The 72,089-nt window shown below is 44.5% G+C and overlaps 1 protein-coding gene and 1 long non-coding RNA gene across 2 annotated transcripts in view; both read right to left on the bottom strand.

Moving 5' to 3' along the window:
• The window catches only part of LOC135510070 (uncharacterized), a 13,898-nt gene extending 4,876 nt beyond the window's left edge, over positions 1–9,022 (bottom strand). The window contains exon 1 of the long non-coding RNA XR_010451061.1: positions 8,746–9,022. This is a non-coding gene — a long non-coding RNA (uncharacterized LOC135510070). The remainder of the gene's footprint in view (positions 1–8,745) is intronic.
• A 9,279-nt stretch (positions 9,023–18,301) lies between these two features.
• LOC135510061 (kelch-like protein 24) lies at positions 18,302–70,525 on the bottom strand. The gene is made up of 8 exons (XM_064930868.1): positions 70,258–70,525; positions 65,978–66,081; positions 64,858–65,702; positions 61,748–61,932; positions 54,677–54,795; positions 34,296–34,484; positions 23,552–23,740; positions 18,302–22,881 (listed from the first exon to the last, which is right to left on the bottom strand). The coding sequence occupies exons 2-8, from the start codon at positions 66,050–66,052 to the stop codon at positions 22,690–22,692; spliced, it is 1,794 nt and encodes a 597-aa protein (XP_064786940.1). The 5' UTR covers positions 66,053–66,081; positions 70,258–70,525; the 3' UTR covers positions 18,302–22,689.
• Between the last annotated feature and the right edge of the window lie 1,564 nt (positions 70,526–72,089).

Genomic DNA, 72,089 nt, shown 5'->3' with positions numbered 1-72,089 from the left:
CCTTGGTCCTCTTCTTCTTCTACCGACGATGGACGTTACAAAGACATCAAACAGGAAGTGGACAATGACCCCAAGCATACATCCAACATTGTGGCAAAATGGCTTAAGGACAACAAAGTCAAGGTATTGGAGTGGCCATCACAAAGCCCTCACCTCAATCCGATAGAAAATTTGTGGGCAGAACTGAAAAAACATGTGTGAGCAAGGAGGCCTACAATCCTGAACCAGTTACACCAGCTTTGTCAGGAGGAATGGGACAAAATTCACCCAACTTATTGTGGGAAGCTTGTGGAAAGCTACCCAAAACATTTGACCCAGGTTAAACAATTTAAAGGCAATGCTACCAAATACTGAGTGTGTGTAAACTTCTGACCCCCTGGGAATGTGATGAAAGAAATAAATGCTGAAATAAATCATTCCCTCTACTATTATTCTGACATTTCACATTATTAAAATAAAGTGGGGATCCTAACTGACCTAAGACAGAGAATTATTACTAGGATTAAATGTCAGGAATTGTGAAAAACTTAGTTTAAATGTATTTGGCTAAGGTGTATGTAAACTTCCGACTTTAACTGTATGTGTGTGTGTGTGTGTGTGTGTGTGTGTGTGTGTGTGTGTGTGTGTGTGTGTGTGTGTGTACAGTGTCTTTGGAAAGTATTCAGATCCCTTTACTTTTTTCACATTTTGTTACATTATAGCCTTATAAATAAAATCCTCAGTAATCTACACACAAAACCGAAAACAGCTTTTTAGAAATACCTTATTTACATAAGTATTAAGACCCTTTGCTATGAGATTCAATATTAAGCTCAGGTGCATCCTGTTTCCATTGATCATCCTTGAGATGTTTCTACAACTTAATTGGAGTCCACCTGTGGTAAATTCTATTGATTGGATATTGATTTATAAAGGCACACCTGTCTATATAAGATCCCACAGTTGACAGTGCACGTCAGAGCAAAAACCAAGCCATGAGGTCGAAGGAATTGTCCGTATCTGATTGTCGAGGCACAGATCTAGGGATTGTCTACAGCATTGAAGGTCCCCAAGAACACAGTGGAATTCTTAAATGGAAGTTTGGAACCACCAAGGCTCTTCCTAGAGCTGGCCACCCGGAAAAACTGAGCAATAGGGGGAGAAGGGCCTTGGTCAGGGAGGTGACAAGAACCTGATGGTCACTCTGACAGAGCTCTAGAGTTCCTCTGTGGAGATGGGAGAACCTTCCAGAAGAACAACCATCTCTGCAGCAGTCCACCAATCAGGCACATGACAGCCCGCTTGGAATTTTCCAAAAGGCGCCTGAAGATTCTCCTACCATGAGAAATAAGTTTCTCTGGTCTGATGAAACCAAGATTGAACTCTTTGGCTTCAATGCCAAGCGACACGTCTGGAGGAAACCTGGCACCATTCCTACGGTGAAGCATGGTGGGGGCAGCATCATGATGTGGGGATGTTTTTCAGCGGCAGGGACTGGGAGACTAGTCAGGATCGAGGCAAAGATGAACGGAGCAAAGTACAGAGAGATCTTTGATGAAAATCTGCTACAGAGCGCTCAGGACCTCAGACTGGGGTGAAGGTTCACCTTCCAACAGGACAATGACCCAAAGCACACAGCCAAGACAACGCAGGAGTGGCTTTGGGACAAGTCTCTGAATGTTCTTGTGTGCTTGATGGTTTTTGAGACTGCAAAAAATGGACTTACCTTCATGTCTTACAAGTAATGATGTGCTGTTGTTTCTCTTTTCTTATTTTAGCTGTTGTTGCCATAATATGGACTTGGTATTTTACCATATTGGGCAATCTTCTGTACTATCTTCTGTAGGGCTGAGGATCAGAAAACCCCTGTGTCTGATCCTCTGATTCACTATGGGGATTGTAAAGCAGGATCAACCTTTATGTGGTGTCAGGGCTCTAAGGCTGAGGTATTCTGAGGTATTAGATATGTCTTTCTGAGTGGTTACACTGTCTGTAGGTGAAGGGTGTGTCAGCACGGTTTAGTCATACTGACGCCTGGTCTGACTCAAGCTGCTGACACAGGTCATAGGAACTAAAGTGTGTGTCAGCGGGATCTGTAGAAGTTGCCCTTAGGCACAGCAGATCTAGGATTAACTTTCCCACCCCAAATCATAACCTTTAACCATTAGTGTGGAAAAGGACACGCTGGTCTTAGATCAGTGTCTCTAGAGACTAGTGGTGCGTGGGTCAGCTGTTTGTTCACCCGCACCTGCTAATAACCCAACTGCCGACTATGTTATCAAGTGAATATCTGAGGTCCACATCCAATCCTAACCCACTAATATAGAAAATGCGCTGCAGGCTACAATCAGAGACGGCAGAACTATTTTTGGGCAAGGGGTGCAGGATTTTCTTTTCCTGCTTAAGATGTTTCTGCTTATAATTTCAGACATTTTGGAAGGCTATTTGTTAGTCAACTTGTCTATAATTAGATACATGTAGCTCTTTTCTGTCATTATATGTTTCCCTAGAGGTGTAAATAAACCCCTGCTCACCAGAATAATGTCATAAATCAATAGAATGAATGCTTCAATCTAGCTGACAACGGTAAAGTTCTCTCCATCATCTCTGCTTCTTTCTCGGTGCAAAGACGTTTAGGGACCGGGGAGAAAATATAATAACCCCCCCAAAAAACGGAAAATGATTTTCTGTGCACAATTTCCAAATGACATTAGTTTGACAGGTTGTATAGAAATAGTAAGATGGGAAAACGACCCAACATGTTTCTGATAAGATTTCAGTTGGGCTTGGATGCATAATTTATGTGATTGAAATACTATCAGCTTTTATGATGCTGATAAAGATAGCACCTCTAAAGACAATATATAACTGTGCATTAGCATTCTCTCAAGATGCTGGAATAAATAAATCATATTTCCATGCTCCTGGTCCCGAGTCAAAATGTAGCCTACATTTGGTGCATCATTTTACTGCAATAAATGCTATATTCTGCAGGAGTTATCATTAAGGCTGTGTGAGAGCTTATAGACCTACAGTCAGTGTCCAGATTTCAGTTTCCATTTAACCCATATGAACAGCAGGCTACAGTTCCCTTGTCGTGCCATAGGCCTATTTGAAGTCCCCGTCTTGTTACTGTCGAATTTGTAGCTCCTCATGATCATCACATATAACAAAGCCGAAACTGCTATCATCCTATTTTACCATTTCACCAAATCTTTCCCAAACATGATTTTTCTGTCCCTCTCTTCTCTTTATTTTCAACCCTCCATTTCGCAGCATTCCTTTTATTGAATTAAACTCCGACATTGTGCCTCCGTGGATTGACATGAACGTTTTCTGCCCGTTTCCAAAAGCATTTGGCGAGTGGCGTGTAGGCAGGCTATTTGGCGCGCGTATAGTTAGGTGTTAATGCCAGATAGCCTAAAATAATGAAAGAAAAACCTCAATGTAAATATAAATTGCACAATAATGGATTCATGGATTTTCTTAGCTTCATCCACACAATATTTAATTACCCTAAACCCATCCGGACTGCGGCTATAACCACGGGGGGGCGGGTTATGAGTCAACCCGAGCGTCAATACTTGAGACAACTTAACCAACCTAACTACTGTGTGCTGTCTGAAAGGGTTTTGGTGTCTCACATCCACATGAGGGTGCTATTACTCCATGACATTTCAGTTCGTGATGGGAGCGTGCAAGCAGTCTCACCAATGGGGTCTGAAGTTGGATGTCTGTAAGGCACTTTATGACAACTGCTGTTGTAAAGAAATGGCTTAATAAAAAATAAAAACATTTGATTGGTTGAATTTGATTGCAACAGTTTCTGTACTAGCCTGGCCTACATCCTTGGCTGACCAAACAAAAGTTGCTCAGAAAACTTTTGTTGACCTGTAATATCAAACGAAATGGTGTAACCAGGGGCAACACTAAATAGATGATAGTTTATCAGATGAAAACAGAGTCTTAACCTTTCTGCTGTTGCCTGAGGCCTGCATACAAAAAGCAACACTTCCTGCTGTTGCATGAGGCCTGCATACAAAAAGCAACACCCCCAGTGATCAATTCAATAACAAGACGCGCCCTATCGCCATAAAATACTGTCACACGCAATCACATTAACATCAGAACACACACAGTACACACAGCATAACACTAAATAGCAGCAATAGCAACTAAGGCTGAATTATTTGATACTGGAAGAGAGGGAGAGAGGAGAGAGAGAGGGGCGAGAGGGAGAGAGGGGAGAACTGTTTGTTATCCTCTGAATGACAGATGGAGGGAGGGAGCTGCCTCGCAGGGGGAGAAATATGGAGCTGCCTCGCAGGGGGAGAAATATGGATCTGCCTCACTGGGGGAGAGTTAGGAGGCTGCCTCGCAGGGAGAGAGTTAGGGAGCTGCCTCGCAGGGGGAGAAATATGGATCTGTCTCGCAGGGGGAGAGTTAGGGAGCTGCCTCGCAGGGAGAGAGTTAGGGAGCTGCCTCGCAGGGGGAGAAATATGGAGCTGCCTCGCAGGGAGAGAGTTAGGGAGCTGACTCGCAGGGGGAGAGTTAGGGTGCTGCCTCGCAGGGGGAGAAATATGGAGCTGCCTCGCAGGGAGAGAGTTAGGGAGCTGCCTCGCAGGGGGAGAAATATGGAGCTGCCTCACAGGGGGAGAGTTAGGGAGCTGCCTCGCAGGGGGAGAAATATGGAGCTGACTCACAGGGGGAGAAATATGGAGCTGCCTCGCACGGGGAGAAATATGGAGCTGCCTCGCAGGGGGAGAGTTAGGGAGCTGCCTCGCAGGGAGAGAGTTAGGGAGCTGCCTCGCAGGGGGAGAAATATGGAGCTGCCTCGCAGGGGGAGAGTTAGGGAGCTGCCTCACAGGGGGAGAAATATGGAGCTGCCTCGCAGGGAGAGAGTTAGGGAGCTGCCTCGCAGGGGGAGAAATATGGAGCTGCCTCGCACGGGGAGAAATATGGAGCTGCCTCGCAGGGGAGAAATATGGAGCTGCCTCGCAGGGGAGAAATATGGAGCTGCCTCGCAGGGAGAGAGTTAGGGAGCTGACCTCGCAGGGGGAGAGTTAGGGTGCTGCCTCGCAGGGGGAGAAATATGGAGCTGCCTCGCAGGGAGAGAGTTAGGGAGCTGCCTCGCAGGGGGAGAAATATGGAGCTGACTCACAGGGGGAGAAATATGGAGCTGCCTCGCACGGGGAGAAATATGGAGCTGCCTCGCAGGGGGAGAGTTAGGGAGCTGCCTCGCAGGGAGAGAGTTAGGGAGCTGCCTCGCAGGGGGAGAAATATGGAGCTGCCTCGCAGGGGGAGAGTTAGGGAGCTGCCTCACAGGGGGAGAAATATGGAGCTGCCTCGCAGGGGGAGAGTTAGGGAGCTGCCTCACAGGGGGAGAAATATGGAGCTGCCTCGCAGGGGGAGAGTTAGGGAGCTGCCTCGCAGGGGGAGAGTTAGGGAGCTGCCTCGCAGGGGGAGAAATATGGAGCTGCCTCGCAGGGGAGAGTTAGGGAGCTGCCTCGCAGGGGGAGAGTTAGGGTGCTGCCTCGCAGGTGGAGAAATATGGAGCTGCCTCGCAGGGGAGAGTTAGGGGGAGCTGCCTCGCAGGGGAGAAATATGGAGCTGCCTCGCAGGGGAGAGTTAGGGAGCTGCCTCGCAGGGGGAGAGTTAGGGAGCTGCCTCGCAGGGGGAGAGTTAGGGAGCTGCCTCGCAGGGGGAGAGTTAGGGAGCTGCCTTGCAGGGGGAGAGTTAGGGAGCTGCCTCGCAGGGGGAGAGTTAGGGAGCTGCCTCGCAGGGGGAGAGTTAGGGAGCTGCCTCGCAGGGGGAGAGTTAGGGAGCTGCCTTGCAGGGGGAGAGTTAGGGAGCTGCCTCGCAGGGGGCGATAGAAAGACTCTCTCTCTCGTTAATGGGATCCCAGAGAATCAGGGCAATAAACCTTACATCTCTCTCCTCCAGCGAAACAGGGCAATAAACCTTGCATCTCTGTCCTCCAGCGAAACAGGGCACTTAAACCTTGCATCTCTCTCTCCTCCAGCGAAACAGGGCAATAAACCTTGCATCTCTCTCCTCCAGCGAAACAGGGCAATAAACCTTGCATCTCTCTCTCCTCCAGCGAAACAGGGCAATAAACCTTGCATCTCTCTCTCCTCCAGCGAAACAGGGCACTTAAACCTTGCATCAATCTCTCCTCCAGCGAAACAGGGCAATAAACCTTGCATCTCTCTCCTCCAGCGAATCAGGGCACTAAACCTTGCATCTCTCTCCTCCAGCGAAACAGGGCAATAAACCTTGCATCTCTCTCTCCTCCAGCGAAACAGGGCAATAAACCTTGCATCTCTCTCCTCCAGCGAAACAGGGCAATAAACCTTGCATCTCTCTCTCCTCCAGCGAAACAGGGCAATAAACCTTGCATCTCTCTCTCCTCCAGCAAAACAGGGCAATAAACCTTGCATCTCTCTCCTCCAGTGAAACAGGGCAATAAACCTTGCATCTTAGGGAGTTAGGGAGCTGCCTCGCAGGGGGAGTGTTAGGGAGCTGCCTCGCAGGGAGAGAGTTAGGGAGCTGCCTCGCAGGGGGAGTGTTAGGGAGCTGCCTCGCAGGGAGAGAGTTAGGGAGCTGCCTCGCAGGGGGAGAAATATGGAGCTGCCTCGCAGGGGGAGAGTTAGGGAGCTGCCTCGCAGGGGGAGAGTTAGGGAGCTGCCTCACAGGGGGAGAGTTAGGGAGCTGCCTCGCAGGGGGAGAGTTAGGGAGCTGCCTCGCAGGGGGAGAGTTAGGGAGCTGCCTCGCAGGGGGAGAGTTAGGGAGCTGCCTCGCAGGGGGAGAGTTAGGGAGCTGCCTTGCAGGGGGAGAGTTAGGGAGCTGCCTCGCAGGGGGCGATAGAAAGACTCTCTCTCTCGTTAATGGGATCCCAGAGAATCAGGGCAATAAACCTTACATCTCTCTCCTCCAGCGAAACAGGGCAATAAACCTTGCATCTCTCTCTCCTCCAGCGAAACAGGGCAATAAACCTTGCATCTCTCTCTCCTCCAGCGAAACAGGGCACTAAACCTTGCATCTCTCTCCTCCAGCGAAACAGGGCAATAAACCTTGCATCTCTCTCCTCCAGCGAAACAGGGCAATAAACCTTGCATCTCTCTCTCCTCCAGCAAAACAGGGCACTAAACCTTGCATCTCTCTCTCCTCCAGCGAAACAGGGCAATAAACCTTGCATCTCTCTCTCCTCCAGCGAAACAGGGCAATAAACCTTGCATCTCTCTCCTCCAGCGAAACAGGGCAATAAACCTTGCATCTCTCTCTCCTCCAGCGAAACAGGGCAATAAACCTTGCATCTCTCTCTCCTCCAGCGAAACAGGGCAATAAACCTTGCATCTCTCTCCTCCAGCGAAACAGGGCAATAAACCTTGCATCTCTCTCTCCTCTAGCGTCTCTCTCTCCTCTAGCGAAACAGGGCAATAAACCTTGCATCTCTCTCTCCTCCAGCGAAACAGGGCAATAAACCTTTCAACACTTTAAAAAAAGAGTAAAGCAATTCCAGATATATTTCATAGGCCGTATGGTAATACATGATGAAGCTTTTAGACAGGGAGTCTCCTTACTTTGTGAAGTCAGTTGACAGAAGTAGTAATTACTGGTTTATGTCACTGTTATGACACCTTATGACAGAGGTCATAGCCTTGTTGTTGTGTTCTGGTATAGTGTCTCCCTGTAACCCCTAAACAGGCTTGAGATCCAGGGGGAAAACATGTCAGTGATCAGGACACAGAGGCTGTTAATGTGCTGTATCAAGATTGGGCTTGCATAACATGCACCCAGTGACCCAACTGTTCACTGTAACGTGAGGGAACAAAAACAAGGTGTGCTGACTAAATGCTTACAGTACTGAGAAACTCAACTCTATAGCAAAGGCTTGCAACACACTTCTGTTGTTCATATCTCCCTGTGTCTGTCACAGAGGACTGGAAACATTGTGAAAGGGTTTAGAAAGCTCACTGTGCCACAAAACAAATTATGGGAACCACTAGCTTTGTTTCCATCAACTTGTCCCGTGATTTTGTTTTGTCGACATTTAGAAAGTTTGCATAGTAAACAGATGTGATTGTCTGCTAGGGTAAGTTTCCAAAAATAGAATGCAATAATTGACTTGACATATTCGAACAATTCTCATGTGCCAAGCGTATCGCCACCGTCGTTGACGTGGTAAAACCTGCAAGCAGTAGGCATTTATAATTAACTGTGGAGTGGAGCTTATAGTTGCGTGATGAGCCTACATCACGTGCCCCGCCTACCTTCAAAAGTATATGGCAATCATCATTTAGTAGAAAAACACAGTTTCCACCATCATTTGTCGCAATAAAGAAAGTTAGACAAAAGAAAAATCCACCGTTGCCGAACAGATAAAAATGTGTCGATCTTTAGAAAATGTCTTCTATATGTGCCTTTTCTAATATACACGTCTCAACAACAACAAAAAATGGTGACATTGCTTTTGTCGAATAAACCTGGGTCAATGGAAACATGCTTATTATATTGAAAAACTCTCAGATGCTACCGAGTAAAAAACTGGAAAACTCAATGATAATATTAGCTTTTTGACTTGTGTGTGTCACAATAGTCTACAGTGCCTCCCTCTCCTTGTCTCCTTTACTGACCTGAAAACACAGGAGAGGTAGAGGCAATTTACTCTCATCTGGCCCAGTCTTTCAGATCAGTACGGATGAAGGAAAGAAGACGAGGAGTGAAAGCCACATCAGCCTATTGAGAACTCCTCACTCCACTCACCTTCCTTGTGTTGCGGCCCGGCCTGCTCTCCAGCCCCCATCCTCCCTCCAGGCCCCTGTCCAGCCCCTCGCCCTGTTGGGACAGGATCACCGAGGGCCCCAGGTAGTGGGTGTCCGAGCCCTGGTCGAGGGGGGACGAGGAGAGGGAGGGCAACTCCAAGAAATGCTTGATGGCCGAGTGGTTCAGCACCGCCGGGCCACTCTTGGAGGCATGCTGGGAAATGTAGGAAAGGAGAGGGGATGTTCCACCTTGATATCCTTTCCATCAGACAAAGAAAGATACAGCTATAATAGGCAGCTGAACGAATAGGGAAGAAAGTGAAGTTGTAGAATACATGGTGTGAATTGGTTACAGATGAACTTTGACATAGAGACTAAAACTAAAACGGACATGAACGGAGACAATGAAGCTTTCTCCTGCAGTATAAGCATGTAATTAATTACAAACAATTAAAGGCAATAAACATGTAATGAAACCAGGCTGCTAGTATGCATTGGAGGTGCTAGTACTCTTGTCCACTCGTAGTTCTGTCACCTACGGTGATACTCATTCTGGACCTGAGGTCAACACTGTCCAATCACTTCCATCGCAGGTTCTTCATCTCCAAAGAGAACTGATATTATATTACTGAGCTATATTGTATGCTCAAAAAAAGAGGAAATTATATTATTTCATACTAATACAACTGCTCAGAGAAAGAGATTTTTATTTAACAAGTAATAATAAAGAAATTAAATAAAGGTAAATGTCAAAATTATTGACACACCTAAAGATTCTTATAAGAGTAGTCAAAAGTTTAGTATTTGGTCCCACATTCTTAGCACGCAATGACTACACCAAGCTTGTGACTCTACAAACTTGTTGGATGCATTTGTTGTTATTATATTGGTTGTGTTACTTTTGCTATAAATAAGAATAGAATATGTGTCTAAACACTTCTACATTAATGTGGATGCTACCATGGTTATTATCCTGAATGATGAGTGAATAAAGATGAGTGAGAACGTTACAGAGGGTCAAAGATCATACCCCTAAGACATGCTAACTTTCCCTGTTATTACTAACGGTGAGAGTTTAGCATGTCGTGGGGGTACTCATCATTATTCAGGATTATCCGTAACCATGGTAGCATCCACATTAATGTAGAAGTGTTTAGAAACATACTATATTCTTATTTATCGTAAAAGTGACTCCAAAATAACACAATACATTATTTACCATTCATTTCCAATGGGCACAAAATAAGAATATCAGTTTTTTTATTATTTATTTTATAGACATTGCTGCTCATCTTTATCAATAATTTCCTGTAGATAGCTTTGTCTCAATCCTCTGGTTCTAGTCTTACCATGTTGCTTGTTCTCCTGAACCAGTGAGATGTCGTCATAATCTGGGTCCTTCTCGTCAATCTTCCTCTTGATGCCTGACATGTCTTGTCTTGTAGATGGAGACAACAGAAAAGTGTCAATTGAAACTCTTGTTGATTAATCTGTGCAATTTAGAAACCATGTCTCGGCTGCTTGCTCTAAGAATACGAATGTAGATACACAAAAGTATGTGGACACCTGCTCGTCGAACATCTCATTCCAAAATCATGGGCATTAATATGGAGTTGGTCCCCTCCCTTTGCTGCTACAACAGCCTCCACTCTTCTGGGAAGGCTTTCCACTAGATGCTGGAACACTGCTGCTGGGACTTCCATTCAGCCACAAGAGCATTAGTGAGGTCGGGCACTGATGTTGGGCGATGAGGCCTGGCTCACAGTTGCCGTTCTAATTCATCCCAAAGGTGTTCGATGGGGTTGAGGTTAGGGCTCTGTGCAGGTCAGTCAAGTTCTTCCACACCGATCTTGACAAACTATTTCTGTATGGACCTTGCTTTGTGCACGGGAACATTGTCATGCTGAAACAGGAAAGGGCCTTCCCCAAACTGTTGCCACAAAGTTGGAAGCACAGAATAGCCTAGAATGTCATTGCATGCTGTAGCGTTAAGATTTCCCTTCACTGGAACTAAGGGGCCTAACACGAACCATGAAAAACATTACCAGACCATTATTCCTGTTCCACCAAACTTTACCGTTGGCACTATGCATTCGGGCAGGTAGCGTTCTCCTTGCATCCACCAAACCCAGATTCATCCGTCGGACTGCCAGATGGTGACGCTTGAGTCATCACTCCAGAGAACGCGTTTCCACTTCTCCAGAGTACAATAGCGGGAAGCTTTACACCATTCCAGCCGAAGCTTGGCATTGCACCTGGTGATCTAAGGCTTGTGTGCAGCTGCTCGTTTTTAAAAACTCAGTAGTGAGTGTTGCAACAGACAATTTTTACACGCTACGCGCTCCAGCACTTAGCGGTCCCGTTCTGTAAGCTTGTGTGGCCTTCCACTTCATGGCTGAACCGTGGTTACTGCTAGATGTTTCCACTTTACAACAACACTTACAGTTGACCAGGGCAGCTCTAGCAGGGCAGAAATTTGACGAACTGACTTGTTGGAAATGTTGCATTCTATGACAGTCACTGAGCTCTTCAGTAAGGCCATTCTACTACCAATGTTTGTCTGTGGAGATTGCATGGCTGTGTGGTCGATTTTATACACCTGTCAGTAATGGGTGAGGCTGAAATAGCCAAATCCACTCATTTGAAGGGGTGTCCACATGCTTTTAGTGTATATATATTTGCATTTACACGCCCTTTGTTTTTACACTGCTGCTACTCACTGTTTATGATCTATGCTTAGTCACTTTACCCCTACCTACATGTACAAATGACCTGGACAAACCTGTAACCCAGCACATTGACTTGGTACCAGTACCCCCTGTATAGAGCCTCATTGTTGTTATTTTATTGTGTTACTTTTTTATTTCTGTCATACTTTAGTAAAAGTAAAGATACCTTAATAGAAAATTATTCAAGTAAAAGTGAAAGTCCCCCAGTAAAATACTACTTGAGTGAAAGTCTAAAAGTATTTGGTTTTAAATATACTTAAGTATCAAAAGTAAATGGAATTGCTAAAATATACTTAAGTATCATAAGTAAAAGTATAGATCATTTCAAAGTCCTTATATTAATCAGCAAACAGACGGCATAACAAAAAAAAATAGTTATTTAATTACGGATAGCCAGTAGCACACTTCAACACTCAGACATAATTTACAAATGAAACGTGTGTTTAGTGAGTCTGCCAGATTAGAGGCAGTATGGATGACCAGGCATGTTCTCTTGATAAATGGGTGAATTCGACCATTTTCCAGTCCTGCTAAGCATTCAAAATGTAACGAGTACTTTTGGGTGTCAGGGAAAATGAATGGAGTAAAAAGTACAGAATTTTATTTAGGAATGTAGTGAAATAAAAGTTGTCAAAAATATAAATAGTAAAGATACCCCAAAAAACGACTTAAATCGTACTTTAAAGTATTTTCTACTTAAATACTTTACACCACTGCACTGGATATTTGTGCAATTTATAAACAATGTCCCTGTACTAGCTAGTGTAGCATGTTACCTAGCAAACAAAATCACAACATAGCTAGCTACCAAAATAACAACATAGCTAGCAGAATCACAACATAGCTAGCTAGTTTACCAGAATAAAAACATAGCTAGCTAGCTACCAGAATAACAACATAGCTAGCTAGCTACCAGAATAACAACATAGCTAGCTACCAACCAGAATAACAACATAGCTAGCTACCAGAATAACAACATAGCAAGCTACCAGAATAACAACGAAGCTAGCTACCAGAATAACAACATAGCTAGCTACCAGAATAACAACATAGCTAGCTACCAGAATAACAACATAGCTAGCTACCAGAATAACAACATAGCTAACTAGCTACCAGAATAACAACATAGCTAACTAGCTACCAGAATAACAACATAGCTAACTAGCTACCAGAATAACAACATAGCTAACTAGCTACCAGAATAACAACATAGCTAGCTAGCTACCAGAATAACAACGAAGCTAGCTACCAGAATAACAACATAGCTAGCTACCAGAATAACAACGTAGCTAGCTACCAGAATAACAACGTAGCTAGCTACCAGAATCACAACATAGCTAGCTAGCTACCAGAAAAACAACATAGCTAGCTACCAACCAGAATAACAACATAGCTAGCTACCAGAATAACAACATAGCTAGCTACCAGAATAACAACATAGCTAGCTACCAGAATAACAACATAGCGAGCTACCAGAATAACAACATAGTGAGCTACCAGAATAACAACGAAGCTAGCTACCAGAATAACAACATAGCTAGCTACCAGAGTAACAACATAGCTAGCTACCAACCAGAATAACAACATAGCTAGCTACCAACCAGAATAACAACGTAGCCAGCTAGCTACCAGAATAACAACATAGCTAGCTAGCTACCAGAATAACAACACAGCTAGCTACCAGAATAACAACATAGCTAGCTACCAACCAGAATAACAACGTAGCTAGCTAGCTACCAGAATAACAACATAGCTAGCTAGCTACCAGAATAACAACATAGCTAGCTAGCTACCAGAATAACAACGTAGCTAGCTACCAGAATAACAACATAGCTAGCTACCAACCATAATAACAACGTAGCTAGCTAGCTACCAGAATAACAACGTAGCTGCTACCAGAATAACAACGTAGCTAGCTAGCTACCAGAATAACAACGTAGCTAGCTAGCTACCAGAATAACAACGTAGCTGCTACCAGAATAACAACGTAGCTGCTACCAGAATAACAACGTAGCTAGCTACCAACCAGAATAACAAAATAGCTAGCTACCAGAATAACAACATAGCTAGCTACCAACCATAATAACAACGTAGCTAGCTAGCTACCAGAATAACAACGTAGCTAGCTAGCTACCAGGATGACAACATAGCTAGCTAGCTACCAGAATAACAACATAGCTAGCATAATAACAATGTAGCTAGCTACCCCGTGTTCGATAATTAACCCTACCTCACGATCGTACAGGAGAACGTTGCTAGCTTGCTGAACGTGTGAAGTGATTGTGTTTGCAAAAAAGCATTTGGCCTGCTTATGTGGCCTGATAATTAATTATGCGCGGTGCATTGAATGGACGTTTTCATTTAAAGCTAACTGGGCTAGCTGACGTTTCGGCGTGTATGTAGCTAGAATCTCGAACTAGCTCGCCACTTGGTAAACGCCTACACAGATGGGCCTTGCAATTCCTGCGACAAACCAGATGAGGGCGCTATAAAAACAGAATCTTAATTCAAATTGCACAGTATTCGGGTTGAAAAATTCCTGGAACTTTCAATGAATTCAGTTTATCCAGAAATCCTGGTTGGAGGTTCCGGATTTCCAACTGATTCCCTCTTGATACCAGGAACCCTCCAACCGAGGGAATTTATTGAACGTTCCTCGAATTCTGCAACACAGAGGGGTAGGCTGTCATTGTAAATAAGAATGTGTTCTTAACTGGCTTTCCCAGTTAAATAAAAATACAATTAAAAATACAGTAACCTGCCCAACACTGTGTCTCAGTATCAGTATAATAATATTTGCTTCATGCTGACGAAATGGGTCAATAAATATTAACCTCATGGACGTAAAATGTAGCTGATGTCATAACAAAGTTTTAAAAACACATAACACAATCAATTATGTTATTGAAACATCTTTACTCATCATTGGCCCTTTGCTTTTCTGTCAAATTTTCAGTGTCAGAGTTACACACTTCAAATAGTTTGTGTACCACTATACAGTAGTCAAGGTGTTCTATTTCGAAGAACATAGCCTGCTTTATTTATCAGTTTATCAAATAGTGGCTTGTGCCACATTTGTTTGGCATAGTAACCATAACAATATTTGAATGTCCTGAAATGACATGATGTACGCCAGAGAGAGAGAGTATACATGTATAGATAAGGAAGTCTCTGGTTCATGACAGTGTGTGTGTGGTAGAGATGAGATGTGAGAAGAATCACAAGCTGGTGCCAAATATCTTCTTTCTATGCTGGATTTATTGGATCACAGTCATTCATTTGAAAGACAGCATTGCTGATTTGAAATTGAACCTGATAAACCTCTGAGCCACTGTTTCATTCTCTGTTATTAAATCCACGTGGGTTTGTTGCCATACAACCAGAGGAGAATATCTGAGGTTTTCATTCGAGGTATGTGAAGTATGAGCAACGGTGTTATACCAACCTTTAATAATAACCAAATGGCATTTTGTCAAACAGATAACATTCAGTCCTGCCAATACCTCTTAACTGATATGATACTGTTACAGTTAGTTGAAGGTTGTATACACAGAGTATGATAGGTCTATGTTTATGGTACGGCAACTGCTCCGCATCCGACCACAAGACGCTACAGAGGGTAGTGCGTATGACCCAGTACCTCACTGGAGCCAAACTCCCTGCCATCCAGGACCTCTAAACCAGGCGGTGTCAGAGGAAGGCCCTAAAATTGTCAAAGACTCCAGACACCCAAGTCATAGACTGTTCTCTCTGCTACTGCACACAAGCAGTACCGAAGCACCAGGTCTGGAACCAATAGGACCCTGAACAGCTTCCAAGCAATAAGGCTGCTAAATGGTTAGTTAAATATTTAACCAAATATCTACCTGGACTATCTGAATTGACCCCTTTTGCACAATTTTTGGGGACTCGTCACATACGCTGCTGCTACTGTTTATTATCTATTCTGTTGCCTAGTCACTTTTTTCCTAGTTATATGTACATACAGTTGAAGTCTGAAGTTTACATATACCTTAGCCAAGTACATTTAGGTTTTTCACAATTCCTGACATTAATCCTAGTAACATTTCTCTGTTTTGGGTCAGTTAGGATCACCACTTTTTTTAAGAATGTGAATTGTCAGAATAATAGTAGAAAGAATTATTTATTTCAGCTTCTATTTCTTTTATCACATTCCCAGTGGGTCAGAAGTTTACATACACTCAATTAGTATTTGTTAGCATTGCCTTTCAATTGTTTGACTTGGGTCAAACATTTCTGGTAGCCTTCCACAATCTTCCCGCAATAAGTTGGATGAATTTTGGCCCATTCCTCCTGACAGAACTGGTGTAACTGAGTCAGGTCTCTAGGACTCCTTGCTCGCACACGCTTTTTCAGTTCTGCCAACAAATATTCTATAGGTTTGAGGTCAGGGCGTTGTGATGGCTACTCCAATACCTTGACTTTGTTGTCCTTAAGCCATTTTGCCACAACTTTGGAAGTATGCTTGGGGTCATTGTCCATTTGGAAGACCCATTTGCGACCAAGCTTTAATTTCCTGACTGAGGTCTTGAGATGTTGCTTCAATATATCCACATCATTTCCCCTCCTCATGATGCCATCTATTTTATGAAACCCCCATGCTTCACGGTTGGGATGGTGTTCTTTGGCTTGCAATCCTTCCCCTTTTTCCTCCAAACATAACAATGGTCATTATGGCCAAATAGTTATATTATTGTTTCATCAGACCAGAGGACATTTCTCCAAAAATTACAATCTTTGTCCCCATGTGCAGTTGCAAACGGTCGTCTGGCTTTTTTATGGCGTTTTTGGAGCAGTGGCTTCTTCCTTGCTGAGCGGCCTTTCAGGTTATGTCGATATAGGACTCGTTTTACTGTAGATATAGATACTTTTGCACCTGTTTCCTCCATCATCTTCACAAGGTCCTTTGCAGTTGTTCTGGGATTGATTTACACTTTTCGCACCAAAGTACTTTCATCTCCAGGAGACAGAACACGTCTTCTTCCTGAGCTGTATGACGGCTGCGTGGTCCCATGGGGTTTATACTTGTGTACTATTGTTTGTACAGATGAACATGGTACCTTCAAGCGTTTGGAAATTGCTCCCAAGGATGAACCAGACTTGTGGAGGTCTACAATTTTTTTCTGAGGTCTTGGCTGATTTCTTCTGATTTACCCATGTCAAGCAAAGAGGCACTGAGTTTGAAGGTAGGCCTTGAAATACATCCACAGGTACACATCCAATTGACAGCTCCAATCAGAAGCCATGACATCATTTTATGGAATTTTCTAAGCTGTTTAAAGGCAGCTGTTTAAACTTAGTATATGTAAACTTCTGACCCACTGGAATTGTGATACAGTGAATTATAAGTGAAATAATCTGTTTACAATTGTTTGAAAAATGACTTGTGTCATGGACAAAGTAGATGTACTATAGTTTGTTAACAAGAAATGTGTGGAGTGGTTGAAAAACGAGTTTTAATGACTCCAACCTAAGGGTATGTAAACTTCTGACTTCAACTGTATCTACCTCAATGACTGTTACCTAGTGTATATAATTATCTTTACTCATCGTGTATTTATTAATTAATAGGTTTTTTACTTTTCTGTTATTTCTCTATTTTCTTTCTCTCTGCATTGTTGGGAAGAGCCTGTAAGAAAACATATAAACACCATAGGCACAGATCTAGGATGAGATTACCCCCATCCTATCCTAGGGGTGTATTGCGGTGAGGGCTAGGGTGGATCAGAGCCAGATGGCTCTGGGGTGGATGGGACTCAAAACTGACCTTAGATCAGTGGCTAGGGACAACTTCATCCTATCCATGAATTCCATCATCACACTAGCATGGATGCCAGTCTGTCTCTGCTCTCTTGCCAACTGCTGATTGAATTGCCAAGCCAAACATTGTTTGACATGACAATCAGCGGAATGATAGCTAAACAGACTGGTACCAAGGCTATCACACCACCTGTTGTAGTCAATCTCCAGTGTCTGCCAGCACAACAGATGCTTTCCCCTGGGTTTATCAACATATGCATTTGCATGTGTAGCCTACACTCTTAGACAAAACGGTGCTATCTAGAACCTAAAACGGTTCATTGGCTGTCTCCTTAAGATAACCCTTTGAAGAATCATTTTTGGTTCGAGGTAAAACACTTCTGGTTCCAGTTAGAACCCTTTGGGATTCCATTTAGAACTGTTTCCACAGATTGTTCTACATGGAAGCCAAAAGGGTTCTACCTGGAACTAAAAAGGGTTCTACCTGGGACCAAAAAGGGTTCTCTTATGGGGACAGCTGGGGAACCTTTTGGAGCCCCTTTCTGAGAGTGTACAGCTATACATGTGTAGCCTATGTGACAATGCCAAGAACAAAGCAGATACCCATGAACAAAGCCTCAGTCTAAAGCCACAATAAAACACTTTTCCAAAGTAGTGGAATTATTCTCTGGAATCTTGAACGAGTCATCATTTGATTAAAGTGCGACAAGTCATTTCCATTTAACGTCTCCCCAGGTAACATTCCTTTGACGATTGCCGGGCAATTGACACCGGCAATACTGTAATAACCACCCTGTACCGTGTGTAATAGTAGTGTCTATTCCTTTGGAATCTCCTCTCCGTTCCAGGCTATAGGTTTAGTGGGGTGGTAGACAGGCAGACAGACACATATCTTTACATTCTTCCAATCACTGGGATTATAAGACGAGTGTATGTCTTGTTTTATCTAATACAGTGGCACTATATCATGGTATTGCTGCCATTCATGTTTTAAGCTATGGTATTTTAAATATTGTATTGCAATATATCATAGAACTGTACACCAAGTTCATTATAAAGAATAACTTTATTGATGCTTCATTTACACAAGTGAGCAATTACAGTCTGATATACTGTAGCTCAGACAGTCCAAGTTACTTTTCAGCGACAAACAGAAGAACAAAAGATTCAAACAACACATCATACATACTTTAATTCAATATTGGCTTATTCCATTATGGTATAAAGGACTGCATTCTCCAGACAGTACTGCCCCCTTCAAAACAACGTCACCTTAGGGATTTGATCTGAGCCTAAGGCCTAACGCTGCATTCACATCCATCAATCACTTCTCCCCTGTCCAGGCCTTGCCCACTGAGAGTCATCCAAAATAGAGTAGAGACCATTTGCATGGGACAGATTGTCATAAACAAGCATCACACACAATCCTAACCCTTATCCCAGCACTCACCGCAATAACAGCTATAGAAAGAGTAAGAATATGATCAGAAAACCTCTGCACTGCTAACAATGAAAAACATAAATCATGGTGATACATAAGACACGAGGACAATGTTGTTTTGTCCTGTTATGGTAAATACTCAATGAAGTCACAGACGCACTCACACACTCTTTCTCTCGCCTGCCAGCCTCCTCTGGTTGTGTGCCACTGAGTTAAAACCCTGAGCTAGGAATTCTGGGAGAGAATGAGGTTACACTTGAGGGGTTCTGAAGAATTCCAACATTCCTCTAATCCAATATTGCTTCCGGTGGTTTACCACTGTGAATTTCACACAAAAATCAAATCAGCCATCCACATGAATGTCTGGAATGTAGATTAAGCCAACAAGCATGTCATTTCACTTTGATTAACAGATCCAGATATATCCTAATATTATTCTATTGCATCTTACACTTATTTTGTTTAAATTTAGATAACATTTTATTTAGTAAAATCATAATTGAGTAACAAAACCCGTCCCTTACCCATTACCCAATAACGGCGCGCATCCCCCCTCCCCCATTCTCTCTCCCTGTGTTGATCTTCATCTCACATGTTATAGTTGTGCTATTTGTGAGGAATCAGAGAAAGAGCAGCACAGACCAGTAGGAGTTGCTGACTGGCTCCATTCACTTTACTCACATACGTCACATGAAAGCAAAGAACATTTACTGATACAGTAAACAAAGAAAATCTAAAATCATATTTACATTGTGATATTTTCAATTTCACTCTACATATAATGGTGAAAGTGCACAATTGGGGCTCTCGGATACAAAAAGACACAATCAACAAAAACAGATACATTTAAATCAAAATGGAGTAAATAAAAAGACCCAATTCACAGCAATACATCTATTCTAATGACACCAAAAGTCAAATGAGACTTTTACTGACCAGAATCAACACAAAGACATTTCTGCCGTCACACCTGCCAATCCATCATATCCTGTGTGAGGTAATACACTGGTGTCAGTGTATTAAATGAGCAGACGGCACACACCTGGAGGTCACCATGGTTACCCCGAGCTACACTTGTGTACATGAGCTGTACATTACATGAGTATACAGGTGAGAGGTGACACCGTCTGCGTAGGGCACAGAGTTCTATAGAATTTGCAAACATGAAGCAAGGCCACTGGGTAAGCGGCACAATAGCAAACAGTCTATTATGACACAACGCGGTTTACATATGGTAAAAGTCACATGATATACTGTACCAGTCATTCAGAACAGTCTTCATATACAAAGACATCTGAAATGGACTAAATCACCCACACACCCAACATCCAGATCAACTATCCAAACACATGGAGCAACAAGCACACAGGTAAAGCTACACCAGTACAAATATCCTATGGTAAAAAAAGACTAAATATAATTTAATAATTTCCAAAATAAAAAAAATGAATGTGTGTGTGTTTATTTGTGTGTATATAGGTACACTACCGTTTAAATGTTTGTGGTCACTTAGGTCTTTGTTTTCCATGAAAACATACATGAAATGAGATATGGATTTTTCTTTGCAACTCTGCCTAGAAGGCAAGCATCCTGGAGTCACCTCTTCACTGTTGATGTTGAGACTGGTATTTTGCAGGTACTATTTAATGATGCTGCCAGTTTAGGACTTGTGAAGTGTCTGTTTCTCAAACTAGACACTCTACTGTACTTGTCCTATTGCTCAGTTGTGCACCGGGGCCTCCCACTCCTCTTTCTATTCTGGTTAGAGCCAGTTTGTGTTGTTCTGTGAAGGAAGTAGTACACAGCGTTGTACGAGATCTTCAGTTTCTTGGCAATTTCTCAAATGGAATAGCCTTAATTTCTCAGAACAAGAATAGACTGACGAGTTTTAGAAGAAAGTTTTGTTTCTGGCCATTTTGAGCCTGTAATCGAACCCACAAATGCTGATGCTCCAGATACTCAACTAGTTTAAAGAAGGCCAGTTTTATTGCTTCTTTAATCAGAACGACTGTTTTCAGCTGTGCTAACATAATTGCAAAAGGGTTTTCTAATGATCAACTAGCCTTTTTAAATTATAAACTTGGATGAGCTAACACAACGTGCCATTGGAACAAAGGAGTGATGGTTGCTGATAATGGACCTCTGTACGCCTATGTAGATATTCCATTAAAAAGCTGCCGTTTCCTGCAACAAAAGTCATTTACAACATTAACAATGTCTAGACTGTATTTCTGATCAATTTGATGTTATTTTAATGGACATTTCAAAGTGAGCCCAAACCTTTAAACGATAGTGTATGTGTGGACCAAAGATTAAAGGGAGGGCGACCGGGAAAGATGATAAAAATGTAAGAGGTAGGATATGAGGAGAAAAGAGATGATACGGAAACAGGAAGTAGAGGGAAGCTCTGACAGGAAATAGAAATAGGAGAGAGCAGATTCATAGTTCAGACCACAGCAGGAGGAGAGGAGAGAGGAGCAGAGACAACAGCAAAGGTTCTGGCTGCGTCCCAATGCTCTCCTTTCCTTGCCTCCTTTCAATCATGTAATTTGACAATGGAAGTAAGACATTTCATACTATTTGGACATGGCCTCTGTTTTTCCAATCAGCTATTAAAATATATACAGTACCAGTCAAAAGTTTGGGCACACCTACTCATTTCAGGGTTTTACTTAATTTGTACTATTGTCTACACTGTAGAATAATAATGAAGACATCAAAACTATGAAATAACACATATGGAATCATGTAGTAACCAAAAAAGTGTTACAGAAATCAAAATATATTTTTGGGGCCTTTTAGCAAATAGGGCTATATTTTGTATACCGCCCCTACCTTGTCACAACACAACTGATTGTCTCAAATGCATTAAGAAGGATAAAATTCTACAAATTAACACACCTGTTAATTGAAATGCATTCCAGGTGACTACTTCATGATGTTGGTTAAGAGAATGCCAAGAGTGTACAAAGCTGTCATCAAGGCAAAGGGTGGCTACTTTGAAGAATCTAAAGTATATTTTGATTTGTTTAACACTTTTTTTTGGTTACTACATGATTCCATATGTGTTATTTCATAGTTTTGATGTCTTCACTAGTATTCTACAATGTAGAAAATAGTAAAAAATAAAGAACAACTCTTGAATGAGCAGGTGTGTCCAAACTGTTGACTGGAACTGTATAATTATACAGAACAATCACTGCTTAACTGCAAATCAAATTGAAGTCATGAAACTCAGTTTGACCACATTCTTAACCTCTAGCTTCCATCCTTACCCTCTGGGCTTCCAGGTAAAAGGACTCCCATACATTCCATGATGCATGTACTGTTACAAGTTTCCATGATACTATCAAGTGATTTTAAGGCCATTTTAAGACAGTTGGAATACAGCCAATGGAGTGATGAGTATAACTTTTTGCCTTTTAAAACCCTTCCTGTACCACCCCCAGGTCAATCAGAGCCAGGTTCCAATGCATTTCTCTCAAGTCTGAATCAGTGCTTTGTTCTTGATTACTATCACTATTCCCTGTCAGCACCTGACAACATACATCATCTCGAAAAAGCAACACTTTGTTTACAATCAAAGACCAGAATCTCTGGTTCTTAGGAAGAGCAGCTGAGGAGCTGCTACTGGCCCAGGAATGCCCACAGCCTACACAGACGGTCTGTGATTTGGTTCTCCAGAAAACAACAACAGACAGAGATGGATCTGCAGTAGCATAGCAGGAATTCCATGATACCAACCACAGAGAGAGTTGCTACATAGGCCAATGAGTGAATACTTTAATCAGAAACTGGGGCTGTAGGTGGTCTGAATTTCTAAACAAGTTGCTTCTTGAGATGAATAAAGAATGTGTGTGTGTGAGTGGGGTGATTATGCGTGCATGTCTGTTTGCAGCATTTTTAAAGAGAGTGTGTCTCAATACATATTTTTTTCAGGATATCTGAAAGCGTGATTATGCATACGCCTGTGTGTTTCTGTGTGTGTGTGGGGTCAGGGCCGGTGGAGGAACTTCTCGTTGTAACGGTGGATGGTGACACAGCCGTGGTAGGAGATGGGGCGAGGCATGGCGGCCACCCCGGTGATGATGCCTGTTGCCGGGTCGTAACACAGGATGGTGTCTGAGGCCTCGCCGTTCTCACCCCGCCCACCCAGGATGAAGATCTTCCACATTACACAGCTCTCCTGGAGACATGCCAGAGACAGAGAGAGAAAGAGAGAGAGAGACCAAGACAGAGAGACACAGAGAGACCAAGGCAGAGAAAGAGAGAGAGAGACAGAGAGACACAGAGAGACAGAGAGAGAGAGAGAGAGAGAGAGAGAGAGAGAGTCTCCTGGAGAGAGAGAGAGAAAGAGAGAAAGAGAAAAGAGAGAAGAAAGAGAGACAGAGAGTGAGAGAGAGAGAGAGAGAGAGAGAGAGAGAGAGAAAGAGAGAGAGAGAGAGAAAGAGAGAGAAAGAGAAGAAAGAGAGAAAGAGAGAGAAAGAGAGAGAAGAGAAAGAGAGAGAGAGAGAGAGAGAGAGAAAGAGAGAGAGAGAGAGAGAGAGAAAGAGAGAGAGAAAGAGAGAAAGAGAAAGAGAGAGAGAGAGAAAGAGAGAAAAGAGAGAGAAAGAGAGAGAGAGAGAAAGAGAGAGAAATAGAGAAAGAAAGAGAAAGAGAGAGAGAGAAAGAGAGAGAAAGAGAGAGAGAGGGGAAATGTTCCTCACTGTTGCCTCCTTTTTTTGGGGTGAAATTAAAACTCTCCAGTTATAATGTAATGTGAACACTGTATTTGTTTTCATAAACTATTGTTACCTCATAGCAGCTCTGAAGTTGAAATGAAAGTCTCCCAGTACCATAGCTGATGTCATCATTACCTGTTTGCTGAAGGTGTGCACCACGTGCATCCAGTAGTCCTCTGCAGGGTCGTAGCAGAAAATGGACTTGGTGAGACCTCCTGACACATAGATCAGGTTGTTCAGGGAGACTGCCGTGATGCAGCGCTTCGCGATGGGGATGCTTGCCCTTAGTGCCCAGGTGTCTGCCTCTGGGTCGTAGCACTGGACCTAGAGAGATCACGTGGATTCATGATTGATTCATTATGTTAGGTTCCAAAACTGTGGTTTGAAAGGTATAGCTGTGCAAGGATACATGGACTCAGAACATAACACATGAAAACATTATGCAGTACAACAATTTATTTCCTACTTGGATCTTGGTAAAACACTTAGAAACATTCATAAATATTGGACAGACAGATTGTACAAGTCAGATATATGGAATTGGACATGTTAACACACATACATCTCAGTTTAATCAATAATAATAATATTTCAGTTGACCTATTTTCTTATCCTTTCAGTGGTGGAAAGTATTACGGCAAGATATGCAAAACACTATGAGGGCTCCTGGCCAAACCATCCCCCCTCCCTCCCCTTATTTCTCTTCCTGCCTGTTTTCTCTCACTTTAACGGTCATAAACAGAGCAGGTGCTTTAAATACTTTTTACAGCTGGCCCATCTGGCGTAAATGGCTCAGTTCTGCCTGGCTCAGTTCTGCCTGGCCCATCTAGCGGAAATGGCTCAGTTCTGCCTGGCTCAGTTCTGCCTGGCCCATCTAGCGGAAATGGCTCAGTTCTGCCTGACCCATCTAGCGGAAATGGCTCAGTTCTGCCTGGCTCAGTTCTGCCTGGCCCATCTAGCGGAAATGGCTCAGTTCTGCCTGGCCCATCTAGCGGAAATGGCTCAGTTCTGCCTGGCCCATCAGGCGGAAATGGCTCTGTTCTGCCTGGCTCAGTTCTGCCTGGCCCATCTAGCGGAAATGGCTCAGTTCTGCCTGGCTCAGTTCTGCCTGGCCCATCTAGCGGAAATGGCTCAGTTCTGACTGGCTCAGTTCTGCCAGAGCAAGATTCATGACAATAAATATCAACCTGCGATACAAAGGTGCGGCTAGGACAAGAGACAAATTAAACTATAGGAAATGTGACAATTTTCTAGGACAGGAGACAAAGGGGATTAGATAATGGTGACACGTTTTCTAGGAAAGGATACAAATGAGACTATAGGAAAGGTGACACATTTCAAGGAAAAGAGACAAAGGGGACTAGGAAAGGAAATTGAACTTTTAAAATACTATTAGAACAGAGCCCAAGTGTGATATCTGTCCTACCCGAGACAGAGCCATGCAGCCTTCGTCTGTGTCTGTGTTCATTTATCAGACATCACCACTGGTTCCAAGAGGAGGAGAGAGAAAACCGACTGCCGCACGGACACCCAGGAGATATCACTGTCCTGGACCTGTGTCCATATCAGAGGAGGAGTGCTGATCTATGATCAGGTCCCCCTGTGTTACTCATTATAATCAGAAAGGGAAAACTGATCCTAGATCAGTACTCCTAGTCTAAGACACTGTGTAAAAAACTAAACTTTGGTCATTTAGCAGACACTCTTATCCAGAGCGACTTACAGTAGAGAGTGCAGACATGTTCATACTTTATTTCCCTTCTCCGTACTGGTTCCCTGAGGGAACCGAACCAAGCACCTTACTCCAACTGAGCCACACAGAACATATCTCTGAGGGACTGTACATCATTGATGCCATAGGGGTGCCGCTTCGATAGGGGGTATCAGAAGGGAGATAAAAAAACAACATCCTGTATGTCAGGAAAGCCCTGTCTGTTCTGTGTACATTTGATATACATTAAAAGCTGTCTCCATAGGAGAACCCTTTCCGGTTCCATGTAGACCCAAGTGTTCAACCTGGAACCAAAAAGGTATAGGGAGGTGTTGTGATTTTATCTAGTCCTCTGTCTTCCAGCTATAGGGATTCACTGTACACTACTTGAACTGGATAAACAGCCACCTTATTCAAACCAACCTTATTCAACCCATGTGTTGTAATATCAGTCAGAGGGTTATTAGAGACCCATGTGTTGTAATATCAGTCAGAGGGTTATTAGAGACCCATGTGTTGTAATATCAGTCAGAGGGTTATTCGAGACCCATGTGTTGTAATATCAGTCAGAGGGTTATTAGAGACCCATGTGTTGTAATATCAGTCAGAGGGTTATTAGAGACCCATGTGTTGTAATATCAGTCAGAGGGTTATTAGAGACCCATGTGTTGTAATATCAGTCAGAGGGTTATTAGAGACCCATGTGTTGTAATATCAGTCAGAGGGTTATTAGAGACCCATGTGTTGTAATATCAGTCAGAGGGTTATTAGAGACCCATGTGTTGTAATATCAGTCAGAGGGTTATTAGAGACCCATGTGTTGTAATATCAGTCAGAGGGTTATTCGAGACCCATGTGTTGTAATATCAGTCAGAGGGTTATTAGAGACCCATGTGTTGTAATATCAGTCAGAGGGTTATTAGAGACCCATGTGTTGTAATATCAGTCAGAGGGTTATTAGAGACCCATGTGTTGTAATATCAGTCAGAGGGTTATTAGAGACCCATGTGCTATAATATCAGTCAGAGGGTTATTAGAGACCAATGTGTTGTAATATGAGTCAGGAAGTTATTAAAGAGTGTTATTGAAGAGATGTATAGGATAGATGCAAATCTCACAAGTACATGATTCTATCTCACAATGTTTGAACATCTTGAAGAATGATCTGGCCTTAATGGCCATGTACTCTTATAATCTCCACCCGGCACAACCAGAAGAGGACTGGCCACCCCTGGTTCCTCTCTAGGTTTCTTCCTAAGTTCTTGCCTTTCTAGGGAGTTTTTCCTAGTTCCCGTGGTTCTACAACTACATTGCTTGCTGTTTGGGGTTTTAGGCAGGGTTTCTGTATAAGCCCTTTGACATCTGCTGATGGAATTTGATTGATTTGATTGCTACAATCAGATTCCATCTTTACTGTTATGAATGATGGACAGGAGTGTTGGGGTTGGGTGGTTGTTAATGTATGTATTCTGTATATATAACTGTGTTGAAGGACAGGGAATGGTAGTGGTGGTGGGGTTGAAGGACAGGGAATGGTAGTGGTGGTGGGGTTGAAGGACAGGGAATGGTAGTGGTGGTGGGGTTGAAGGACAGGGAATGGTAGTGGTGGTGGGGTTGAAGGACAGGGAATGGTGGTGGTGGGGTTGAAGGACAGGGAATGGTGGTGGTGGGGTTGAAGGACAGGGAATGGTGATGGTGGTGGGGTTGAAGGACAGGGAATGGTGGTGGTGGGGTTGAAGGACAGGGAATGGTGATGGTGGTGGGGTTGAAGGACAGGGAATGGTGGTGGTGGTGGGGTTGAAGGACAGGGAATGGTGGTGGTGGGGTTGAAGGACAGGGAAAAGTGGTGGGGTTAAAGGACAGGGAATGGTGATGGGTTGAAGGACAGGGAATGGTGATGTGGTGGGGTTGAAGGGCAGACAGGTGGTGGTGGGGTTGAAGGACAGGGAATGGTGGTGGTGGTGGGGTTGAAGGTCAGGGAATGGTGGTGGTGGGGTTGAAGGACAGGGAATGGTGGTGGTGGGGTTGAAGGCCAGGGAAAGGTGGTGGGGTTAAAGGACAGGGAATGGTGATGGGGTTGAAGGACAGGGAATGGTGATGGTGGTGGGGTTGAAGGGCAGGGGATGGTGGTGGTGGTGGGGTTGAAGGACAGGGAATGGTGGTGGTGGTGGGGTTGAAGGACAGGGAATGGTGGTGGTGGTGGGGTTGAAGGACAGGGAATGGTGGTGGTGGTGGGGTTGAAGGACAGGGAATGGTGGTGGTGGTGGGGTTGAAGGACAGGGAATGGTGGTGGGGTTAAAGGACAGGGAATGGTGGTGGGGTTGAAAGACAGGGAATGGTGGTGGTGGTGGGTTTGAAGGACAGGGAATGGTGGTGGGGTTACAGGACAGGGAATGGTGGTGGGGTTGAAGGACAGGGAATGGTGGTGGTGGTGGTGGTGGGTTTGAAGGACAGGGAATGGTGGTGGGGTTGAAGGACAGGGAATGGTGGTGGGGTTGAAGGACAGGGAATGGTGGTGGTGGTGGGGTTGAAGGACAGGGAATGGTGGTGGTGGGGTTGAAGGCCAGGGAAAGGTGGTGGGGTTAAAGGACAGGGAATGGTGATGGGGTTGAAGGACAGGGAATGGTGATGGTGGTGGGGTTGAAGGGCAGGGGATGGTGGTGGTGGTGGGGTTGAAGGACAGGGAATGGTGGTGGTGGTGGGGTTGAAAGACAGGGAAAGATGGTGGGGTTAAAGGACAGGGAATGGTGGTGGTGGTGGGGTTGAAAGACAGGGAAAGATGGTGGGGTTAAAGGACAGGGAATGGTGATGGGGTTGAAGGACAGGGAATGGTGATGGTGGTGGGGTTGAAGGGCAGGGGATGGTGGTGGTGGTGGGGTTGAAGGACAGGGAATGGTGGTGGTGGTGGGGTTGAAGGACAGGGAATGGTGTTGGTGGTGGGGTTGAAGGACAGGGAATGGTGGTGGTGGTGGGGTTGAAGGACAGGGAATGGTGGTGGTGGTGGTTGAAGGACAGGGAATGGTGGTGGGGTTAAAGGACAGGGAATGGTGGTGGGGTTGAAAGACAGGGAATGGTGGTGGTGGTGGGTTTGAAGGACAGGGAATGGTGGTGGGGTTACAGGACAGGGAATGGTGGTGGGGTTGAAGGACAGGGAATGGTGGTGGTGGTGGTGGTGGGTTTGAAGGACAGGGAATGGTGGTGGGGTTGAAGGACAGGGAATGGTGATGGTGGTGGGGTTGAAGGGCAGGGGATGGTGGTGGTGGTGGGGTTGAAGGACAGGGAATGGTGGTGGTGGTGGGGTTGAAGGACAGGGAATGGTGGTGGTGGTGGGGTTGAAGGACAGGGAATGGTGGTGGGGTTAAAGGACAGGGAATGGTGGTGGGGTTGAAAGACAGGGAATGGTGGTGGTGGTGGGTTTGAAGGACAGGGAATGGTGGTGGGGTTACAGGACAGGGAATGGTGGTGGGGTTGAAGGACAGGGAATGGTGGTGGTGGTGGTGGTGGGTTTGAAGGACAGGGAATGGTGGTGGGGTTGAAGGACAGGGAATGGTGGTGGGGTTGAAGGACAGGGAATGGTGGTGGTGGTGGGGTTGAAGGACAGGGAATGGTGGTGGTGGTGGGGTTGAAGGACAGGGAATGGTGGTGGTGGTGGGGTTGAAAGACACGGAATGGTGGTGGTGGTGGGGTTGAAAGACAGGGAAAGATGGTGGGGTTAAAGGACAGGGAATGGTGATGGGGTTGAAGGACAGGGAATGGTGATGGTGGTGGGGTTGAAGGGCAGGGGATGGTGGTGGTGGTGGGGTTGAAGGACAGGGAATGGTGGTGGTGGTGGGGTTGAAGGACAGGGAATGGTGGTGGTGGTGGGGTTGAAGGACAGGGAATGGTGGTGGTGGTGGGGTTGAAAGACACGGAATGGTGGTGGTGGTGGGGTTGAAGGACAGGGAATGGTGGTGGTGGTGGGGTTGAAGGACAGGGAATGGTGGTGGTGGTGGGGTTGAAGGACAGGGAATGGTGGTGGTGGGGTTGAAGGACAGGGAATGGTGGTGGTGGTGGGGTTGAAGGACAGGGAATGGTGGTGGTGGTGGGGTTGAAGGACAGGGAATGGTGGTGGTGGTGGTGGGGTTGAAGGACAGGGAATGGTGGTGGGGTTGAAGGACAGGGAATGGTGATGGTGGTGGGGTTGAAGGACAGGGAATGGTGGTGGTGGTGGGGTTGAAGGACAGGGAATGGTGGTGGTGGTGGGGTTGAAGGACAGGGAATGGTGGTGGTGGTGGGGTTGAAGGACAGGGAATGGTGGTGGGGTTAAAGGACAGGGAATGGTGGTGGGGTTGAAAGACAGGGAATGGTGGTGGTGGTGGGTTTGAAGGACAGGGAATGGTGGTGGGGTTACAGGACAGGGAATGGTGGTGGGGTTGAAGGACAGGGAATGGTGGTGGTGGTGGTGGTGGGTTTGAAGGACAGGGAATGGTGGTGGGGTTGAAGGACAGGGAATGGTTGTGGGGTTGAAGGACAGGGAATGGTGGTGGTGGTGGGGTTGAAGGACAGGGAATGGTGGTGGTGGTGGGGTTGAAGGACAGGGAATGGTGGTGGTGGTGGGGTTGAAAGACACGGAATGGTGGTGGTGGTGGGGTTGAAGGACAGGGAATGGTGGTGGTGGTGGGGTTGAAGAACAGGGAATGGTGGTGGTGGTGGGGTTGAAGGACAGGGAATGGTGGTGGTGGTGAGGTTGAAGGACAGGGAATGGTGGTGGTGGTGGGGTTGAAGGACAGGGAATGGTGGTGGGGTTGAAGGACAGGGAATGGTGGTGTTGAAGGACAGGGAATGATGGTGTTGGTGGGGTTGAAGGACAGGGAATGGTGGTGGGGTTGAAGGACAGGGAATGGTGGTGGTGGTGGTGGGGTTGAAGGACAGGGAATGGTGGTGGTGGGGTTGAAGAACAGGGGTGGTGGGTTTGGGGGATTGTTGATGTACAGTTGAAGTCTGAAGTCAGAAGTTTACATACATCGAAGCAAAATACATTTAAATCCAGTTTTTCACAATTCCTGACATTTAATCCTAGTAAATATTCTCTGATTTAGGTCAGTCAGGATCACCACTTTATTTTAAGAATAATAGTAGAGAGAATTATTTATTTCAGCTTGTACTTCTTTCATCACAATCCCAGTGGGTCGGAAGTTTACATACACTCAATTAGTATTTGGTAGCATTGCCTTTAAATTGTTTAACTTGGGTCAACCGTTTCGGTTAGCCTTCCACAAGCTTCCCACAATAAGTTGGGTGAATTTTGGCCCATTCCTCCTGACATTGTAACTGAGTCAGGTTTGTAGGCCTCCTTGCTCGCAAATGCTTGTTCAGTTCTGTCAACACATTTTCTATGGGATTGAGGTCAAGGCTTTGTGATGGCCACTCCAATACCTCGACTTTGTTGTCCTTAAGCCATTTTGCCACAACTTTGGAAGTATGCTTGGGGTCATTGTCCATTTGGAAGACCCATTTGCGACCAAGCTTTAACTTCCTGACTGATGTCTTGAGATGTTGCTTCAATATATTCACGTCCTTTTCCTTCCTCATTTTTATTTATTTTTATATTTCACCTTTATTTAACCAGGTAAGCTAGTTGAGAACAAGTTCTCATTTGCAACTGCGACCTGGCCAAGATAAAGCATAGCAATTCGACACATACAACAACACATAGTTACACATGGAATAAACTAAACATAATCAATAATACAGTAGAACAAAAGAAAACAAAAAGTCTATGTACAGTGAGTGAAAATGAGGTAAGATAAGGGAGTTAAGGCAGTAAATAGGCCATGGTGGTGAAGTAATTACAATATAGCAATTAAACACTGGAATGGTAGATGTGCAGAAGATGAATGTGCAAGTAGAGATGATGGGGTGCAAAGTAGCAAGATAAATAAATAAATACAGTATGGGGACGAGGTAGGTAAATAGATGGGCTGTTTACAGATGGGCTATCTGTGAGCTGCTCTGACAGCTGGTGCTTAAAGCTAGTGAGGGAGATATGAGTCTCCAACTTCAGAGATTTTTGCAGTTCGTTCCAGTCATTGGCAGCAGAGAACTGGAAGGAAAGACGACCAAAGGAGGAATTGGCTTTGGGGGTGACCAGTGAGATATACCAGTGAGATTTTCCTTCCTGGAGCGCGTGCTACGAGTGGGTGCTGCTATGGTGACCAGTGAGCTGAAATAAGGTGGGGCTTTACCTAGCAGAGACTTGTAGATAACCTGTAGCCAGTGGGTTTGGCGACGAGTATGAAGCGAGGGCCAACCAACAAGAGCGTACAGGATGCAATGGTGGGTGGTGTATGGGGCTTTGGTGACAAAACGGATGGCACTGTGACAGTTTGTTGAGTAGAGTGTTGGAGGCTATTTTATAGATAACATCACCAAAGTCGAGGATCGGCAGGATGGTCAGTTTTACGAGGGTATGTTTGGCAGCATGAGTGAAGGATGCTTTGTTGCGATATAGGAAGCCAATTCTAGATTTAATTTTGGATTGGAGATGCTTAATGTGAGTCTGGCAGGAGAGTTTACAGTCTAAGCAGACACCTAGGTATTTGTAGTTGTCCACGTATTCTAAGTCCGAGCCGTCCAGAGTAGTGATGCTGGATGGGCGAGCAGGTGCGGGCAGGGATCGGTTGAATAGCATGCATTTAGTTTTCCCTGCGTTTAAGAGCAGTTGGAGGCCACGGAAGGAGAGTTGTATGGCATTTAAGCTCGTCTGGAGGTTAGTTAACACAGTGTCCAAAGAGGGGCCAGAAGTATACAGAATGGTGTCATCTGCATAGAGGTGTACCAGAGAATCACCAGCAGCAAGAGCAACATCATTGAGGTATACAGAGAAGAGAGTCGGCCTGAGGATTGAACCCTGTGGCACTCCCATAGAGACTGTCAGAGGTCCGGACAACAGGCCCTCCGATTTGACACACTGAACTCTATCAGAGAAGTAGTTGGTGAACCAGGCGAGGCAATCATTTGAGAAACCAAGGCTGTCGAGTCTGCCAATAAGAGTGTGGTGATTGACAGAGTCAGAAGCCTTGGCCAGGTCGATGAATACGGCTGCACAGTAATGTCTCTTATCGATGGCGGTTATGATGCCGTTTTGGACCTTGAGCGTGGCTGAGATGCAGCCATGACCAGCTCTGAAACCAGATTGCATAGCGGAGAAGGTACGGTGGGATTCGAAATGGTCGGTAATCTGTTTGTTAACTTGGCTTTCGAAGACCTTAGAAAGACAGGGTAGGATAGATATAGGTCTGTAGCAGTTTGGGTCTAGAGTGCCCCCCCCCCCTTTGAAGAGGTGGATGACCGCGGCAGCTTTCCAATCTTTGGGAATCTCAGATGATACAAAAGAGAGGTTGAACAGGCTAGTAATAGGGGTTGCAACAATTTCAGCAGATAATTTTAGAAAGAGAGGGTCCAGATTGTCTAGCCCGGCTGATTTGTAGGGGTCCAGATTTTGCAGCTCTTTCAGAACATCAGCTATCTGGATTTGGGTAAAGGAGAAATGGTGGGGGCTTTGGCGGGTTGCTGTGGAGGGTGCCGGGCAGTTGACCGGGGTAGAGGTAGCCAGGTGGAAAGCATGGCCAGCCGTAGAGAAGTGCTTATTGAAATGATCAATTATAGTGGATTTATCGGTGGTGACAGTGTTTCATAGCCTCAGAGCAGTGGGCAGCTGAGAGGAGGTGCTCTTATTCTCCATGGACTTTACAGTGTCCCAGAACTTTTTTGAGTTAGTACAACAGGATGCAAATTTCTGTTTGGAAAAGCTAGCCTTAGCTTTCCTAACTCTCTGTGTATATTTGTTCCTAACTTCTTGCATATCACAGGGGCTATTCGATGCTAATGCAGAACGGCACCGTCAATGTCATTTCAGGATACCCCGGCCAGGTCAATTAGAAAGGCCTGCTCGCGGGAGCTTTTGGCAATGATGAGGGTTGGTTGTTTGGTCAAAGACCCATTACGGATGTAATCTATTTTGTAAAGATGCACCAGTCCCTCCTGCAGAAAAGCACACCCACAACATGATGCTGCCACCCCAGTGCTTCACGGTTGGGATCATGTTCTTCGGCTTGCAAGCCTCCCCTTTTTCCTCCAAACATAACAATGGTCATTATGGACAAATAGTTATATTTTTGTTTCATCAGACCAGAGGATATTTCTCAAAAAATTACCCATGTGCAGTTGCAAACCATAGTCTAGCTTTTTATGGCAGTTTTGGAACAGTGGCTTCTTCCTTGCTGAGCGGCCCTTTCAGGTTATGTCAATATAGGACTCGTTTTACTGTGGATAAAGATACTTTTGTACCTGTTTCTTCCAGCATCTTCAGAAGGTCCTTTGCTGTTGTTCTGGGATTGATTTACACTTTCGCACCAAAGTACGTTCATCTCTTAGGAGACAGAACGCATCTCCTTCCAGAGCGTTATGACGGCTGCATGGTCCCATGGTGTTTACACTTTTGTACTATTGTTTGTTCAGATGAACGTGGTACCTTCAGGCGATTGGAAATTGCTCCCAAGGATGAACCAGACTTGTGGAGCTCTACAACAAAAATTCTGAGGTCTTGGCTGATTTATTTTTGATTTTCCGATGATGTCAAGCAAAGAGGCACTGTGTTTGAAGGTAGGCCTTGAGATACATCCACAGGTACACCTCCAATTGACTCAAATTATGTCAATTAGCCTGTCAGAAGCTTCTAAAGTCATTACATCATTTTCTGGAAGCTGTTAAAATGCACAGTCAACTTAGTGTTTGTAAACTTCTGACCCACTGGAATTGTGATACAGTGAATTATGGAAAAAAACAAGTTTTAATGACTCCAACCGAAGTGTATGTAAACTTCCGACTTCAACTGTATATCAATGTGTGTGGTTCTACCCACCTTGCCAGTTATCCATGTGTGTGGTTCTACCCACCTTGCCAGTTACCAGTTATCCATGTGTGTGGTTCTACCCACCTTGCCAGTTACCACTTATCCATGTGTGTGGTTCTACCCACCTTGCCAGTTATCCATGTGTGTGGTTCTACCCACCTTGCCAGTTACCAGTTATCCATGTGTGTGGTTCTACCCACCTTGCCAATTACAAGTTATCCATGTGTGTGGTTCTACCCACCTTGCCAGTTATCCATGTGTATAGGTCTACCCACCTTGTCAGAGCAAGTGTTGTCGTCCGGCCCTCCGCCGATGACAAAGAGTTTCCCAGCACAGCTGGACACGGCCGGGGAACTGACTGCCTCCTTCATGGGAGCCACCTCTGTCCAGCGGTTAGAGAAGGAGTCATAGCACTCCACACTGCTCAGACGACTCTGACCGTCATACCCTCCCACTGCATAGACCTATACAGATATACAATTACAGTGGTAAGACAAGACAATACTGACTACCATTTACATCACAGACGGGCAACTCAAGTCCTCAGGGGCCGGAACGGTGTCACTCTTTGTCCCCATTCCTAACAAACACAGCTGATTAAACTAATTGCATTCTAAACTGAAGATTAGTGGATTATTGTATTAAAGTCAGTTGCGTTAGCTGGGGTTGGGACAAAAGTGTGACACCAATCAGGACCTGAGGACTAGAGTTGCCCATCCCTGATTTACATACACTATAATGTACATACACCTGTCTTAGGAACTCCCATGGCGAGGGTGTTTATCTGTGCACACACAATCCTGTTCAAATAGGCTTACTGTACTGACACATCCAACACACAGTGACACTGTCTGTGGCATAGAGACAGGTTTGTATACAGGAAGCCACCAGCCCATGTGTGTCAAAAAGCAGAGCATCTCTTTATTATGGACAGACCTCTACCCATCTTTATAAGCATTGAATCTAAATGTTTTGACCATGAAAGTGTTCAATCTAAGGTAACGGCAAGTAATTTAGCCTCTTCAACTTGTTCAACAGCCACACCATTCATTACCAGATTCAGCTGAGGTCTAGAACATAGGAAACTATGCTCTTAGTTTTAGAGATGTTTAGGACCAGTTTGTTACTGGCAACCCATTCCAAAACAGGCAGCAACTCTTTGTTAAGGGTTTGAGTGACATCATTAGCTGTGGTTGCTGATGTTTAATGCTAGTGGCCGGTCATTGATAAAAATAGAAAAGAGTAGAGGGCTTAGAGAGCTGCCCTGCGGTACACCGCACTTTACATGTTTGACATTAGAGAAGCTTCCATTTAAAGAAAACCCTTTTAAGTTCTATTAGATAGATAGCTCTGAATCCACAATATGGCAGAGGTTGATAACACATGTTTTTTCAACAACAGGTTATGGTTAATAATATCAAAGGCAGCACTGAAATCTAACAGTACAACTCCCACAATCGTCTTATTATCAATTTCTTTCAACCAATCATCAGTCATTTGTGTCAGTGCGGTACATGTTGAGTGCCCTTCTCTATAAGCATGCTGAAAGTCTGTTGTTCATTTGTTTGCAGAGAAATAGCATTGTATTTGGTCAAACACAATTTTTCCCAACAGTTTGCTAATAGCTGCCAGCAAGCTTATAGACACTCCTGGGTAGCAGAATTACTTTGGCTTCCCTCCAGGCTTGAGGACAAAGACTTCTCTCTCGGCTCAGATTAAAGACATAACAGATAGGAGTGGCTATAGAGTCAGCTACCATCCTCAATAGCTTTCTATCTAAGTTGTTAATGCCAGGAGGTTTGTCATTATTGATCAATAACAATTATTTTTCCACCTCTCCCACACTAACTTACAAAATTCTAACTTGCAATGCTTTTCTTTCATTATTTGTTTTATTATGCATGAATAAGATGACTCACTGTTCGTTGTTGGCATTTCCTGCCTACGTTTGGCCACTTTGCCAATTAAGTAATCATTAAAATAACTGGCAACATCAAATGGTTTTGTGATAAGCCATCTGATTCGATGAACAATGGAGTTGAATGTGTCTTTCTGCCCATCATTTCATTGAAAGAACTCCAATGTTTTTTCCCACCATTCTTTATATCATTGATCTTGGCTTCATAATACAGTTTCTACTTCTTTTTGTTGAGTTTAGTCACATCATTTCTCAATTTGCAGTAAGAGAGCCAATCAGATGTGCAGCCAGACATATTAGCCACTCCTTTTGCCCCATCTGTTTCAACCATACAGTTGTCCAATTCCTCATCAATCCATGGAGACTCATCAGTTCTAACAGTCAGTTTCTTAACAGGTGCATGTTTATCAATAATTGGGAGAAGCAATTTCATAAATTCATCAAGTGCAGCATCTGTATACTCCTCATTAATCACATCAGACCAACAAATACTTTTAACATCATCCACATAAGAGTCACAGCAAAATCTTTTGTATGATTTCTTATACACTATTTTAGGCCCAGCTGTTGGGACTTTCGCTTTCCTGGATATAGCCACTGTATCCAATGGGTACGGATACAGCTTTAGAACAAAGTTCTACAGTATTTGTAAAAATGTGATCGATACATGTGGATGATCTTGTTCCTGTAGTGTTTGTAAACACCCAGGTAGGTTGATTAATAACTTGAACCAGATTATAGGCACTGGTTACAGTGAGAAGCTTCCTCTTGAGCGGACAGCTTGATGAAAACCAGTCAATATTCAGGTCCTCAAGAATGTAGACCTCTCTGTTTACATCACATACACTATGAAGCATTTCACACATTATATTTAGATACTGACTGTTAGCACTTGGTGGCCTATAGCAACACCCCAAAATAAAAGGCTTTAGATGTGCCAAGTGAACCTGCACCCACAACACTTCAATAACACTTGACATAAGATCTTCTCTAAGCATAACAGGAATATGGCTCTGAATATATACAGGAACACCTCCCCCATAAGCATTCCTGTCTCTTCTGTTGATGTTATATCCTTGTATTGCTACTGCTGTATCATCAAATGAATTATCTAAGTGAGTCTCAGAAATGGCTAATATATGAATGTTATCTGATGTTAGCAAGTTATGGATATCATGAACCTTACAGTATTTCTAAGGTTACATGTAATAATATGGCCTTTCCTGTGGAGCGTATCAGAGCCATAATACTGAAGAGCAAACGAAGCAGGATATATGTTTAACATTCAGCAATCCATTAATTAATTGGTGTGTGAGTGTGTCTGTTGTGGGATTGAAGCTACGATCCTATAGGCTTGGCTCTCTCATCCCCTCCAGGCTTCTGGGAGGAAGGGTGGACAATGAGCTTGTCATGGCGGATATACGCAATGTCCCCATGCGCTCTGGCAACTTTCATGGCTGGGATCAGTTCTTTCCTCTTCTGACGCACAGCTTCAGGATAGTCCTCGTTGAGGGAGATTCACGTTCTTCTCAAGTTCTTGTCCTTGAACCTCGAGAAATTGACCACTATCGGCCTGGGCCTGTCACCTGGGCCGGTGGTGGGTTTTCCAGTCCTGTGGGTGCGCTCCACCTCAATCTTCCTGTGGTCCATCTTCAATTTCTCAGAGATCATTTCCCTCACTGTCTTCAGATTCTGTTCACAACTATGTTGTTCTGCCTTGACTGTCCCTAGAGAAAGTCGGATTTATCCTTCAATGTTATCATGGATTCACACACAGAACTGATGTCCTATCTCAATGACTTACAGATTGCTGTCATCTTGCTGTTCTCCTGTTTCAACTCATCGAAACAATTGAAGCTATTTTCTTGTTGTTGCAACAACTGCTTGTAGAACTATTTTTGTCCCGGCAGGATCTTTGTCACAGGAAAGATTGAAAGCAACAAACAGCAGGGATCTAGGACAGCCACAAACCCGGGACAATCCGCGGTCCCAGCCACAATAGCTAACCAAGTCACGGGCTGTGTTCAAGCCCTCAAGAAAACCCTGCTAGCTTGATATGCAGCTCGCTAGCACCTAGGCTAGCTGCAACGCCAAATAGCTCCTCAGATTCGTCCTTGGTCGACAGGATCACTGAACAGAGACTAGCAGTCACAGCAACTGACGCCAACTGCGTTGTCGGATCCAAACTAAAAAGTTAGCTAGCTACTAAGAACTTTACAATACACTTTCAAAACATCAATCTTTTCAAAACAACAATCTTTTCAAAACAACAAAACAGAGCTCTTCCTCATTCTGGTGGTAAATGTATTTGCTGAAATATACTTAAGTATCAAGTGTAAAAGTATAAATAATTTAAACTTCCTTAAATTACGCAAACGAGACGGCACCATTTTCTTGTTTTTTAAATTCATGGACAGCCAGGTGCACACTCCAACACTCAGAGACAATTTACAAACAAAGCATGTGTGTTTAGTAAGTCCACCAGATCAGAGGCAGTAGTGATGACCAGGCATGTTCTCTTGATAAGTGCGTGAATGGACCATGTTCCTGTCCTGCTAAGCATTCAAAATGTACTTTTGGGTGTCATGGAAAATGTATCACGTAAAAAGTACACTACTTTCTTTAGGAATGTAGTGGAGTAAAAGTCAAAGTTAACATGGCAGACCCTGGTCGTGACCCCACTCTCCGAGGGCGTCTCAGAGAGAGTGGGATATGAAAAACAATTCACACATGAATACTATATTAACACACACTTGTACATGTGTTGATATAGGACAAATGTTATTATTATCAAACACACACACTCTCTCTGAGGTCTGACATCAAAGTCCATCCAGTCTCTAGGGGCTCTGGGGAGTATCAATCACACAGAAACTCATTACAATACGAGACAGACACGGACCACAACAAGCCGTGAAACATCACAGTCCTATTAGCAATTACATTCCTATGAGCATCAGTTGATGAATTGAAGCAGCAAAACCGAAGATGAAGATGCTATGTAATGATATGTGGTGTACTGATGATATGTGGTGTACTGATGATATGTGGTGATATGTGAATGTGAAGTTATGTGACTGTTTTTCTGCTGTGTGTTATTGTTAGGGTCAGCAGATGACAACAACAGTGAGGTCAGAACAACATAACCTATGACCGGAGCCTGTGTGGTCCGGTGGTGACAGCTGCTGACCCTGGCACACATGTATCCCAGAGTCGGCATGGGTATGAATCCAGCCCAATGTCCTTTGACCTTTCCCCTATCTTTCTAAAACTGTTCTCTCTCTCTCTCTTCAATAAAGCAAAAAAAATATATGAAAGGAGTCGTTGAAGTTAATGGGTTCAGAGCACGTCAATTCAGTAAGGTAGAGGAACAACTGGAGGATCTGTGTGGGTAGCCAGGGACAGCAGAATAGACCCCTGGCTATCTGCATAGCAACTGAGGCAGTTCCTAACTCTGCCTACATTCCAAACTGACAAAAATGGAGCGAGAGAGAGAGAGAGAGAGAGAGAAAAAAAAAACTCAACAAACCCATTGACTCTTTCTCTCTCCAGCCCCTCCGCCACACTTGGCTTTAACCAGGGACATGGTGGGAGAGAGGGAGGAAGAAAAAGAGAGAGAGAAAGGGAGAACAAGAGAAATGTGTGTTTGTGTGTTCAAACCACGCACCATGCTACACACGGGAGTCAAGAGTAGCCATGTGCTGCTAACAAAGCATCACAGTTCTTAGAAGGACAAAGGGACTCTTTAGTTCTCCCCCCAAGGACAGACATACAGTGTGTGTATACAGCGCATTCGGAAAGTATTCAGACCCCATGACTTTGTCCACATTTTGTTACGTTACAGCCTATTTCATTTTTTTAATCGACACATTTATGAAAAAGCAAAAACAGGTATTTTGACATTTTAGCAAATGCATAAAAAATAATAATAATGAAATGTCACATCAAATCAACATGCGCCGAATACAACAGGTATAGAACTTACTGTGAAATGCTAACTTACAAGCGATAACCAACAATGCAGTTCAAGAAATAGAGTTAAGAAAATAGAACAATAATGAGGCTATAAACAGGGGGTACCGGGGGTATATACAGGCGGTACCGGTACCGAGCCTTTGTGCAGGAGGTACATTTAGTCCAGGAAATGTGTACATGTAGATAGGGATAAAGTCACTATGCATAGATAATAAACAGCGGGTAGCAGCAGTGTGTGTGTGTGTGTGTGTGTGTGTGTGGGGGGGGTCAATGTAATAGTCCGGATGGCCATTTGATTAATTGTTCAGCAGTCTTATGGCTTGGGGGTAGAAGCTGTTTAGAAGACTCTTGGACCTAGGCTTGGCGCTCCTGTACTGCTTGCCATACGGTAGCAGAGAGACTAGTCTATGACTTCGGTGACTGGAGTCTTTGACAATTTTTTGGGCCTTCCTCTGACAATGCCTAGTATTTAGGTCCTTGATGGCAGGAAGCTTGGTCCCATTTATGTACTGGGCTGTACACACTACACTCTGTAGCGCTTTACGGTCTGATGCCGAGCAGTTGCCATACCAACCAGTCAGGATGATCTCGATGGTGCAGCTGTACAACTTTTTGAGGATCTGGGGACCCATACCAGATAGTTTGCTGGTGATGTGGACACTAAGGAACTTGAAACTCTCGACCCACTCCACAAAAGCCCCATCGATGTGAATGGGGGTGTGTTCGGCCCTCCTTCTCGTGTCGTCACAATCAGCTCCTTTGTCTTGCTTACATTGAGGGAGTAGTTGTTGTCCTGGAACCACACTGCCAAGTCTCTGACCTCCTCCCTATAGGCTGTCTCATCATTGTCGGTGATCAGGCCTACCACGGTTGTGTCAGAAAACTTAATGGTGTTGGAGTTGTGCTTGGTCACGCAGTCGTGAGTGAACATGGTGTACAGTAGGGGACTAAGCACGCACCCATGAGGGATCCTCGTGTTGAGGTAGATGTGGTGTTGCCTACCCTTACCTCCTGGAGGCAGCCCGTCAGGAAGTCCAGAATCCAGTTGCAGAGGGAGATGTTTTATCATAGGGTCCTTAGCATAGTGATGAGCTTTGTGGGCACTATGGTGTTGAACGCTGAGCTGTAGTCAATGAACAGTATTCTCACATAGATGTTCCTTTTGTCCAGGTGGGAAAGGGCTGTGTGGAATGCGATTGAGATTACTCTGGATCTGTTGGGGCGGTATGTGAATTGGAGTGGGTATAGGGTTTCCAGGATGATGGTGTTGATGTGTGTCATGACCAGCCTTTCAATGCACTTCATGGCTACCGATGTGAGTGCTATTGGGGGATAGTCATTTAGGCAGGTCAACTTCGCTTTCTTGGGCACAGAGGGGTCTGCTTGAAACATGTAGGTATTACAGACTCGGTCAGGTAAAAATGTCAGTGAAGACACTTGCCAGTTGGTCTGCGCATGCTCTGAGTACCAGTCCTGGTAATCTGTCTGGCCTCGCAGCCTTGTGAATGTTGACCTGTTTAAAGGTCTTGTTCACATCGGCTATGGGGAGAGTGATCACACTGTAATCTGGAACAGCTGGTGCTCTCATGCATGCTTCAGTGTTGCTTGCCTCGAAGCAAGCATAAAAGGCATTTAGGTTGTCTGGTAGGTTCGTGTCACTGGGCACCTCTTGGCTAGGTTTGTAATCCGTAATAGTTTGCAAGCCCTGCCACATCCGGAGAGCGTCAGAGCCGGTGTAGTAGGATTCAATCTTAGTCCTGTATTTACACTTTGCCTGTTTAATGGTTCGTCTGAGGCCATAGCGGGATTTCCTTTAAGCGTCCATATTAGTGTCCAGCTCCTTGAAAGTGCCAGCTCTAGCCTTTAGCTCGGTGCAGATGTTGCCTGTAATCCATGGCTTCTGGTTAGGATATGTACGTACAGTCACTGTGGGGATGACGTCGTTGATGTACTTATTGATGAAGCCAGTGACTAGGGTGGTGTATTCCTCAATGCCATCAGAAGAATCCCGGAACATATTCCAGTCTGTGCTAGCAAAACAGTCCTGAACCATAGCATCTGCGTTATCTGACCACTTCCGTATTGAGCGAGTCACTGGTACTTCCTACTTTCGTTTTCGCTTGTAAGCAGGAATCAGGAGGATAGTATTATGGTCAGATTTGCCAAATGGAGGGCGAGGGAGAGCTTTGTATGCATCTCTGTGTGTGGAGTAAAGGTGGTCTAGAGTCTTTTTCCCTCTGGTTGCACATGTGACATGCTGCTAGAAATGAGGTAAAACGGATTTAAGTTAGCCTGTATTAAAGTCCTTAATGTTTACTTAAGTATTCAAACCCTTTACTCAGTACTTTGTTGAAGCACATTTGGAACCGCTTACAGTCTCTTGTCTTCTTGGGTATGACACTACAAGCTTGGCACACCTATATTTGGGGAGTTCTCACATTCTTCTCTGCAGATCCTCTCAAGCTCTGTCAGGTTGGATGGGGAGCGACGCTGAACAACTATTTTCAGGTCTCTCCAGAGAAGTTTGATCGGGTTCAAGTCCGGGCTCTGGCTGTGCCACTCAAGGACATTCAGAGACTTGTCCCGAAGCCACTCCTGCATTGTCTTGTCTGTGTACTTAGGGTCATTGTCCTGTTGGAGGGTGAACCTTTTACCCAGTCTGAGGTCCTGAGCGCTCTGGAGCAGGTTTTCATGAAGGATCTTTCTGTACTTTGCTCTGTTCATATTTCCCTCTATCCTGATTAGTCTCCCAGTCCCTGCCGCTGAAGAACATCCCCACAGCATTAAGCTGCCACCACCATGTTTCACTGTAGGGATGGTGCCAGGTTCTCCAGATGTGACGCTTGGCATTCAGGAGCTCAATCTTGGTTTCATCAGACCAGAGAATCTTGTTTCTCATGGTCTGAGAGTCCTTTAGGTGCCTTTTGGCAAACTCCAAGTGGACTGTCGTGCTTTTTACTGAGTTGTAGCTTCTGTCTGGCCACTCTACCATAACAGCCTGATCGGTGGAGTGCTGCAGAGATGGTTGTCCTTCAAGAAGGATGGTCAACTCCCTGACCAAGGCCATTCTCCCCGGATTGCTCAGTTTGGCAAGACAGCCAGCTCTAGGAAGAGTCTTGGTGGTTCCAAACTTCTTCCATTTAAGAATTATGAAGGGCACTGAGTTCTTGGGGACCTTCAATGCTGCAGAAATGTTTTGGTACCCTTCCCCAGATCTGTGCCTTAACACAATCCTGCCTCGGAGCTCTACGGACAACTCCTTTGACCTCATGGCTTGGTTTTTGCTCTGACATGCACTGTCAACTGTGGGAAATTTTTTCTTAACTGACTAGCCTAGTTAAATAAAGGTAAAATAAAAAATAAATAAATATAGACAGGCGTGTGTCTTTCTAAATCATGTACAATCAATTGAATGTACCACAGGTAAGGACGATCAATGGAAACAGGATGCACCTGAGCTCAATGTCAAGTCTCATAGCAAATACTTATGTAAATTAGGTACTTCGTATATTTTTTTTTTATAAATTTACTTCAATTTCTAAAAACCTGTTTTCCCTCTGTCATTATGGGGTATTGTGTGTAGATTGATGAGGAAAATAATGTATTGAATCCATTTTAGAACACGGCTGTAACGTAATAAACTGTGGAAAAAGTGAAGGGGTCTGAATACTTTCTGAACGAACTGTATATCATGACGACATTGTGTGACGTTTTTGTTCATTTTGGCCTACAGCAAGGTATTTTTCCTGCTGTTCGTACAAACACCAAAACAATTCTAGAGGCAAGTCGAAGTTCGGAAGTCAAAGTCTATGACCCTTCGTCGGTGATTGGTCAACAGTCAACAGGATTATTCAATGAAGTGTTGGGATTATTCAATGAAGTGTTGGGATTATTCAATGAAGTGTTGGAATTCAACGATACATGAATCATTTTCATGCACATTTTTCACTTGAGAAATACTGCACCAAACATCCTAGTAAGATGAAAAATCGCTCGACTAAAATCATAATTAATCACAGATTTCTTAGATTATTTTACATTCATTTGAACTGTTTTGGCTACGTCGTCTCAAGATGGACAAACAGTACTATTGATGTTTTTTTCAAATTTTTCAAGCGAAGGTCTTTTCAAGCGAAGGTCGAAGGTACGCGAGCATACTCATTTGGTTTGCCTAGGAGCCAAACCGAAGCATGCCTAAGCCCTTAGGGTCTGAGAGGAAGTGCAGGGTTGGATCCCTCTTCCCCTCTCTGAGGACAGACAAACAGCCTTTAGGGGCTGAGAGGAAGGGCAGGGTTGGATCAGTTCCCCCTCCATCTCATCCAACTCACACACTCACCATAAACACCTCACATGCTCAATAAACTCACACATACACAGTATTGTTTAACTAACCTTGTGGGGACACATAATTGATTCCCATTCGGAATCCTATGTCCCCTAACCCTTCACCTAACCCTAACCCCAAAACCTAAACTTAACCCTAACCTTTAACCACTAACCTTTAACTCCTAACACTAACACAAATTCTAAACTTAACCCCTAAACCTCCTAGAAACAAACAAACAGAATGTCCCCAGTTGGTATAATTTGTGTTTGTTTAGCATTGTTGTGGGGACTTCTGATCCAGTATAGTTAAGCATGTCCAACACAGTGTAGCATCAGTGGGAGAGAGGAGGACAGTCGTGGCTGGGCACAGCATGTTCCAGAGAGAGCAAAACAAGAGCTGACCTACATTACTATCTCTGGCAGGAAACCAGTCCAGCAGGAAGTTATGGGACAGTGTCCAAAATGGTGCCCTGTTCCCTATTTAGTGCACTACTTTTGACCATGGGATCAAAGGGCTCTGGTCAAAAATAGTGCACTACATAGGGAATAGAGTGCCATTTGGGAGGAAGACAAGGACTGCGGTCACGACGCACAGCTCCTACAATTGTGTGTCTCTCTGTGTGTATAATTGCTATCAAGTTTATTGGGTTACAATGCCATCCAAGGGTCAGCTCAAAACGGCATGTGATGCCAATCAGTCTGCACAATGTATTCAATTTGATCTCTATATAACTTCTCTGTGGAGAAGTCCAAAATAGCAGCTTACAGCAGGACAGTAACAACAGGGAAGTTGGTGGCTCCAGCCCTCTAGCAATAGGAACAAAAATCTAAAGAGGAAATTACTAAGAACACAGCATTATACTCATGCAGACAGCCTTTGGAGAAGAGGAACAAACACATAACGGCAGAAGAGATAGAGGGCTTGAGATAAGGGGGAGCAGAGATGAAAAAACAACAGGATAGAAGTGGTGTAAAAATACATTTTCTTTACAATGGTTCAAACCCTTTACTAAGGACATCAAACAAGCTCCCTCTCAGATCTGGTTAGGAAGAGAGAGACGGACACAAAGAGGGAAAGAGAGACGAAAAGAGAAAAACAGAAAAACAGAAAAAAGGAGAACAGAAAGACAGACAGAAAGGGTCCTGGGAGAACAGAAAGAAAGACAAAGAAAGGCCACTAGTGTAAGAATGCTGTTGTTACCTGGTACTCTAGTAATGTTGACTAAATGTCTAGATGACATGGAAACAACACTTTAAAAGCCTGAGTCAGAGAAAGCAGGCTGTAACCTCAGAAGATGTCATGAGTCCGATACCCACACACATCTCTACAAGGTCCTTGGAAGAATTTGGGCTGAATTGGTGCAACATGGGCTGAATTGGTGCAACATGGGCTGAATTGGTGCAACATGGGCTGAATTGGTGCAACATGGGCTGTATTGGTGCAACATGGGCTGTATTGGTGCAACATGGGCTGTATTGGTGCAACATGGGCTGTCAGTAAAGGCATCACATGGGAGGTGTGTTGTGATTTCCAGCAATTGCGCAAACAGGCTTTTTCTGGCTCAACAAGGCCTGAATGAGGCCAGTCTGCATTGGTCTTATGACAACACCCTACAGGCACGGCTCACCACAATACAATGAAGTAACCAGCTATACAACATGCAAACACTCGTGCCCACGCACACACACACACACACACCAGTGTTATACAGTGAAGTAACCAACAATACAACATGCAAACACACGTGCCCACCCACACACACACACACACACACACACACACACACACACACACACACACACACACACACACACACACACACACACACACACACACACACACACACACACCAGTGTTATACAGTGAAGTAACCAACTATACAACATGCAAACACGCGTGCCCACACACACACGCACGCACGCACGCACGCACACACACCAGTGTTATACAGTGAAGTAACCAACAATACAACATGCAAACACGCGTGCCCACACACACACACTGCAGTGTTATACAGTGAAGTAACCAGCGAAACTAACACACCAGAGTAATTAAAGTACATACTTTAAAAACAAAGGCATGGTTAAAAGAACAGTGCAGATGTGGTTTCCAATCAGCTTGTCATTCTATTTCACTATAATAGGACACTGTGGAGAACCAGTCAGGTTTTCAGTTTGTATTTATTATGAATCCTCATTAGCTGCTACCAAGGCTACTCTTCCTGGGGTCCAGCAAAATTAAGGCAGTTTATACAATTTTAAAAACATTACAATACATTCAGACTTACAGTCTGATCCAATGAGATGTTCACTAACGAAAACCACTAGGAACAGAGGAAACACATACTAATAAATTGAACACACTGTTACATTTGCTTCGCTCCAATTCAGTTCACATTGGCTGGGATGGAGAGTGAGACATGGTGAAACAGCTGGAGTGGATTAAACCAAATATGGAAGTTAGCTTTAGGAATCAGCTCACCTATTAAGAGGATGGGGGAGGGAACACCCATTAAGAGGATGGGGGAGGGAACACCCATTAAGAGGATGGGGGAGGGAACACCCATTAAGAGGATGGGGGGAGGGAACACCCATTAAGAGGATGGGGTGAGGGAACACCCATTAAGAGGATGGGGGAGGGAACACCCATTAAGAGGATGAGGTGAGGGAACACCCATTAAGAGGATGAGGTGAGGGAACACCCATTAAGAGGATGAGGGAGGGAACACCCATTAAGAGGATGGGGTGAGGGAACACCCATTAAGATGATGGGGGAGGGAACACCCATTAAGAGGATGGGGGGAGGGAACACCCATTAAGAGGATGGGGGGAGAGAACACCCATTAAGAGGATGGGGGAGGGAACACCCATTAAGAGGATGGGGGAGGGAACACCCATTAAGAGGATGGGGGGAGGGAACACCCATTAAGAGGATGGGGGGAGGGAACACCCATTAAGAGGACACTGACGTATACGCTGACTCGGTGAGCGAGTTTATTAGCAAGTACATTGGTTATGTTGTACCCACTGTGACTATTAAAACCTTCCCGAACCAGAAACTGTGAATTGATGGCAGCATTCGTGCATAACTGAACGGGTGAACCACCACTTTTAATCATGGCAAGGCAACTGGAAACATGACTGAATACAAACAGTGTAGCTATTCCCTCCGCAAGGCAATCAAACAAGCTACGCGTCAGTATAGAGACAAAGTAGAGTCGCAATTCAACAGGTCAAACACAGTGTGTGGCAGGGTCTACAGTCAGCCACAGATTACAAAAAGAAAACCAGCCCGGTCGCGCTCATCGAAGTCTTGCTCCCAGACAAATTAAACAACTTCTTTGCTCGCTTTGAGGACAATACAGTGCCACTGACATGGCCCGCTACCAAAGCCTGTGGGCTCTCCTTCACAGTGGCCAACGTGAGTAAAACATTTAAACGTGTTTACCCTCGCAAGGCTGCCGGCCCGGACGGCATCCCTAGCCACGTCCTCAAAGCATGCGCAGACCAGCTGGCTGGTGTGTTTATGGACATATTCAATCAATCCCTATCCCAGACCGCTGTGCCCACATGCTTCAAGATGGCTACCACTGTTCCTGTTCCAAGAAAGCTAAGGTAACTGAACTAAATGACTAACGCCACGTAGCACTCACTTCTGTCATCCTGAAGTGCTTAGAGAGACTAGTCAAGGATCATATCACCTCCACCCTAACAGATACCCTAGACCCACTACAATTTGCTTACCGCCCCAATAGGTCCACAGACGACGCAATCACCATCACACTGCACACTGCCCTATCCATCTGGACAAGAGGAATAGCTATGTACGATTGCTGTTCATTGTCTACAGCTCAGTATTTAACACCATTGTACCCTCAAAACTTGTCATTAAGCTCGAGACCCTAGGTCTCGACCCCGCCCTGTGCAACTGGGTCTTTGACTTTCTGACGGGCCGCACCCAGATGGCGAGGGTAGGTAACAACATCTCCACCCTGCTGATCTTCAACACTGGGGCCCCACAAGGGTGCATTCTCTATAATCTGCAAATAAATTCATTAAAAATCCTACAATGTGATTTTCTGGATTTTTTTTCTCATTTTGTCTGTCATAGTTGAAGTGTACATATGATGAAAATTACAGGCCTCTCGTCTTTTTAAGTGGGAGAACTTGCACAATTGGTGGCTGACTAAATACTTTTTTGCCCCACTGTATATACTGTATTCTATACCATCTACTGCATCTTGCCTATATATGTATATATTCTTATTCATCATAATACATTTGTGTGTATAAGGTAGTCGTTGTGAATTTGTTCAATTACTTGTTAGATATTACTGCACTGTAGGAACTAGAAGCATAAGCATTTCGCTACACTCGCATTAACATCTGCTAACCAGGTGTATGCGACCAATATAATTTGATTGGATTTTGTTCAGTTTCAACCCCATTCATTTCAATTCTTTCTCAGTCATAATGCTTTATGGTGTGCAACAGAGTTGTGTGATTCCTCAAGTTATAGTCAGGCCAGGTATAGCCTGAGTGCCAGTCTCTTTTGATAATCCACTCCCTGTACTCCATGTCATGTGCCAAAGAGACTGATACTCAAACTCGGCCAGGGAAGCATAATGTGGGAATTTCCTCTAACAATAAAAACGTGTTAATTTCCAAAGCAGGAACATGTCGATTCTTCTGAAACTATGTTGCACTGTTTCATCAGCTGAGCGGAAATACAGTTACAGCTCCGTCACAAAAGTTGATTTTCCAGGTAATGTTTACTTGTCTTCCTGTAACGCTTTGTTCTCTCTTCTTGGCAGACACTCTAATTGACTGTTTGCATGGATACACCCGATGCCAGACACCTTCCCTAACTGCTAATTAACTGCTGCCAGCTACCATACCTACTGTACCATACAGTAGCGTCAAGCAGTTTGGCTTAGTAGTTGGGGAAAACCTCTGGAATTGCTAGTGTACCAATTCATTAACACACACAGTAGCACTTACTCTATGTCCAAATGCCACAGTTGAAGTCGGAAGTATACATACACTTAGGTTGGAGTCATTAAAACCCGTTTTTCAACCACTCCACAAATTTCTTGTTAACAAACTATAGTTTTGGCAAGTCGGTTAGGACATCAACTTTGTCCATGACAAAGGTCATTTCTCAACAATTGTTTACAGACAGATTATTTCACTTATAATTCACTGTATCACAATTCCAGTGGGTCAGAAGTTTACATATACTAAGTTGACTGTGCCTTTAAACAGCTTGGAAAATTCCAAAAAATTATGTCATGGCTTTAGAAGCGTCTGATAGGCTAATTGACATAATTTGAGTCAATTGGAGGTGTACCTGTGGATTTATTTCAAGGCCTACCAACAAACTCGGTGCCTCCTCTTTGCTTGACATCATGGGAAAATCAAAAAAAAATCAGCCAAGACCTCAGAAAAAAAATTGTAGACCTCCACAAGTCTAGTTCATCCTTGGGAGCAATTTCCAAACACCTGAAGGTACCACGTTCATCTGTACAAACAATAGTATGCAAGTATAAACACCATGGGACCACGCAGCCATCATACCGCTCAGGAAGGAGACGCTTTCTGTCTCCAAGAGATGAACGAACTTTGGTACGAAAAGTGCAAATCAATCCCAGAACAACAGCAAAGGACCTTGTGAAGATGCTGGAGGAAACAGGTACAAAAGTATCTATATCCACAGTAAAACAAGTCCTATAACGACATAACCTGAAAGGCCGCTCAGCAAGGAAGAAGTCACTGCTCCAAAACTGCCATAAAAAAGCCAGACTACAGTTTGCAACTGCACATGGAAACAAAGATTGTACTTTTTGGAGAAATGTCCTCTGGTCTGATGAAACAACAATAGAATTGTTTGGCCATAACGACCATCATAATGTTTGGAGGAAAAAGGGTAGGCTTGCAAGCCAAAGAACACCATCCCAACCATGAAGCACGCGGGTGGCAGCATCATATTGTGGGGGTACTTTGCTGCAGGAGGGACTGGTGAAATTCATAAAATAGATGGCTTCATGAGGATGGAAATGATGTGGATATATTGAAGCAACATCTCAAGACATCAGTTTGGTTGGTTGCAAATGGGTCTTCCAAATGGACAATGACCCCAAGCATACTTCCAAAGTTGTAGCAAAATGGCAAGGACAACAAAGTCAAGGTATTGGAGTGGCCATCACAAAGCTCTGACCTCAATCCTATTTAAAATCTGTGTGCAGAACTGAAAAAGCGTGTGCAATCAAGGACGCCAACAAACCTGACTCAGTTACACCAGCTCTGTCAGGAGAAATGGGCCAAAATTCACCCAACTTATTGTGTGAAGCTTGTGGAAGGCTCCCTGAAACGTTTGACCCAAGTTAAACAATTTAAAGGCAATGCTACCAAATACTAATTGAGTGTATGTAAACTTCTGATCCACTGAGAATGTGATGAAATAAAAGCTGAAATAAATCATTCTATACTATTATTCTGACATTTCACATTCTTAAAATAAAGTGGTGATCCTAACTGACCTAAGACAGGGAATTGTTAATAGGATTAAATGTCAGGAATGGTGAAAAACTGAGTTTCAATGTATTTGGCTAATGTGTATGTACAGTCGTGGCCAAAGGTTTTGAGAATGACACAAATATACATTTTCACCAAGTCTGCTGCCTCAGTATCTTTAGATAGTTTTGTCAGATGTTATGGAATACTGAAGTATAATTACAAGCATTTCATAAGTGTCAAAGGCTTTTATTGACAATTACATGAAGTTGATGCAAAGAGTCAATATTTGCAGTATTGACCCTTCTTTTTCAAGATCTCTGCAATCCTCCCTGGCATGCTGTCAATTAACCTCTGGGCCACATCCTAACTGATGGCAGCCCATTCTTGCATAATCAATGCTTGGAGTTGGTCAGAATTTGTGGGGTTTTGTTTGTCCACCCGCCTCTTGAGTATTGATCACAAGTTCTCAATGGAATTAAGGTCTGGGGAGTTTCCTGGCCATGGACCCAAAATATCAATGTTTTGTTCCCCAAGCCACTTAGTTATCACTTTCGCCTTATGGCAAGGTGCTCCATCATGCTGGAAAAGGCATTGTTCGTCACCAAACTGTTCCTGGATGGTTGGGAGAAGTTGCTCTCGGAGGATGTGTTGTTACCATTCTTTATTCATGGCTATGTTCGTAGGCAAATTGTGAGTGAGCCCACTCCCTTGGCTGAGAAGCAACCCCACATATGAATGGTCTCAGGATGCTTTACTGTTGGCATGACACAGGACTGATGGTAGCGCTCACCTTGTCTTCTCCGGACAAGCTTTTTTTACGGATGCCCCAAACAATCAGAAAGGGGATTTATCAGAGAAAATGACTTTACCCCAGTCCTCAGTAGTCCAATCCCTGTACCTTTTGCAGAATATCAGTCTGTCCCTGATGTTTTTCCTGGAGAGAAGTGGCTTCTTTGCTGCCCTTCTTGACACCAGGCCATCCTCCAAAAGTCTTCACCTCACTGTGCGTGCAGATGCACTCACACCTGCCTGCTGCCATTCCTGAGCAAGCTCTGTACTGGTGGTGCCCCGATCCCGCAGCTGAATCAACTTCAGGAGACGGTCCTGTCGCTTGCTGGACTTTCTTGGGCGCCCTGAAGCCTTCTTCACAACAATTGAACCGCTCTCCTTGAAGTTCTTGATGACCCGACAAATGGTTGATTTAGGTGCAATCTTACTGGCAGCAATATCCTTGCCTGTGAAGCCCTTTTTGTGCAAAGCGATGATGACGGCACGTGTTTCCTTGCAGGTAACCATGGTTGACAGAGGAAGAACAATGATTCCAAGCACCACCCTCCTTTTGAAGCTTCCAGTCTGTTATTCAAACTCAATCAGCATGGCAGAGTGATCTCCAGCCTTGTCCTCGTCAACACTCACACCTGTGTTAACAAGAGAATCACTGACATGATGTCAGCTGTTCCTTTTGTGGCAGGGCTGAAATGCAGTTGTAACGGTTGTCATAGGTGGAAGAAGGTGAAGAGGACCAAGGTGCAGCGTGGTACTTCACGGTAAATTTAATAAAGAAACTGAACACTAGAACAAAAAACAACAAAGCGGAACAAACAAAACAGTTCTGTCTGGTGCAGACACACAAAGACAGAAAACAACTACCCACAACCCATAGTGGGAAAACAGGCTGCCTAAGTATGGTTCTCAATCAGAGACAACGATAACCAGCTGCCTCTGATTGGGAACCATACCAGGCCAAACACATAGAAATACAAAACCTAGACTACAAACATAGAATGCCCACCCCAACTCACGCCCTGAGCAAACTAAAACAGAGACATAAAAAAGGAACTAAGGTCAGGACATGAGAGCAGTGGAAATGTTTTTTGGTGATTCAGTTCATTTGCATGGCAAAGAGGGACTTTGCAATTCATCTGATCACTCTTCATAACATTCTGGAGTATATGCAAATTGCCATCATTTAAACTGAGGCAGCAGACTTTGCGAAAATAAATATTTTGTCATTCTCAAAACTTTTCACCACCACTGTAAACTTCCGACTTCAACTGTATGTCCAAATGTTCAATATTGCTACATTTTCTCAATCATGTCAAATAAGTGATTCAAGGAAGGGGATAAAGTAAGGATGCATCCTTCAAGTTTTCAAATAGAACTAAATTATCCCATTGAGAGGTACAGGGAGATCACCTGCTTACAGATGTCGGATCTTAATTTGACAAGGAGTGTCGCAGCAAAACAATCCTGCAGCAACAGGATGTTAAATCGCTAATGTTGCATGACTGGCGGTTAGGCTATTAGCTGGGCAAAATTAGGCTACATTAAAAGTACAAGACTGTTAATATGTTAAATGTTAATACATTAACTGTTAATACTGCTATGTGTTATTGTGTGTTTTCAGTTCATTTATGTAAATCATGTGGCTCATCTGGAGGGAAGCCAAAGTCATTCCACTACCCAAGAGTGGTGAAGCAGCTTTTACTGGTTCTAACAGCAGACATGTCAGCTTCAAATCAAATCCAATTATATGTGTCACATGTGTCGAATACAACAGGTATTCTGACAGTGAAATGTTTACTTTACAAGCCCTTAATCAACAATGCAGTTTTAAGAAAAGTGTTAAGAAAACAATAGATAAGTAAAACATAAAATAAAAATTAAAGTAACAAATAATTAAAGAGCAGCAGTAAATTAACAAGAGCTTGCTACCAGCTCTTAGTAAAAAATGGTGTTAGACCAAATAAAATTCTATTTCTCGGTAAACAAATTAACAACAGACTTTCAGCATGCTTATAAAGAAGGGCACTCAACATGTACAGCAATGACACAAATGACTGATGATTGGTTGAAAGAAATTGATAATAAGAAGATTGTGGGAGTTGTACTGTTAGATTTCAGTGCAGCCTTTAATATTATTAACCATAACCTATTGTTGAGAAACATATGTTTTATGGCTTTTCAAGCTTCTCTTATGCCAAACATATAGGGTGTGGTGTACCGCAGGGCAGCTCTCTAGGGCCTCTTTTCTATTTTTGGACCCCAGGAAGAGTAGCTGCTTTTGCAACACCTAAAGGGGGTCCTTAAAAAATACCAAAAAGGAAATTCTCAGCAACAAAAGAGTGATCAAATTAAGATGGATATATAAGGAATACATAGTGAATAACAATAACAAAAAACAAGGCAACAGTCCCCCAAGAATGATGCAGCCCTTGGGCCAATTAGAGACAACAATTCAAACTAGACTATAATGACAGCAACAAAACATGTTTCCATTGTAGCGACACCGTGTGGTCGATATGAATGTTCTTGCATATGTTGAGTCTTGACAGTGTTTGCAACATGTGTACCAAATTGTGTTATAATACAAATATCCTTGACTGATTTATATGCATTTATGTGCAAGACAACGCCCACATAAATGTTTATTGATCAATAGTGGCCATGTTGTTTTAGGTACTAGTCTGGAAAATATTGCGTTGTCCATAGATGTCACATATCAAGTTTTGTAATGATCGGTCCTTCGGTGCCAGAGGAGTAGAGGTCCCCTGATCTTATAGGTCCCCTTATGCAAATTTGTTCCTTGTGAGGAGAGGGACCTATGTACCGAATGTCATGACTTTAGGTCAAACAGTGAGGGGTGTGATCCTTCAAAGTATGCATTTTCAATCGCTTGTTATGGCATCACTATCTGGCCAATCGGTGTAATTTTGTAAATGCCGGATCTCTATGGCAAGATGCATCATTCACGCAAGTTTTGTCAAAATGGGACCAGTGCTGTCTGAGATATGTGACGAACGTGACGAACGTACTAACAGACGGAGACAGATCCACAGTCCCCTCCCAGATTTCAATGTGGGGACAATGAACACAAACAGGAAGATGAGTAAATAAAGGGGGGTTAGGTAATCTGCTTACCTTCCCCAGTAGGACGCCCATCTTGTGTCTCCAGCGTCCCTTGTTGAGTGAAGCCACTCTGATCCACAGGTTGAGCTGGGAGTTGTACATCCACACGTCTCTGCCATTGATACGACCCCCTGAAACAGACAAACGCAGACACACACAACACTGTTAGCCTGGAGTCTGTATGACTCTGGTCGTGTTAACCTGGAGTCTGCTAGCCTGTTAGCCTGGAGTCTGTGTGACTCTGGTTGGTGTTAGCCCGGACTCTGCTAGCCCGTAGTTCGCTAGCCCGGAGTCCGCTAGCCTAGTGTGTGACTCTGGTTGGTGTTAGCCCGGAGTCTGCTAGCCCAGAGTCCGCTAGCCCGGAGTTCGCTAGCCCAGAGTCCGCTAGCCCGGAGTCCGCTAGCCTAGTGTGTGACTCTGGTTGGTGTTAGCCCAGAGTCTGCTAGCCCAGAGTCCGCTAGCCCGGAGTCCGCTAGCCCGGAGTCCGCTAGCCTAGTGTCTGTGACTCTGGTTGGTGTTAGCCTACTCAGCTAAAGCCTAGACATTAACACTGGGAGGTAGCACAAAGGTCTCAGGCAAGGTGACTCATCATATGAGAGTACAGTTCACCGAACCACCTCTGCTACACCTGTGTTACAACTTTGTCATTTTGTTGTCTTGTCATTGTTTTCTTTGGCTGGTTTTACGCATCTGAAAACTGTATTGCCTGAGAGCAGAACCCAAAAACCAAAGCCAGAATCATTCCTAAATTCAGTCCTTGGTGCCAATTCAATCCAAATTGATCTAATAAAAACATATCTTCATAAATAGAATAAGTTGATCTTGAACAACATCCAAACTGTGCATGGGTTATGTGTTTGGGCTCAAATGTCAAGGTCACATTTGGTAACGCACAGCTGACACTGTCTAATCTAAGTAAAACATTTGAGCTAGGCTTTATGGGTAATCCTGCTGATCAAAGTCTACTTTGACATTGAGCAAACAAAAACACACACGCAACCTGACTTTAAGAAAAGAAGAGGAAATTACAGGGCTTTCAAATACAACACACACATTAACACACACACAGACACACACCCTGGGTTATTACAACACTTATAAAAGAGAAACAGGATCTCTTTGTTCTTTATCGAGCAGCAGTTGGATGATTCTCAACTCCCTGTCTCTGGGCAAACATGTACTTGAAGGAACTGTTTTTTTTTTCTCTTCTCCTTGGCGAGAAGCAGCAACAACGTGTAGCTAAGCCAACCAGGTTGCAGACATGTTGCTAGCAAGCTCTGACACAATACATTTTTCTCACTCTATCCCTCTTTCTCTCAGTCTCTCTCCATCCCTTTATCACTCGCTCGATTGCTCTCTCTCTTCTTCCACCCCCCCAGTCTCTCTCCTTCCACCCCCCCCCTCTCTCTCCCCTTCCATTCCTCTCTCTCTCCCCTTCCATTCCTCTCTCTCTCCCCTTCCATTCCTCTCTCTCTCCCCTTCCATTCCTCTCTCTCTCCCCTTCCATTCCCCTCTCTCTCTCCCCTTCCATTCCCCTCTCTCTCTCCCCTTCCATTCCTCTCTCTCTCTCTCTCCCCTTCCATTCCTCTCTCTCTCTCCTTCCCTCTCCTTCCATTCCTCTCTCTCTCCATCCCTCCCTCTCCTTCCATTCCACTCTCTCTCTCCCTCCCTCTCCTTCCATTCCTCTCTCTCTCCCTCTCCTTCCATTCCTCTCTCTCTCTCCCTCTCCTTCCATTCCTCTCTCTCCCTCTCTCCTTCCATTCCTCTCTCTCTCCCTCCCTTCCTTCCATTCCTCTCTCTCCCTCCCTCTCCTTCTATTCCTCTCTCTCTCCCTCTCTCCTTCCATTCCTCTCTCTCTCTCTCCCTCTCCTTCCATTCCTCTCTCTCTCCCTCCCTCTCCTTCCATTCCTCTCTCTTTCCCTCTCCTTCAATTAATCTCTCTCTCCCTTCCTCTCCTTCCATTCCTCTCTCTCTCTCTCCCTCTCCTTCTATTCCTCTCTCTCTCTCTCCCTCTCCTTCCATTCCTCTCTCTCTCCCTCCCTCTCCTTCCATTCCTCTCTCTCCCTCTCTCTCCTTCCATTCCTCTCTCTCTCTCTCCCTCTCCTTCTATTCCTCTCTCTCCCTCCCTCTCCTTCCATTCCTCTCTCTCTCTCCCTTCCTCTCCTTCCATTCCTCTCTCTCTCTCCCTCCCTCTCCTTCCATTCCCCTCTCTCTCTCTCTCCCTCCCTCTCCTTCCATTCCTCTCTCTCTCCCTCCCTCTCCTTCCATTCCTCTCTCTCTCTCCCTCCCTCTCCTTCCATTCCTCTCTCTCTCCCCCCCCTCCCTCCCTTCCTTCCTCTCTCTCTCTCTCCCTCCCTCTCCTTCCATTCCCCTCACTCTCTCTCTCCCTCCCTCTCCTTCCATTCCTCTCTCTCTCCCTCCCTCTCCTTCCATTCCCCTCTCTCTCTCCCTCCATTCCTCTCTCTCTTTCCATTCCTCTCTCTCCATCCCTCTCCTTCCATTCCCCTCTTTCTCCCTCCCTCTCCTTCCATTCCCCCTCTCTCTCCTTCCATCCCTCTCCTTCCATTCATCTCTCTCCCTCCCTCTCCTTCCATTCCCCTCTCTCTCTCCCTCTCCTTCCATTCCTCTCTCTCTCTCTCCTTCCATTCCCCTCTCTCCCTCCCTCTCCTTCCATTCCTCCCTCCCTCCCTCTCCTTCCATTCCTCTCTCTCTCTCTCCCTCCCTCTCCTTCCATTCCTCTCTCTCTCCTTCCATTCCTCCCTCCCTCTCCCTTCCATTCCCTCTCTCTCTCTCTCCTCTCCTCTCTCTCTCTCTCTCTCCTCCTCTCCTTCCATTCCTCTCTCTCTCTCCATTCCCTCCCTCCCTCTCCTTCCATTCCCCTCTCTCTCTCTCTCCTCCCTCTCCTTCCATTCCTCTCTCCTCCCTCCCTCTCCTTCCATTCCCCTCTCTCTCTCCCTCCCTCTCCTTCCATTCCCCTCTCTCTCCCTCCCTCTCCTTCCATTCCTCCCTCCCTCTCCTTCCATTCCTCTCTCTCTCCTTCCATTCCTCTCTCCCTCTCTCTCTCTCCCTCTCCCTCTCTCCCTCAGCACCTGCCTGATGTTACTGCACAGCCTGAGTCAATCAAAAGGCCCCAGTGATCCATGTAAAAACAAAGACATCACTAAACCAACAGAATAGATGCAGGGGAAACAGACAGTTCAACAAATCATGTTTTACTATTTTGATATTTAACATGACTATGTTTTCGAGAGAAGTCAAGAGTTTTTTCAAGAGTACACGAGTTCCCTCTGACTCGACATGAATGCTGAGTGTCATAAAGAGAAAACCCTCATCAGAATCATCCTACTGGCTCAGGGGAAACTGATTTCCTCTAAACAAACAGCTGGTTCAGTGTTTGTGAAGCTGTGTTGAGAGAGAGAGAGATAGAGGTAGTGTGTATAGAGTGTGTAGAGGAGAAAATATTAACCAAGGGGCCTTGGATGTTAGCCAGACTCAGCATCAACAGAATCACTAAACAACGATATGAACAATAACAACCCACTGGGCACACGTTGGTTGAATCAACATTGTTTGAATTGACATCTTTGCCCAGTGGGAAGCAACTAAATCAGATGATAAGTCATATTCATGACCATGACGAGTATAATCATGTCTTAATGACAATATATGATACATCACATATAATTGCTAAGCTGGTAAACATTAAGATCAGAAGCCCCATCTTCATGTCAAATCTCCACACCTGCTCCAATTGAGGAGCAGCTGAATTAACAAAGACTTCATACAATGCTAGGGCTTATCTCGTAACAATGAAATGAAATGATTTCTCAATCCGTCATGATCTGTTGGGCTTAGAATAGGTGTTTACCTATAATTAAGGGAGGGTGGCTATAGAGCCTCAGAGACTAGCTGTGTAATGTAGTGGGCAGCAACATAACCTCAGAGACTAGCTGTGTAATGTAGTGGACAGCAACAACCTCAGAGACTAGCTGTGTACTGTAGTGGGCAGCAACAACCTCAGAGACTAGCTGTGTACTGTAGTGGGCAGCAACATAACCTCAGAGACTAGCTGTGTAATGTAGTGGGCAGCAACATAACCTCAGAGACTAGCTGTGTACTGTAGTGGACAGCAACAACCTCAGAGACTAGCTGTGTAATGTAGTGGGCAGCAACAACCTCAGAGACTAGCTGTGTACTGTAGTGGGCAGCAACATAACCTCAGAGACTAGCTGTGTACTGTAGTGGGCAGCAACATAACCTCAGAGACTAGCTGTGTAATGTAGTGGGCAGCAACATAACCTCAGAGACTAGCTGTGTACTGTAGTGGGCAGCAACAACCTCAGAGACTAGCTGTGTACTGTAGTGGGCAGCAACATAACCTCAGAGACTAGCTGTGTACTGTAGTGGGCAGCAACAACCTCAGAGACAACTGTAGTGGGCAGCAACATAACCTCAGAGACTAGCTGTGTACTGTAGTGGGCAGCAACATAACCTCAGAGACTAGCTGTGTACTGTAGTGGGCAGCAACATAACCTCAGAGACTAGCTGTGTACTGTAGTGGACAGCAATATAACCAGAAAAAACAGATGTGTTGGTTTAATTGTTTCATTCAGCCAAGCCGGTTTATTGGTTGCATTCATGTTGCCCATTGACAAACCTCTGAGGTACTGACACTACTAGTGTTTGATCCTGGTGTCATAGAACGGACAGGAGCTGCTGTATGTTCCCAGTCCTCTCAAATGTCCTGGGGGGGTAACGATGGATGTCAGGTGAAGACGGAGGATAGGACAAAGTAGATGCAGGCAGTCAACAGACTTGAACTTTTTTTCAATTGAACCTTTATCTAACTAGACAAGTCAGTTAAGAACAAATTCTTATTTACAATGACGGCCTACAGTGTACAAACCCTAACCCGGACAACGCTGGGCCAATTGCGTGCCGCCCCACGGCCGGTTGTGATAACAGCCCAAGATCGAACCAGGGTCTGTAGTGACGCCTCTAGTACTGAGATGCAGTGCCTTAAACCGCTGCGCCAATCGGGAGCCCTCTACAGGCTACCACACTCTGGCTTCTGTCCATCTCCATCAAACAAACAGAGCATATGATAAGAACCACTTTTCAAGACAAAACAAAACAAATAAACTTCAAATACTTTAAAGTGCACCATAACGTTGAACCTACTCATTAGGCTTCCAGATCTGTTCTCTCAGGAAGGAATTGTTGTTCACCCTCCTACACAGGAGGACAGACCGTGGCGTTAAAAACACCCCTTAGGAAGAGTCAAGGAGAGGGGCATGCCGAGACACGGGATGAAAAGGTGATTTTATTGGACAGCTTTCTCAGAAATGTGTGTACAGTACAGTAGATCATTACATTTGATCTTTGAGTTATTCTGAACATTCCAACTACTGTCAAATACAATCAATGGTGTCTTCTGGAATTCCTGGATTTGTTAGAATCCAGTGAAATTTGCAAGAATCCAGTGAAATGACTTTTCCTTGGGTTGGTTAATGTGGTCAAGGTTAGGATTCCCACAACGGTGAGTGGAGAGGTGAACCATTAGGTCATATCGTGGTCATAGACAGTGAGTGTTGTGAGCTGAAGTATGCAGTCACTTGTCCCATCCAGAATCATGTTTAGGGTCATGGTCACAGTCACGGTTCAGACAAACTGGGCTTTACTGCAGCTGTACTGATGGACACCCACCAGAGTATGTGTGTGAGAGCCACAGAAGGAAGAAAATAGAGGGTGGTAGAGAGAGGGAGAGAGAGAGAGGGAAGGAGAGAGAGAGAGAAGGAGAGAGAGAGGGAATGAGAGAGAGAGAGAGAGAGGGAGAGAGAAGGAGAGCGAGGGAGAGAGCGAGGGAGAGAGGGAGAGAGAGAGAAGGAGAGAGAGGAGAGAGGGAAGGAGAGAGAGGGAAGCAGATATGGAAGGAGAGAGAGGGAAGCAGAGAGGAAGGAGAGAGAGAGAGGGTCATAAATAATAAGAGGAGGAATGAATGACCCGAAAGAGAGGGGGAGAGGAGAGGGAGGGACATTATGTTGACATTTCCAGGCATGCCTTGTGGGTAGATTGATAGCGCACACTTGAGGACATGTAGAGCACAAGATATAAACACTGAACTCTTTCCCTCTAGACCAGACTGTGAACTTACAGGGAAAGATATTAACACTGAACTCTTTCCCTCTAGACCAGACTGTGAACTTACAGGGAAAGCCTGAGGTATGGCATTTACATTGGAACCCATGCAGTCAGGGACTGTAGATGACATTATCCTACTGCTGCCCTGTTAAACTTGGGCCCAGTGAGGCTTTAAAAAGGGCAGTCTGCGCCACACTTGGTCAGCACACTTCTCCCAGTACTAACCAGCCCGGTCAAAACGCTATAAAGGCCCTGGGTAGAAGTTCCCCATTGGCACAGATCTAGGAACAGCTTACCTTCCGTAAACCCTAACCTCAACCATTAGAGGGTAAGACTCAGAATAACTATAGATCAGCGTTTTTGAGCAATTTTATCCTCGAAAGCCATAAAGCGCAAAGAGCCGTGTGACCCTGACTCTTGGCCAATGGGAAGAGATGGAATGAGTGAGCTAGCCAATAAGGGCCTCCCTGGGCACTGCGCCTGCAGATTCTGTCCAGATGTTGCTCTCACATTTTCCTCTTATAAAAGAAAAAGAAAAGACATGGCAAACATTACATTAGTCCCTGGTCTTCACTCCACAGAGAGGGAAGACATAGCTGAGTACTCTACAGCTGTGTCTCAACAGGCTGGAAAATAATTATTCCTTTCTTGAATGACTGAGTTTTTCCTGGTCAGATCAGCGATTCCTGTCTCTATTAATGGCCATCTGGACTGGAAGGATAAGTGATAGTGATAGGTAGAGCCCTATCCAATCCTTCTAGCTATCTCTGGTCATTCAGCAGATAACACAAGGGAAGGATGTTACTACAATTAACCAATTGAAGCAGATGGTTCCCATGTATACTTCCTGGTATTTCCTGATCTCTTTCATGATGACATATTCCATGAGTACTAATTGTTGTTTAGGATGGCAGACTGTCAGCGAACAGACGAGGAGCTCACCTGAGACCAGGATGTCGTTACGCAGGGCACAGACGGCATACTCTGACTTGGTGAACTCTGGGAGCTTGGCTAGGGCCTTCCACTCTCCTGTCACAGGGTCGTAACACTCTGTGTAGGGCAGGTTGAACCCTCCCACCCTCTCACAGCCCCCCACCACCACAATCACCTCTGAGTAGCCAGTCGACCTGCAGATAGATGGATGGAGGAAGGTGGAGAGAGGGAGGAGGAAGGTGGAGAGAGGGAGATGAAAGGGGGAGAGAGAAAGTGAGAGAGGACAGTAATAAACCAACAATACAGTAACAAGACTCATCAAAATAAACCTAACACTAGTCGCTGTGGAGGAATAAGACAGCACAGAAAGACTACACAGTGCAACATTACACAACACAGCACTATTCCAGAGGAACATTACATAACACAGCACCACTACAGAGGAACATAGACAACACAGCACCACTACAGAGAAACACAGACAACACAGCACCACTACAGAGGAACACAGACAACACAGCTCTACTACAGAGGAACATTACACAAAACAGTACCACTACAGAGGGACAAAGACAACACAGCACCACTACAGAGGAACACAGACAACACAGCACCACTACAGAGGAACACAGACAACACAGCTCCACTGTACGTATTGTACTTATCCACCTGGCAAAATACTAAAAATATATGTTCTTATAACAGAAATAATTTACTAAAGGCCACTGAATATCAATGACCTCAGTAAATGGTGGTGCCCTATCTGCCTCACTGTTTGGAAAGTGCATGCCAGGGCTATGATGTGAACTCCTTCGGTTGGGGGGGATTCACAATTCAGGCAGGCAGACAGGCAGACAGGCAGACAGACAGACAGGCAGACAGACAGACAGACAGACAGGCAGACAGGCAGGCAGACAGGCAGGCTCCACGCCTGTTCTGATCTGCCTGGATACTGACACGGCACTCTTGAGAGACACGTCACCTCCCTGCTAGCTAACTGGCACCCAGCGTCAAATAATACTTAACCCAGACAACTCCTCAGACCGGAGAAAAGCTCTGTTGAAACCAGTGACTGGAGAAAAGCCCTGTTGAAACCAGAAAAGCTCTGTTGAAACCAGTGACTGGAGAAAAGCCCTGTTGAAACCAGTGACTGGAGAAAAGCCCTGTTGAAACCAGAAAAGCACTGTTGAAACCAGTGACCGGAGAAAAACTCTGTTGAAACCAGTGACCGGAGAAAAGCCCTGTTGAAACCAGTGACCGGAGAAAAGCTCTGTTGAAGCCAGTGATGGGAGAAAAGCCCTGTTGAAACCAGTGACTGGAGAAAAGCCCTGTTGAAACCAGAAAAGCCCTGTTGAAACCAGAAAAGCTCAACACTCATAACACAGAATACATAAAGACACATACATACTCTAACATGTAACACAGAATACATAAAGACACATACATAATCTAACATGTAACACAGAATACATAAAGACATCACACATAAAATTCTCTGTGGATGAACTCATCACTCACATGGACCTATGTATATTGTACACAAACAAACATCCTTCAAATATTTCCTTATGGACACAAACACGGCTGTATGTGACTCGCTGCTTCACTACTGCTATTAAAACTAGACCGAACGGTACGAATGTTTCAGGCGACAAAGGCTTGCAACATAGCAGTTATTCTGGCAGAAAACTAGAATGTGTATATGGACAAGCTCTTCTACCTCATGACACAATTTCATTACAAAACAGGATTATTAAACAAACCTTCCCTCAATGAAGGGTCTGTCTGCACAATAACACAGCAGGCACACATTCATGTTGTAACTCAAAACCATCTACTGTGGAAGAGAAAACAGTGGAGTACTGGGTCTGACACTCTTCCTTTGATCTTTCAGTCATCTGTCTGTCTTTCTCTCTCTCTCCATCACTCTCTGTCTGTCTGTCTCTCTCCATCACTCTCTGTCTGTCTCTCTCTCTCTCCATCACTCTCTGTCTGTCTCCATCCTTCTCTGTCTGTCTTTCTCTCTCTCCATCACTCTCTGTCTGTCTGTCTCTCTCCATCACTCTCTGTCTGTCTGTCTCTCTCCATCACTCTCTGTCTGTCTGTCTCTCTCCATCACTCTCTGTCTGCCTCTCTCTCTCTCCATCACGCTCTCTCTCTCTCCATCCCCCTATGTCTGTATGTCTGTCTCTCTCTCTCTCCATCACTCTCTGTCTGCCTCTCTCTCTCTCCATCACTCTCTGTCTGTCTCTCTCTCTCTCCATCACTCTCTGTCTGTCTGTCTCCATCACTCTCTGTCTGTCTGTCTCTCTCCATCACTCTCTGTCTGTCTTTCTCTCTCTCTCCATCCCCCTCTGTCTGTATGTCTGTCTCTCTCTCCACCACTCTCTGTCTGTCTCTCTCTCCATCCCCCTATGTCTGTATGTCTGTCTCTCTCTCCACCACTCTCTGTCTGTCTCTCTCTCCATCACTCTCTGTTTCTCTCTCTCCATCCCCCTCTGTCTGTATGTCTGTCTCTCTCTCCACCACTCTCTGTCTGTCTCTCTCTCCATCACTCTGTTTCTCTCTCTCCATCACTCTCTGTCTGTCTGTCTCTCTCTCTCCATCACTCTCTGTCTGTCTTTCTCTCTCTCTCCATCACTCTCTGTCTGTCTTTCTCTCTCATCTTTCTCCTCACAGAGGCAAAGGTGGGTGGTTCTTTACTTGAGCCGAGAGCAAAGTGGCAGTGTTTTTTGTTTACAAACAGACATTCTTATCCTTTTTACAATTACAGTTTACCCCCATAAAATGATTGTGAAAGATGTGTGACGAGCCAAGAAGAATTAGAGATTACATATAATTTGTCTTCCAGTTGACTGGCAGGGAAGAAGGAAGTGTACCGTATTCAGTCACAACACTTCCTGATATCTGAGAGGGCCCTAGTTCCTTCAGGGCCTTATAATAAATAAAGGGCTCTTTGAAGGCATGAGGTCAATTCTGCCTTACCTAGATGTGTTGAATTTTTCTATCCATAAAGCTGTGCCAAATACAATTCCCCTTGAGGGACAATACAGTTCTTTTGAATTTAATTGACTGACCATGTCTCTGAACTACACCTCCCAGCATCCCCTGCACAGTACCTGCGTGGGCGGGTCCTGGGGGACATCATCTCGTTGCCCAGTACGTGGTACCGCCGGGCCTCGTGGAGGAGCTGGTAGCACTCTGGCGCCGTCTGGATGATCTGGTCTCCTTCCACTGTCTGGACAAAGTAGTTGGGGTGCAGCAGGGGCAGGCGGACGTGGTGCAGCAGGTCCTTAAGCACGGGCCTCCGGGGCTCCACACTGTGGTACACCCAGCGCATTACCGCCTCAAACACCACCTCCTCCTTCCCGATGGCCAGTTCGTCACTGCAGATGTACTCCTCCAGCTCGTCCCTCCTCAGGTCCAGGAACTCCTCGTGTTGGGCCACGTCAGGGAAGTTGGCCAGGGCGTACGAGCGGCAACGGCTGGCCAGCTGTTTCAGAGCGTGGGCGTCGGCGAAGCGTTGGATGCCCAAGCAGTTGCAAGGGTCAAGCTGGTCTTCGAGGAACTTGGCGCAGGCATCGCGGAGCGTGGAGATCTGGAAGAGGCTGGAGGTCTCGAAGAGGAACTGCACGTTGTCGGTGGTGATCTTGGCGCGGCCCGTGTAGACGTAGCTGAGGAAGGAGTCCATGGCCTCGGCCAGGATGCCGTTGATCTCCACCAGCATCTCACGCGACTCGCGGTGGTCATTGCAGAACATGGCACGGAAGTAGGAGGAACAGGCAGAAAGCACAGCACGGTGGCAGGGGAACTCGCGGCCCTGCACGCTGATGACCACGTCGGTGAAGAGGCGGCTGTCGCGGAACTCGTTGAACACCTGCAAGATGGCCTCCGAGTGGGAGGAGCCGGAGGAGAAGTCCAGAACCTCATTACCGGTCAGGGTTTTGGAGTCCACTTCGAACACCTTGGAGGGATGAAAAGAATGAGCTTAATTTACTTTTAAAGGCCTACTCTGTAACTTTTAATCTACAGTCAAAAGTGATAACCCTGCACTGGTTTATAAACTGGAAGAGGGGGTCTTGGCCATGTTCCCGTTTGTTATGCTACTTGGAAAAATATGATTTTAGTATGTTTTTATTTGCCACTTGAGAAATAATTGACACACATTGCCCTTCAAAACTCTTGTCAAGACTAGTAAGAACTCGGAGTTGTGATAAAATGAGTGGGTTTAATGAGCACCTTTCGTTTGACGGCGGGGGAGTCCCTGGTCCCAGAGTCCTCCCTGTTGAGCCGTCTGCCCAGGATCAACACCATGGCTGCTGCCCTATAGACCGACCAGATACCTGGAGGGAAAACAGGAAATAAGGTTAAACTGACCGGATACCTGGAGGGACAACAGGAAATAAGGTCATAGACCGACCGGATACCTGGAGGGACAACAGGAAAAAAGGTTATATGCCGACCGGATACCTGGAGGGACAACAGGAAAAAAGGTTATAGACCGACCGGATACCTGGAGAGACAACAGGAAAAAAGGTTATAGACCGACCGGATACCTGGAGAGACAACAGGAAATAAGGTTATAGACCGACCAGATACCTGGAGAGACAACAGGAAATAAGCTTAGAACGACCAGATACCTGGAGGGACAACAGGAAATAAGGTCATAGACCGACCGGATACATGCAGGGACAACAGGAAATAAGGGTATAGACCAACAGGATACCTGGAGGGACAACAGGAAATAAGGTTATAGACCGACCGGATACCTGGAGGGACAACAGGAAATAAGGTTATAGACCGACCGGATACCTGGAGGAACAACAGGAAATAAGGTTATAGACTGACCAGATACCTGGAGGGACAACAGGAAATAAGGTCATAGACCAACCGGATACCTGGAGGGACAACAGGAAATAAGGTTATAGATCGACCGGATACCTGGAGGGACAACAGGAAATAAGGTTAAACGGACCTGATACCTGGAGGGACAACAGGAAATAAGGTTATAGACTGACCAGATATCTGGAGGTACAACAGGAAATAAGGTTATAGACCGACCGGATACCTGGAGGGACAACAGGAAATAAGGTCATAGACCGACCAGATACCTGGAGGGACAACAGGAAATAAGGTTATAGACTGACCAGATACCTGGAGGGACAACAGGAAATAAGGTCATAGACCAACTGGATACCTGGAGGGACAACAGGAAATAAGGTTATAGACCAACCGGATACCTGGAGGGACAACAGGAAATAAGGTTAAACTGACCAGATACCTGGAGGGACAACAGGAAACAAGGTTATAGACTGACCGGATACCTGGAGGGAAAACAGGAAATAAGGTCATAGACCGACCAGATACCTGGAGGGACAACAGGAAATAAGGTCATAGACCAACCGGATACCTGGAGGGACAACAGGAAATAAGGTTATAGACCGACCGGATACCTGGAGGGACAACAGGAAATAAGGTTATAGATCGACAGGATACCTGGAGGGACAACAGGAAATAAGGTTATAGACCGACAGGATACCTGGAGGGACAACAGGAAATAAGGTTATAGGCCAAGCAATAAATGAGCTCTTTACTCATTTTAGTTTTTTTTAAAACCTTTATTCAACTAGGCAAGTCAGTTAAGAAAAAAAATCTTATTTTCAATGACGGCCTAGGAACAGTGGGTTAACTGAACGACAGATTTGTACCTTGTCAGCTCGGGGATTCGAACTTGCAACCTTTCGGTTACTAGTCCAACACTCTAACAACTAGGCTACCCTGCTGCCCCGTCTAGTTATGCTGTATATTTATTTCAGATGATTAATGTGTTACATGTATGTTATAACCCTATATAAGTGTAAATCAGTTTATATGTGGTGTTATACCTTAAGGAACAGTACATGTGCATGTGTTATAGACCTGTTATAAGCCTATGTAGCTCTAGATCAAAACTTACAATTGTTATAAATAAGTATAAATCAAGTTATACAAGTCACTTGAAGTTGAACTTAACTACTGAACTTGAACCACTGCTGCTGTGACGAAATGGAGAAACCAAGTACACTCCAGAGGCAATGGCCATAAGTCACAAGGGAAACAGCCTGCTTTCTGCTTCAGAGAGAGAACTAGTTGTACTAACAATTCCAGCGTCTTCAGGGTAGAGCTACTGTATCTTGCATCACAGTAGATGAAAAAATGTCATTTTGAAGGCTTAGAAACTCCAGCCATACACACAGGGCCAGTTCCAGGCATAAGCGACATAAACGGTCGCTTAGAGCCTACGGCCGCCAGGGGGCCCCAGTCCCCAAAACATAATTGTATTTCATTTATTTTTAGAACTCAAGCAGGGATCGCAACTTACTATTGAGAGTAAGAATAGAAGAACACACCGGGTGCAATTTCAAAATGTGGTTGTGCATCAGCAGTTTTTCTCATTATGTCAGTCACTGACAGTAAGCATGTCAGCTAACAACGCTTACATTGGTAGTTAGTCTAGCCAGCTATCTAAACTTGTAGTAATAAAATACTGTACCCGGAGGCCCTGACCTCCAGGGGGCCCCGATTGATTTGGTTATTTAAAAAAAATATATATAGGCAAGACAGTTAAGAACATATTCTTAATTACAATGATGGCCCGACCACGGCCAAACCCTAACCTGTACGACGCTGGGCCAATTGTGCGTCGCTATATGGGACTCCCAATCACGGCTGGTTGTGATACAGCCTGGAAATGAACCAGGGTCTGTAGTGACACCTCTAGCAATGAGATGCAGTGCTTTAGACCGCTGCGACAAATATCATATTAACATAGCATTAGTCACAAAATGTGTAGAATTTCTGAGAACTGGCTTTAAAACGGCAACATTTTAACTACACCCCAAGGCAAAATGTGTAGAACTACGTGAAATTAACTTTGCTGGGAGGTGGGGGGGGGCCCCCTAACCAAATCCCGCTTTGGGCCCCAAAAGGCTTGAGCCGGGCCTGAATTATTATTATTTTATTTATTTCACCAGGTAAATATGCACATATCTACAAACTAACCCCTTCCTCTGTCTCTGTACTGAAGCAGATGTTCCCTGGGACATAGTACTACAGTTGAAAAGTCCAGCAACCACAAGGACAATAGAGCTAGAAAGGTTGTAGTGCAATGGTAAACCAATCATGTTTGCTTTGAATGAAACTAGGTGAAGAAACCCCATCCCATCATGCTTTTAACAGTGAGCAATCTGCGATACCGGTTGAAACCAGGCCTATAGTCTTTTCAACAGTGATTCTCTAACTGTGGGTGCCTAGAGGCATAGTCTTTGAAACAGACTGACTGCTAAACCAGATTCATGCCATACCAGATTAATGCCAAACCAGATTACCGTCAATTCTGGGAGAAGAGCCTCGGGGTCACTCCTTAGTAATTTTTTTCACTTCCAGAGAATGGCAAATTTGGAGCAAAAAACAGGTCTGAGTAGGCTGTCTTCAGCTCAGCTTTTTTTTACACGAACACACACAGGTGTATAGCCCCAGGCCATCTATCTCAAACCAGCTATTTCATTTAGACGGGAAAATGACTCCTTCACTCTGTCTCATTCTGCCAGGAGTATCTGCTTGTTTTTTTACATGAAGATATAGATGTTGACATTTGCTCATGGTGTCTTTGAGGCACTAGCGCGCTCTTCACTCAGGTCACGTGCGTGCCTTTACTAAATCAAGGCGGTTATTAACCGCAGCGCACGGGTCTGGCCAGCTTTCTGATGAACGTAGTCACTCATCCCGGCTATATTTAACCTGGCGGTCCACCGCAAGACGCCAAGCGGAACAATACACACAACTGTTTGCGTGTGTTACCCTAGTCCACAGCTGCAGCACCTCCTCGTAATTAAGTAACACAAAAGCAAGGGTTTGCAAGTGGCAGAGCCTCCTTCCCTGACGCATGGAACATTCCCTTCTTATGACCTGTGTAGCTATAGGCTATATAAAGACCACAACAAAGTTAGCGGACTAAACTCCACTCCATAAAGGTGTGAAGTTTACTCCGCATGTAACAGCTATTGCATCACTTATATAGCCACAGTGACCTCGTCTTCTTGTCACGTCTTTTTTTATTTATTATTTTTATTAATTACACACAATAAACAAGCAATTCCCCCCAAACATTTTGTTTAGCAGATTAAATTCTGATCAGAATTGACAGAATCAATGTTATGCATGAAATCGAACATTATTATTTTGCAGCAATACGTGGATTATCACTGTGAAAATGTTTTTACATAAAACGCATGTACAATAACAACTCCAAAAAAGTTAACTCGTGATATCCGCTATAGATGGTATGCTTTTCAATTGTGTCCCATCAGCCAAAAACCGATTACTTATTCTCGGCAACCTTGAACAGTGAGCAATTAAGTTTAGGGCAACAAATTAACGCATACAGTATCTTTACCAAAAATCCAATGCCACAACTGAATACAAACGCGTATTGAAATACACGTTATATGTTACTTCCTATTTTTAGTAAAGTACTTTACCTTATCCAAAATGTTCCGTGTGAGCCGCCTCGGCTATTTGGAGTCGTGGAAAAATAAAAAAATAAAGTTGAAGAAAATGTTGTTCCGAAAATTCTTGGTCCAAAAATGTTATGATAAAAATAGGTTTCTTTACACATAAAGAAAAACAGAAAAATACGTATTTCTCTATGTCCCAGACATCCTGACTTGTTATGCTGGCTGAGACAAAGAACTGTAACAAAGTGTAAACATCACAGCGAGATATAGGTCACATCCTCAGAATATGCCGACCCAGTCAGCTGGAGTTACTGGTGCTTATGGGTAGTGTATTTCACAAGAAGTGGTTGTGCCTTAGAGGTGTGCAATCAGAAAACAGCACTTCCCAAAGCACCTCTTTCGTCCGCGTGGCTGGCCTTTGTTTGCAAACAAAACTTCCCTGAAGTTGAACACTTTTTCCACAAAAAAAATCGGGAAACTTTGTTGTCAACACCAATTGTGTAATAAAGTACAGACTATTGCCCAATAGTGCGATAGGCCTAATGAGTACTCATCGGGTCATTTATGAGCATGAGTTGAGAGACAAGTGTAGTACGAATCAAACATACTTTAATAACTTTCCTTAATGCTGAAAGCTGACCAAGTTTTTACAATATAAATTAAATGGAAAACAAACAACAATTTACATTATTTTCAATCACACACTAATCAATGACATATAGTTGTGTTGTATTCTACTGTCCTGATTTTTAATAAATGTAAAGATACATTAAACAGTGAAGCTCTTTATAACTCTCAGCCATGTGGTAAACAAAGGGTATGTTTTTCAGTTGTAACCCGATATGGGGCACGTGGGTAGAACGGTTAAAAAACATGCTGCGGCAGCAGCAAATCTCTACAGTAAGGGAGGAGTTAAATGAATCATGTAATTTCATTACAATATTGCACAATCCCATTTAGCCAAGGAAGGTTATCCTTAGAGAGCTACTTTCTCACTTTTGGTCTCTGACCCATTTTCAATGTTTTGTCCCAACTTGTCAATGCCTTACGTCATCAGTCGAAAACCCTGTTTTGAAACACAATTGCCCTCTAGTGGATGTTCAATGCATACACATTGTGGCATTGTGAGTAATGAAAATAAAGCAATTTCTTGACAAAAACGCGTTACCTTTAGTTTACATTGACATGACAGTTGATAGATAAGCAGGTTGTTACATAATCTGTTGTGGACAGACTGGGTAAATAATAAGGCATTGACCAAATTACCAAGATTTTAGTTCTGGGTTAAAGTAGATTAGTAGTTAGATAACATTTCTCCAGTTCCTGTGGTACTGTCCATTTGACATCCAGCAACAGATGTGGATTCCAGATGTTGTTGACTCTCTATGGTCTCTTGACTAATGCCAAAGTTGACCATCTGCCCAAATCAGTTTGATATCGAATTATCAGTGTGCATGTAAACCCACTCACTGTTAACTAACCATTCAGAAAATGATAGAATCAGAGAAAGCAGCTTGGTCAATTAAGGTCAATGTCAAAAGTGTTCACGTCACAGACTGTTGGCGTGGGGGATTTGAGCTGTCATTACTTTCTGAAGGACAAAATAGAGGAGACAGGGGTTGGTTGTCTCACTAGTTGGTTGTCACTCAAAACTCAAAGAGCGTTGTGTCATAATCTGAAGATAAACATGGTTATCCTCCATGAGGTCAGTCAGGGTCACGGAACATTGAGGTGAGATGGAATGTTATCTTTCTTTATTGCTGAAAGTAAATATTCAGAGCTTGTTATTTCCTTAATAAACTGTTGTATGATGGAAGTATTATATAAACATAATTGAAAACAGGAAAGGGAGAGCT

This window comes from Oncorhynchus masou, chromosome 3 (assembly GCF_036934945.1).
Source record: "Oncorhynchus masou masou isolate Uvic2021 chromosome 3, UVic_Omas_1.1, whole genome shotgun sequence".
NCBI classification, from domain to species: Eukaryota; Metazoa; Chordata; class Actinopteri; order Salmoniformes; family Salmonidae; genus Oncorhynchus; species Oncorhynchus masou.
Note: the sequence above shows the minus strand (reverse complement) of the source record. Positions and strands in the feature narration are given on the sequence as shown.

Coding starts and splice junctions, on each gene's coding strand:
- LOC135510061 (XM_064930868.1), bottom strand. CDS start 66,052: ATGGTGTTGATCCTGGGCAGACGGCTCAACAGGGAGGACTCTGGGACC. Junction 65,703..65,977: donor CCCCCGCCGTCAAACGAAAG/GTGCTCATTAAA, acceptor CATCCCTCCAAG/GTGTTCGAAGTGGACTCCAA. Junction 61,933..64,857: donor CCCAGGACCCGCCCACGCAG/GTACTGTGCAGG, acceptor ATCTATCTGCAG/GTCGACTGGCTACTCAGAGG.